The 61,538-nt window shown below is 44.2% G+C and overlaps 2 protein-coding genes across 2 annotated transcripts; one reads left to right on the forward strand and one right to left on the reverse strand.

Moving 5' to 3' along the window:
• Positions 1 to 15,452: 15,452 nt before the first annotated feature.
• TOGARAM2 (TOG array regulator of axonemal microtubules 2) lies at positions 15,453 to 44,817 on the forward strand. Its single transcript, XM_018085050.3, has 16 exons — positions 15,453 to 15,519; positions 15,649 to 15,792; positions 16,545 to 16,826; positions 23,881 to 23,969; positions 24,887 to 25,034; positions 26,151 to 26,309; positions 28,396 to 28,528; positions 30,189 to 30,294; positions 32,010 to 32,245; positions 33,446 to 33,601; positions 34,770 to 34,887; positions 35,849 to 35,949; positions 37,299 to 37,503; positions 38,720 to 38,936; positions 42,095 to 42,181; positions 44,389 to 44,817. Exons 1-16 carry the CDS (start codon positions 15,453 to 15,455, stop codon positions 44,631 to 44,633), a joined length of 2,493 nt encoding a protein of 830 aa, XP_017940539.3. The 3' UTR covers positions 44,634 to 44,817.
• A 7,636-nt stretch (positions 44,818 to 52,453) lies between these two features.
• On the reverse strand, positions 52,454 to 60,445 carry PCARE (photoreceptor cilium actin regulator). Its single transcript, XM_008934794.2, has 2 exons — positions 56,670 to 60,445; positions 52,454 to 52,583 (listed from the first exon to the last, which is right to left on the reverse strand). Exons 1-2 carry the CDS (start codon positions 60,443 to 60,445, stop codon positions 52,454 to 52,456), a joined length of 3,906 nt encoding a protein of 1,301 aa, XP_008933042.2.
• Between the last annotated feature and the right edge of the window lie 1,093 nt (positions 60,446 to 61,538).

The following is a 61,538-nucleotide window of genomic DNA, read 5'->3' on the forward strand; positions in this document are numbered from 1 at the left end:
GATTTGAATTGAAAGTCATTAACAAGGAAATGGGATCCTTCCTCATTGAGTCTTGTCTCAGTGTTTATTTTGTCATTACATCCTCCAGTACAGGAGATGGAGGAAGAAGCTGTTACATCACTCTGTTTCAGACAGGCTGTTACCTGTGTATGGCTCTGGATATCCTCCATCTTGCAGTATGTGCTTTGCCAAGCACTTATCAGGAATTGATGGAAGCTGAAGGTGTTTTTCAGGACCTCTTCAAAGTTGATGGCAGGTAAAACAAGCTGCAGGGCTAATTTCTCTTGCCTGTATCACCAGTTCAAGTTTCCATCACCTTCATTACATGGATGTTCAACAGCCTGAACAAATCTTCTCATTTGCCAGCACTTTTATTTTTCCCTCCAAATGATCACACCTTTTTCTCTTTCAGAAATGTGTTGAAGGAAAACTTTTCGAGCTGTTTTATGAGACTTAAAGAAAGAGCTCTGCTTCTCTGTGTCTCTTTAACCCCAACACATTCAGGGCCAGCTGCCATCTGACATGTGCTGTGCTAAGGGAGTACTGAGGGGGCTTAGCAGGTCCAGCACTCACCTGTTAGAAGATGTGGGAAAACATGAGCTTCTAAACATGCCTATCTTGCACCTTCATCTTTCATCTCCATGGTGATCTCTGTTACCATGAAGGTACCTGTTCTTTTACAGGTTTTGAGGTTGTGTGTTCTCTCTGCTTGTAATCTTCGAGTCCTTCAAATTAGAAATGCAGTCCTGAAGCCTCAGCACTGTGCCCCAAACTGTGCTGACAGATTTGCTGCTTGGCAGATGAATGGTATTGAGAAGAAAAGAGGGGCTCTTGGGAAAAATGCAACTAATCTTTCTGTAAGAGCAGAGTGATTTTAAAGTCTGAGGAATGAACTCTGCATCACTGGGACTCAGTTCTAGGTCCTTGCCTTGGCTTTAATGTGGTGTCGTGGGAAAGCGTTTTATTTTCTGTGCAGCTTTGATGTTGTGCAGCTGCCTCACTCTGTACAGCAGCTCGCTGAAGCACTTAAAAGCAAAGCATCAGGGCCTGTAGCCTTTCACTGAACCTGCACTTTGAGCAGCAGACTGGGCATGGCAGGGCTGCAGTTAGAGCTGGGTGTTGCTCTGTGATAGTGGTCCTTGGTGCAGCATTGGTGAAGCTCATGGAGTTTGCCTGCCCACTTAGAGGTGCAGCAGCCCAGGTCTGCCTCCAGCTGAACAGGAACCTGCTGACATTCATGAGACAGGGCATTCAGTAAAAACATAGCAACTGGGCTCAGTTTCCAAAATTATTTGTGCTAAATTGTGATAAATCTGTGGAGAAGACTTTGGCCTTTTTGTTCCTATCTAACCCCAGGAATGTGAGGTGTATTTGCATACACTAGGTTAGCAAATTACCTCAGTGGCCTTGTTTTTGAGATGTCTGTATAAGAACCAAAGTCTTTTTTTTTTTTCTTGTTTCTCCTGTGTCCATCTGCTCTGGGACTTTGTGAAGAGTGTCCTCAGGTGATAAGCTGTTTGTTTGTTTTTGATTTTGTTCTTCACTTCACTCTCCCTGTTATAGAAAAACATTCTATTTTGGTAAAGCAAATGAAAGCAGACTTGTGGACAGCAGGAGGTGGCAGCTGGTTTCTCTGCACCCCCAGATGAGATGTGGGTTCGTGTGGCTCCTGGCTCTTCAGGTAGCCAGAGCAAAAAGACAGTGAGATGATGTGCTTGGCAGTGAGCTAAAACCTGCAATTAGCCAATATGCACTTAACTAGATTAGCAACATGGGGAACCAAGGGGCCCTAGTTTAGAACCACATGATCCTGAATGAACTAGGAGGCAAAGCACAGTGAGTGTTTGTGGCAGTCCAGCGCCCTGGATCACCAGAGGGCTCTGGACAATCCTAAACTGGGCTGATCTTCTGCTGCCTCATGGAGGTCTCTGTTCCACTTTTTGGGTCCTCACTGGGGACTGGTGCTGTGAGGTGCTTGTATCTGGCACATCTCATCCTTCTCCTCCAGGGCACACTTACAGCTCAGAGCATATTTGCCTACATCCCTTTGTATCATGAGTTTTTTACAACTCTTACAGGAGTTAAAATATTCTCTATGACTGTCTATGATTTCCCAGGCATACAGCAATTTCTAGTCCCCTGCTATGCTGAAGAAGCACTGGAAGTAGGCTTTTGTCTCATCAAAGTCTGATCTGGAAATGTGTCTGAGGTAGGTGGTACACAGACAGGTTTTCACTGCATAGAATTAGAGTTACTCAAAATGGAGATAATTCTATAATACCATGGAAGAATTTGAGAAAAAGTATCAAATGTACCATCCTGAAACTTACAGAAATAGTTGAAAAAAGCGTATTTTCACAGACCACATCAATTTTGTGTAATCACTGTGTTCTCCATCAGAAAAATTTGGCAAGCTGTAGGCAAGATACTGTATCTATTGATCTGAAAGACCCTGATCCCCACATGTAAAGCTGTGATAATGTTTATCTGGCAGCTCTTAATATAGTACCTCTGGTTTTTGACTTCTTTTTGAAAGGCCTCAGCATTTCAGCTGACCCAATCCCAGCTGTTACCCTGCCACAGACAGTTGTCACCAGAAAAGAGAACTGCTGGTCTCTTTGCAGTTTCTTTATTGAGGTCCTAAGAGAGTTTTGGAGTGCTCAATTTCCCAGTGTATCTCAACACTGTGTATATCACCTCATGAAGAAATGTTAAGTGCCACTTGTGGCAATGAAAACTGTTGTAGGCTCTTTAGAGGGAAGATGCAATATAATTCTGAGTCCAATGTATTGATGCCATAATTTCCCCTGACCTTAGTGTGTCTGAGTCTTTGTGTTTACGCTTTAAAGTGTAAAGTGGTCGTTTCCTTTCCCATTTTCTTTCATGTTTACAAAACGCATTTCCTTTAAGCAAACTGAAACACTGTTTTCCTGAGATTTTTGTTTCAAGTATTGGCCTCAACACACAGTGGTGTGATAGTATTCCACAACAGTGCTCCCTGAGAATGTAGATGCTGAAGCACAGGTTTTTCTACCTTGCTGTGTTCTTCTATCTTAACAGATCCTCTCTGCTTGCCTTTCGTGGCATTGGGGTGCATACCCTGCACAACTCTCTTGTCACTCTTTGGATAATTTGATTTATTTTTCATCTCAACACTTGGTGGAGGAATGTTTGTAGACGGTGGCACCTGTCTTCAAGTCCTCAGGACCCTGCTGATTAAGGGACAGTGCCTAAAGAATAAGGAAAAGCCAAGGAGTTCTGGATGCTCCTCAAGGCTGAGCAAAACAGAGGCATATATAGCAGTATCTGTATTCTTTTGTTTTCTGTCCAGCCTTTTCCTCTCCTTTCCTGTGCCTCGGAATTCAGAATTGATAAAAATGAACATTTTAAATATTAAAAACTTTCATATCCACTTTTTCTCTGTATTGGTATTTCAGCTCACAATTATTTTTATCCGCTGAGGAGGCTTTGGAGAACAGCTTGTACTTGTTACTGATAGTTGTGTCTTTCCTACTAGTCTACAAAGCTTCATTGGCATCTCCAGCACTAAATTAATAACCTGCTGCTGTTGGTCATGTAACCAGAAGGTCTGTTTAAGCTTGCTGGCTTCAGACCTGTCTGCTGGGCTCTAATTAACATTTGCACTGTGTGCTTGAGCTGTTTCCCTCATGGCCTCGGATGCCATGCATTATTGATGTCCCTTGCCCAACGCACAAACAAGGTTGCCATGGGAAAGCCCAAGGGCTCACAATCCAGCAGTGGTTTCTGTGAACAGAAAACAAGCTGTCTGTGTGCCAGGAGGCTGCTGTGAAGGGCTGTGCTGCTCAGCAAGTGAAAGAAAGAGGAATAGCTGAGCAGGTTTCTGGATACAAGCATGTAAGGTGACAAGATTTCCATCACTGCTGTGGAAAGGGAAAAAAGCCCTGCTAAGCCCTGTGCTCCTGCCTGTGATGCCCAGAGGCTTCAAAGCAGAGTGCAGAGGTTTAGCCAAATAAGCCCTGGATGTGTTTGTTAAAAGTGGGGCCACACTTCATGTTTATAGAAAGGGGATTTCAAGGCAATTTGTTTTGTTAACTTGTGAGGAATAATTGGACTGTTCTTTGCCTGGTGGGGGAATGGGACTGGTGAAAGTGTTTGAGGTGCTATGGATGGATGAGAGAGAGTGTTACCCCGTAGCAAGGTTTATCCCATGGCTGTCCCAAGGAAGGACAAGATAGCCATCACCAGGTTGATTTCCAGGATGCATGTGAGCACGTGGCCACTGCTCCTTCCCCACGGAATATAATGTGTTATAACAGGATGTGCAGGTGGCATAAGAGCACAGCCCCATGGGTGATGCTGTTGGAGGTGAAGTAGGTGTGACCCAAGTCAGACTCAGGAGGGAAGGTACTCTGTTCCCTGAGGATAGCTGCAATTTTTTTATTCCTCTCAGAAAGAATGAAATAAAACTTTTGGTCACCATTTTTAAGGCTAAGCATATAGGTTCTTCCCTTTCATTCACTCTGTTCCTTGACCTTCTCTTTTACTGAGTCAAAAGAAAGAAGAGTAAGCAGGTGCTCAGGGAGAGAGGCTGGACATTAGATGCTCCTGGGTGGTCTCAGTCTGACCAGCTCTCCAATTTTGCTCTACTTTTGTCACTTTTGGTGATTTGATGAAAGTCACACTTTTCAGTGCTGCTATTTCTCTGTAAAAGTGCTCATTTTGAGACACCCAGGAACTTAACTTTTTCACTAAAGGTGAGCTGGCAGCTTGTTGCAGGCCCCTTAATTAAAGAGAAGGACCAAACACTGTACTGGGAAAAGTCCTATGAATAGCTACTGACATTACTATTCTATAGCAACATCTCCAGCTGATGTCTGTGGCAGCTGTATTAGATGCATATATGTGTACAGAAAAATTCCCCACTTTAAAGGGTTTATTGCCTTAGAAGACAACATGGAGAAAGGTGAACAAGCAGCATTTCTGCTTTGCTGACAGGAGCTGGAGCAGGTTGACTCTTGCCTGCAACACAGCTGAAACTTAATTTTCTTTGTGTCTCCTAAGGTCTAAAGCAGTGCTGAAGTCCGAGGGCAGTCTTCTACCTCTTCCTGGTAGCAAAAAGGAGAAGCTTTTCAGGAGAATCCTCCCGTTTGATGCAGGAGATGTCACATTTGGAGATCCATTTGCTGCAGTCAGCTCATTTTCTGCCATTCTGCGACATATAGGGTTATTTTCTCACATATCTGATCACTCAGCCTTGGAGAAGCTGAGAGAATTGTGTAGTTTAAGGTGACTCATTGTAAGGCTGAATCTTTTACTCCTACAGTGATGGTAGCAATGGGGTGGCTGCTTTTTACCAAGTGAGGTGACAGTCACCTTCCCAAACCACAAAAGGATGTGTGTGCTGCCTTTACTAGTTAGAGAAGGACTGCTAACTCCTGCAGAGGGGTTTTCTGTTGGTTTTTTGCCCCCTGTAGGAACTGAATTACTGCACATTTTTGCAGCTAAAGAGTCCCTTTCCACGTGCCTGTTGACTTGCAGGTTGGATGTAGTTGCTCAAGACTTAGTGTCTGAATTCCTTGTCTCATAGTAGTCATGTGGACACCTCCATCCATATAATTGTAAAGACAATTATATTGGGCTGAGAGATTAACAGAGAACCTCATGTGAGCCCTTGCACCTCTGCAGAGAATTTCTTTTTTAATGTACATGAATGCTTATAAAAACAGCCAGTAGTGACCTTGTTACGGAAAATTTCCAAACTAGACATGGAAATGATGAAATTATTATTATTTTTACATTTGAAAGTAGCTTTTGATTGAGCATAACAACAACAAAACGATGCACAATATTGCTGCTCTGCACTGCATATTGCACAATTATCCACAGCACAGGGGAGAGGCATAAAATATTTGTAATGGGGGTGGTAGAAAATTACAGTTTGGCAGCATTTAGTGGAGATCACAGAGACTGTGGCCATGCCATGTTGGAGGAATTAGTTCTCCTCTTTTCCTAATCTTGCCTGAATGTGGTGCTTTCTGTAGGGCTGGTATGAATTTACACTGATCTAACCGAGGGGGTATCCAAGCTCACACTGGAACAATTTACCTTGCAGAGATGTTATCAAATATTGCAGTGAAGAGGGTGGAAGCCTCCCCCTCCCTTTTCTCAGTTTCCAGCAGATGCACACTTTGCTGTTTGCTTGCACACTGTGGGAAGCTTTAGGATGATCCTTGCACAGGGACCACAAGCAGGCAGTGAGGGGGACTGGGAGTGTGTCACCGTTTGGTGTGTGCCCCTGACTGAAGGTCTGGGTTCTGTTGAGGTCCCTCGGGTGCTTGTGGCTGCAGCACAAGATATTCCTTGCATCTCAAGATTTCTTCAGAGAAGTTGTTGCTATGCAGCCTTGTTTATTCCTGGTACTTGACACTGTTCACCTGCAGAGCTCAAACACCTGGAAGGGGGAGCCTGCTGTCCTGCTGAAGAAGGGGTCTGGCTTGACAAATGTCTATCCCTGCTTCCAGTTTGGGAAGCACAGAGTCTGGAGCAGAAGAATTCCTTGCTCCCTCGTGGGAGGCAACCTGCTTTATAGCTCCTGGAGGGATTACAAGCTTAGCAATGTGGAGCTGGATTTCCAAAGTGAAGGACATGCATGAAGGAGGTTGGTGGACAACCCTGTCTTGTGTACTGTTGCTTTCTCAGCAAGGTGGTGCTCTGGCAGGGGCTGGCAAGAGCCAGGCATTGGGATTGCTTTTGCTGTGCTCTCGTGGAGGTTTCTTGATGCAAGCATCTCTCCCAGAAAGCAATAAAACCTGGGAGAAAGATTTGATGATTCTTCCTTTTATCTTTCTCTTTTCAAAAAGTCTTTAAAGCCATAGGAGGGAAGCTTCTGCTGCGTGACTCCAGCTGTGTGCCTGGGAGTTTAGGTGTCATTAAAAAGAGACACAGCCCTCAGAGGTGTGGAAGAAGATCGGTGCTTAGGGTGGTGGATGGAAGGAGGGGAGAGGAGGACAGGCAGGAACTGCAGAGCACACAGGGTTACTTATTGACAGGGAAGCTTCTTTTCATACGAAGAGCAACAGCCTGGCTTCTGCCACATCATGGGAGGCAGAACAAGGGCTCCTACCTCAGCTCAGGTACAGCCCTTGGGCTCCCAAGGCTCCCTTTGCTGCTGTGTGAGGGCAAACGGGTAAGTCCCAGCTCACCTCCTGCTCAAAGTCCCTTGCTCTGAATGGAACCAAAAAGCAAAAATAAAAATTCCACCTTTGTCCTTCTCAGGCTCACACAGTTATTTTCCAGGTAGCACCAATGAAGTCCTAACCCAAATCAAGTTTCTGTATTGGCCTCTGCTGGGATTTAGATCAGTGTTATTTGGCTCCTGGGCTAATCCCTGCAGGATAGTGAAGTCTGCTCTTGCCAGTGGTTTAAACTACTGTGTTTCACTAAACTTAACATTGACGCCTCACTCCAAAGGATGTAGGGGACAAGTGGAATTATTTTACTCCAAGAAAGGGGAGAAGAAGCGAACTTTAGTGAGCTTACAGGTTTTTTGATACATAAATGCCTAGTCTCAAAGTGCTCTCATTCTGATGAAGAAACTTGCCTGCAGGTTAGCCTCTGTTTTCAAATGGTTTATTACTAACAGTATGAATCTCTGAAAATTTGATCTAGGAAAGATGTAGTAGGGTAAGGAGGGAAGATCTGCACTCTAACACATCTTGTATTTTTTTTGTGGTGTGGAGATGCCAGCCTACCACAACAGCAGAGGGAGGACAAACCAAATTCTCTGAAGGATTGAGATGCAGGGACTCTGCTCATTAACAGAGTTGTTTGCAGATTCCTTTCCCCCTCTGTTTCTGTCTCTCTCTGGAGAGAGTGCTTTTGCTTTACTTATTTTTCTTCCTCTTTCTTCCTGGCAATATCCATACTCCCCCACCCCTAACAATTTAGCAAGCTGGGGCTCTGCTGCAGACACTGCTGCTGTAATGACAGTGGTAGCTGCTCATATTTCTGGATTATCTGTCACCCCAGGGCCTTTGAAAGCTTTGCAAAGCTTCCAATCATCATTTGCATTTTCAGTGGGAGATAGTGCCCTGTAAGAAACTAAAGCTCACTTACTCAAAATCTGTGGCCTGCAGAGGTCCTAAACATTTTTCTGGCCCTAAGATTTATATTTCTCTGCAGGCCAGGCAACGAATTGGCATCAGAGTTAGCCCTGCTTCTGCAGACTTCCACTTTTCATTCCTTTCTTTGGCTTTGTTCACTTTTGGACAATGGAATTGATGGCATTTGGGAAATATGTGGTGTTTTGTGTCAGGTCAGTGAGCCAAACCATCAGAAGGTTTTGTCAGCCTGCTCCAATGCATGGCACGTTCACATCTGGAGGCTCTTTTTTGTCTTCCTTCCTGTAAGCATTTCAGTTTGCTGCAGGGACAGCCTATTACTCCTTTACCTCTTGGTGGTTTCTGGCTCACCCAGGGCAGATGCTGCCAGCTGGCAGGTATTGGAAAATAGGTGTTTGTCCTGCATTGGGTCCTCTGGGCACCATGGTGTGGGGCTCTCAGTATCCAGTCAGGTGCAAGACAGCCTCTGCAGGCATCAGCCTGTGAACACTTAGGCACTCTAGGGATTTAAATGCCTGTGGAGTTATGTGATACCTTGTAGGTTAGGTGAATGGAGGCTTTAAATATTTCAGTGATGCCTGAATGGCGGACCTAGGCCCTGAAAAAGATAGAGGTGCTTAAATACTGTGAAGACTGGGCAATAAATTCTGAGCAGTGGGAACTGTTGTATTTCAAGGTTCCTACAGCTCTAAGAACAGTACTGGGACTTGAGTGGAAGAGATAAAAGAGGAATAAAATGAACAATTAAACTGGTCACTTTATAGGATATGCTCCTGCTTTTGCATATCAGCCTCATGCTCCCCATGCTTGTTACTCATCATGAAAAATTTCAATACAAAAGTCATATCCTATGTTGCATCTGAATGAAATTGCTTCAGATCATTGAGAATTTTCCTGTCAGGAATAGGATGAAACCATTAGGATGCTCACTTGGAATTATCTTGGATTTCTGCAGCTGTTTGTGAAAACCTGCTGTACTTAGAATGCTTGGAGTTGGCTTGGGCCTTTATGAAAGATGTATGGAACAATATGCAGGGCTCTGGCAGGAGAAAACTACTGGCCAGGGATCATATTTTAGTAGCCCTCTAGGATGGCTTCACACAGCAGTATGGGGTGGGAGACCACTCTCCCCAAGGCTGCTGAGAGGCAGGTACTGAGGAAGACAAGCCTGACATTCCTAAGGAAAATTCTTTTACAACAAACCAACATGAGTCAACAAAGAACTGACCTAATATTGCAAGACATGGGCCAAACGGGAAACCTCCCAATGCTTTTGGTCAAGGCTGGGTTATGCTCGAGGCAAAGGTGTGTCAGTGTACTTGGCTTCTTCTCTCCTCATTGTCTCTGGCCCACAGCTCCAACAGAAACCATCACAGCACTCAGGGGGAGCAAAGCTGTGTTCAGTAATCAAATAACTGTGGTGTCCAGCACTACAACTCATTAGATCTGGAATGAGGAGTTGTTCAAGTGCTTTTTGAAGGAGATAGTGAGGTTTGGCATTCAGATCAGCTTATTCCTAACTTTTCATTTGCTGCCCTGGGTACGCTGCTGCTTGTGGTAACTCTTGTTTCACAGCTGAGCAACCCTGCTCTGCTGAAGAACAGCCATTGCAGGAGCTTTTGATAGGGGCATTGAACCTTTCAGATTTTCCATATAAAAGCTGAGGCAGAACTTGTAATAAGAGCATTGTGTGGGCGATGCTTTTAACATTACATCGTTTATCTGTACTCCTTGCCATGCACGGTAAATATTTGAGGAAGCAAGTTTTGCTGCTTCAGAAACTCCTCAAAACAGTAAATTCAGCTGTAAGAGAAAATTGGTTTTGGATGTGTAATCTCACTTGTATTCTTTGTGCAGAAAAATACAGGAGCACTTCTTGTAAGCTGTGTGTCTAACCTAAGCGACTTTGACACCAAGAACTTGGGAAAGTGGGGAGAGATGCAATTAGTAGCACAAGGATCTGCATTGTGATTCTCCCGCCGGCCTGGGGAAACTGCCCAGTTCCATAGGGAGATGGCTTTTTACTCTGTATAAAACCTTTATGCCACAGGTGCATTATGACCCCGTAAGGTGGTCAAAAAAGCCCCAAACAACTGTCATCACTCCAATTTAATTTTACTCTCCCAACAAGCCTTTGGTGAGATACTGGGTTCAACCTCCACAGTAGCTCCAATACTGAGGGGCTCTGTAGGGTTGTTGGCATCAGCACGTTTCACATAATGATACTGTACTTTTACTGCACTGGGAAGACAGCTTGTTGGTTGGGAAAGAAAGTAATGGTAGCATTAAATTGTCTCTGTTTTCATTTACTGGGTGCTAATGATCCCGAGAAGCTGAAAATTCTAGAGGATGCATTTCCTTTTGATTAACTCAGCAGAAGGATGACAAGGAATGTAGTTACTGTCTGGTGAAACATCACCAGGGCCTGGAGCTGTTAAAATGCAGCTGTGTTCGTTTTCCCACTTCAGAAAGTCATTTTGTAACACCTTTTTTCACTCAGCAGTGAATGACTGCCACTGGTCTCCACGGTACTGAGAATGGCACCAGCTTGTTTTTCATGCTCCAACAGCAGTGGCAGAAGATGAATCCTGCACACCCAGAGCTCCCCCAGGCTGCAGGCACGTTGCTTTGCTGGTATCATTCCAGTTGCAGTGGAAGGGAGAAAGGGTGGCTTTACATTCGGGATTTTCCATATTGCGTACCTGGCCTTAAATAGGATCTATGTCCTGAATTTTGGCAATTAAGCCTTTGGGGAACACAAAGATAGTGCCATAAGTAATGCCCTTTCTGGTTACACTTCACAGCATGCTAGTTTGGTTGAACAGCCTTGCTGAGGAACAAGACTGAGCTGTGGAGAAACCTGGCTTTGTGTTATGGGTAAGTCCATGGCAGAGGCAGCTTCTATCCTGGCTACAGGACACACTTTCTCTTGGGCATTTTTAATACCTTAAGCAGTGGGGCACGGTCAGATTCATTCAGGGGGTGATTGCCACTGATGTGCTTCTTAGATATTATTCCTATGCAATGAGCCCTAGGAAAACATACCTGAATCCCTGCTTTATGTACTAGTCCCACAGAGAGCTTTGACTGGAACACAGGGAAAAGTGAGAGTTCATCATCTTTGGAAAAAGGCACAGGCAATTCACAACTATGAGGATTTTGTGAGGTTATCTAGGGGTAAAATTAGAAGGGACAAAACCCAAGTTTTATCTGGCTACTGGAGTGAAATCATAGAATCATAGAACAGCTTGGGTTGGAAGGGACCTTAAAGATTATCCAGTTCCAACCCCCTGGCTGTTGGCAGGGACACCTCCTACTAGACCAGGTTGCTCAGGGCCCCATACAACCTGGCCTTGAACCTTTCCAGGGATGGGGCATCCGCAACTTCTACGGGCAACCTGTTCCAGTGCCTCACCACCTTCACAGTAAAGAATTTCTTTGTAGAAACTTGTAAAAACCAATAAAAATATTTGTGTAAATATACCAGCAACAAAAGGAGGGCTAAGGAGAATCTCCATCCTTTATTGGATGTGGAAGGAAATATAGGACAAAAGATGAGGAAAAGACTGAGATACTTAATGCCTTCTTTGCCTCAGTCTTTAAAAGTAAGACCAGTTGTCCTCCAGATACCTGGGCCCCTGAGCTGGAAAACGGATGAGGAGCAGAAGAAGGCCCCCATAATTCAAGGGGAAATGGTCAGTGACCTTCTACACCACTTAGACACATGCAAGTCAATGGGGCCAGATGGGATCCATCCAAGGGTACTGAGGGAGCTGGCAGAAGAGGTCATCAAGCAGCTTTCAATCATTTATCATCAGTCCTGGTTAACTGGGGAGGTTCCAGGTGACTGGAAGTTAGCAGCTGTGACTCCCATCTACAAGAAGGGTCAGAAGGAGGATCGGAGGAACTACAGGTCTGTCAGCCTGACCTCAGTGCCAGGGAAGGTCATGGAGCAGATCACCTTGAGTGCCATCACACAGCGCGTGCAGGACAAGTAGGGCATCAGACTCAGCCCACATGAGTAGGCAGGTCCTGCTTGACCAACCTGATCTCCTTCTATCATAAGGAGACCCTCTCAGTGGATGAGAGAAAGGCTGAGGATGTTGTCTACCCAAACTTTAGTAAAGCCTTTGACACCATTTCCCACAGCAGTCTCCCCGAGAATCTGGCTGCTCATGGCTTGGATGTGCACACTCTCCCCTGGGTAAAAACCTGTCTGGATGGACAGGCCCAGAGAGTGGTGGTAATGAATGGAGTTAAATCCAGCTGGCAGCTGGTCACAAATGGTGTTCCCCAGGGCCAGTTTGGGTCAGTCATATTTAATATCTTTATTAACGGTCTGGATGAGGGGACCAAGGGCACCCTCAGTCAGTTTGCAGATGACACCAGGTTGGGCAAGAGGGTACTGGAGCGTAGGAAGAGTCTTTGTTTTCAAGTATGCAGTCTCAATTAGACCTACGTTTGTGTTTTTAAGGTATTTAGTGCCTACCTTCCCTTGAAAGTAATGGGAATAAGACTCTATAAGCCCTCTAAGCACTTTCAGTCCTTGACCTTAAGCTATGTCTGTGAATTTAGGTGCTTTTGACAAGAAAGTTGAGACCAGGGGATCCTTGAGGTCCTCTTCCAACTTGATATTCTGTGATTTATCTAAGCTAATAAAAAAGATGAAAGCCAGAAGTGGGTTAACTCTCTCAACTGACTTCAGCCTTTCTGCAAACACTACCTTTGCTCCAGATGAACACTTTGACAGCTTTTGAGCTGAATTAAATCACTTGATTGGGGGGTAGAACATTACAAGGCCTTGCTGTAATATGAACAATTTCCATTGAAATTTGTTTAAGGATACCATTTTATCTGATTGTAAGTTTGATTGTCAGGATTGTTAGTAGGGTACCTAAGGCCTTGTACAGGCATTCTTTGTTATTTGTTTTAAGCTTATGGAACACGTTAAAAGAGATCTGCCTTTCCCTTTTCCATTGAGTGCAGAGGCGTTTTTCCTTTTGTAATAATTACACTGAACTGTGTCTGTGATTGATTCTTCCGGCTTCAATCAGCTGCCATGTGGTAGTCATTGTGTTTGCAGAGCTTAGAGGCACCTTGAGTGGATTTTCAAAAGTGGTTCTGTTTGGCATCCTTCAGAACTCACATCTACAGGGATTTTACTGCTGCCTTGCCATCCTGACCTCTTGTCCTAAAATATGCTCTGTAAAACCCCCTCTTACCTCTTACTTAGGCCATAAGAAATGGGCTAATATGTTTAAGGAAGCCCAGTATGGCAACTGAAGTCTCTGTCAGAAGCAGTTTTGAAGAGAAAGCAACCAAACCAGCAAAGAGAAGCTGAACATTGTCACATTTTGCTGTAGCACTAACCTGAAGGGCTAAGCACAAACTTTCTTTGCCCTCATACACCTTGCATGCTATAGCACTGTCTACAGCTCCCGTAGTCCTTTGGGATATGTGCTTGCTGATGTGAGCACGGCAGAAAGTTTCTGGGTGCTGGCATCCATAGTTATGAGTTGTGCTGTAGTTTCAGGCTTTCTGAGGTGCTGCAAGTGCTAGAGGTACCTCATCAACATGATAAATGCAGGCAATTTATCTACAACAGCACTTGTTTCAACGGCTTTTCTCCTTCCTTCCCCAGTGGGTGGCAGATTTGGAAGTATTTGTCTTGTGGTTTGAGTTGTGGCTCAGAATTACTCATAGCTGTGTTGTAAAATCTTATCTATGCCTTTCAACAGTAAAAAATCTTGCAAACTAGTGGGAAGTGCTAGAGGTAGGGGTTACACACCAGTCTCCAGTATCATTAGCCCAGTGCTCCTGCTTAAATCCAGATATGTCTGTATTGAAAAGGAACAAACTATTCTAACCCTTTTTTTTTTTTTTTGGTAGCTTTTGGGGCAAGTCCTGTATGATGTTACAGCTCATTGTTATCAAATGTATGGAGTGGTGCTCCTGCTGCAGTGGCAGCCCTGAGTTCAGTGGGAACAACTCTGAGGCACTGTCCCACGTCCAACAGCAAGTGGGCACGGTGAGAGGCTGGCCTCTGCTGCCATGCCCAAACAGCCATGGGGAAAGCAGCTGCTGGGGTAGAGATATTCTTCCCCCATGCTGCTGACAGCAGTCTTCCTCCAGCATTTGGACTTTATGGCCATTATTTTGACAGAATGTGGAAAACGCATAGCTTGAACATCTGTTTATGTTGCTCTAACACCACCTGACTCGAACAGTTTGGTATCAGGACCCCCTGTAGGCAGGGCCATGCCAGGGATTGGTGGCTGTCACTTGCACTAGCAGTGTTGTTTTTCCATGTAGGCTCCTGATGCTGCAGGGACATGCACCGGCAGCTGTGTCAGGCCCAGTGACCAGCAGCACCTCGAGTAGACTCTCATCTGCAAAGAGCCCGTCAGCCCCTCTGCCCCCACCATGGCAGCACAAGGTGATTTCGCCGCAGACAGAGGGCTGCAGCAGAATGGAGACTTCTTCAGCCAGGACTTCTTGCAATCTCTTTCCTGCAGCCTCTGCCTGGAGGACGTTTGCCTGCAGCGATGGTGCCGACGCCCAGGAATACTGCTGGGCTCAGGGAGACAGAGCATGCACAAAAGCTGCATTCAAAGTGTTGATCGCGAGACCTGGGAGATGCTGGCAAGTGCAGCAGCAGCTATTCTTCACGCCGTGCAAGTGAGAGCCCAGTCTTGGAGGCTGGGGAATAGGGAAGAGATTGGCCAGGACAAGGGACAGGGAAATACGCTGTGTATAATTTTGAATTTTCAGGAACAGACAAGATCAGAAATTTTTTGATGCGGATCATGTTTATGTTGTGTTTGGGTGCCTGTGCAGTAAAGAAAACAGGGAATAAATCCATGTCACAATGAAGGAGAACATTTGGATGGCCAGTTTGCACCCTACAGATACATTAATCATATAGGCCCACTGAATACTGGGGACATCAAATGCAGAGTGCAAAGCCTCTTTTAATTATAACACCTGCTCGTTTCCCAGCACTTCCTTTGCAGTTAAGAGAAATAATAAAAAATAACCAAAACAAAACCAACAAAACCAAAACCAACCAAACAAACAAAAACCCAAACCCCCCACAACCCTGACAAAACCCAACCCAGACGTGAGTGGGAATTACAGAAGCAAAGGGCTGGAAAACTAGCTTTGGAAAGCATCTGCTTCCCCGACAGTGTCAAACTCCCTCGAGCCCCTGCCTGCGAGGGGCGCAGGCTGCCTTTTTTTTTGCCCCCCTGGGGGAAGGGGGTCGCGTTGGGATGGTAGGGGTGGGTGGCGGATCGAGGGGGATAGAATGGGGTGGGGGGGGGCGGGACGGCGCGGGGGGATTCCGCCGGGATGCAAATGACAGAACGTTGCGCGGCCCGGGACGCCGGGGCGTCCCACAGGGGCGCCCCGCGCAGAGGTGTTTGCAGGTGAGGGGGGCCACGGACCCATTGGGCGGGGGAAAGACGTGGCCGGCTTGGCCCCCTTCCCTGGTCCGCTGCCGGGACTGGAGGGTCAAAACCCCCGGTCCTTTCCTTATTTTAACTAGGTTTTTGCCCAAAAGCCCCGCCGTTTGCTGGCCTCCGCTGGGAGCGGTTCCCAAACCCCAAACGCAGGCACCCAGAGGGCTCTGCAGTTCGGAAAGCCTCGGGTCCGAACATACGGTTTGGTGGCAACGGACGGACCACTGAAGGTGAGGATAGAAAGGAGCTGAACATGCAGTGGTGGCCTCAGCCAAATGAAAAAAAAAAAAAGCCCAAAAACCCCAAACCCACCAGATTTCAGGGAGAAATGGTCCGTGGATGTCAGTGCTGGCTCTGTGTCAGAGTAGGTGGCTGACAGCCACAGGATGATCCTCCAGGCATACACATGGCATCACATCTTTCTATCATTAGTTCATTATGCTTTCTCCTTTTCAACAGTAGCCAAATCACTAGTACCGCCAGCCAGGACAGGGACTGTGGCTCAGCTGGCCACAAATGGGACATGGTAATGATATGTAAGGTCTGTTTCTGTCTTTGCTATCATTGTCCGGTCTCGCTATAGGTAAATTTCCTGTTCTTCTTCTGCTTGCTCATCATACCACACCTTGAAGATGGTATGGTGCTGTAAAAACACCAGCAAGGTCTGCCTGCTTGCTGAGATGTCTTTCTGGTTTCCAGAAATAGCAGTAGCACCCTGTAGGTATTTACTGGTAGCCTTCACAGAGGCCGCCTCAAATGGGAATCTTTTTTCCCCTCTTACCAGTGGAGCCTTCCATCTCCTCTCCTGGCTTGCTAGCTCAGTCCTGTTCACAGGAATTAAACTGATGCTAGTTGCATGAAAAACTAGAAAAAACCTGATCTCCTAAGTGATCAAAAGAACCCTTAAATGTCTCACCCATTAGATGGGTTGATTGGAAAGGTGTGAGGTCAACTCACTTCCTCCCTTTTACCTGGTCTGCAGCCTCTTCTCAGTCCATGTTAAAAACCCCGATGAAGAAGCGAAGGGGTTTATGGTGTGTGGCAAGACCTGGGAAACCTCCATACCCAAGTGCCCTCGCTCCCCTGTTTGGCTGCAAGGCTGGTGTGTGGAACCTCGGCACTGGCAATGGAGGTCACCGCTCCCACCTCGCTCACGGGGCCTTGACCCAGGACCCTCGAGAGAGGGAGGTGAGCAGCACTGCCCCCAGAACCACTCCTGGCCAGGACAAGGGGAAGACTGAGCATCTGGTAGCCTCCCAAAGAGGTAAGGCGGGAACTGTCCCTCTCTGTGGTGGGAGGAAGGGTCTTTTGCCATCCTAGAGAGCCCGTGCACATTCCCAGTGAACAGTTCTCCCCTGCACGTGCCCCCCTGCAGTAACCTGTCCTGCCAGGTTGTTCCTCTGTGGAAGTGGGTCAGAGTTGTCCACTGGCCTGCTTGGGGTGGCTGCCAGCATGAGCATGTTTCCCTGTGCAGTTATTTAGAAGTTTCCAAGAAATCTGTCCAATGAAGTCTGTAGCTTCAGATGCTTTAGGTTTGCAGAGCAGCCTCTGTTATGCTTTATGTCTCCACTTTGCAGGCCTGACTGACTGCAGTGATCCCAAGGAGTCAGTGGTTTCCCTGTCAACTTCCCAGATGCTCTTACCCTCCAAGCCCTTGCCTCCCATCCAGAACAGCCCTCCTTCCTTGGAGCCCAGCAAGATGTGCAACAGAGAGCAGGAGCATGGGGAAAATGGCCCAGGCTGTGATGACAGTGAGAGTAGTAACAAGGAGGTGATAACAGAGGAAAGAGAATGCCAGGTAAGGAAAACAAGCCAAATCCTGTGTGGTCAATTTTCAGTTTATGCCATGTAGGCAGAGTTCTGAGGTCTTCTTTCCCTATGGTGTAAGTCAATGGAAGCAGCTGAGCCACAGAAGAGCTCAGAGGGACATCACACTTCAGGCTGTCTTTGCAGTGTGTGTGCTGCAGAGTTCGTCCCCTGCATTGACTTGTATCAATAGATATTGCTATCGATACCAATATGTTGTGGTTACAGTTCCAGACACTCCAGTGTCTTAGTGGTGTTTTATATCAGCTCTGTCTGGTTTTGATGGAAAAAATATTTGCTGGAGCAGGCAGTCCTGCAAACTCAATTCTAGGTTGCCTCAGCTTTTGAGTTGTACAGCCATGGCTTTCTGCACAGTTGTCTCTAATAATATTTCTAGACTTCATCAGCTTCTGTGCAGCTTTGTCCTCTGCCATGGGTCTGTCCAGAGGTAAGTGATGGCAGGTGGCCATGGGGAGTGCAGTCCAAACCCCATCCACATGACTGGGGATCCCTTTGCAAGAGGGACAGGAGCTTCAGTTATTTTGGATTTGGTGTGGTGTGCAGGAGAAAGCAGGTGAACAGCAGCTTTTTTAAAGAGAATAACCAATAAAAAGCCTTGTGTACTTGATTTCAACCTTGCTGATAAAGGGCCAAATGTATCCCTGACATTAGCTGATCATTTCACTGAAGTTTGACCAGGTCCCAGTTTGGCTCTTTAGCTCTGCCAAAAATGATGGGATACTAAGGAAGGGTGTGCATCTGCCCCTGCTCCCTCCACCCTCCTTCCTAGCCATGGTGTGGGGGGCCTGAAGCAACTAGAGCAGGCAGAGACCTTACACAGAGCAGCAGGGCAAGGAGCTCTGCTGAACTTAATAAATGACAGCGAGCCTGTGAAGATGAATTGTGTGGGATCTGGAGAGCACTGAGCATGCAGAGAGCACATTAGCATCTGGGATGAAAGGCTGGTGGGGGGCTGTAGGGGAAGGGCAGAAGCAGAAAACATTACAGGCTTGAGAAAAGCAGTTTTTGACATTGTGCAGAATGATTTTATGGGGACTTGGCAGGAGATCAGCAATAGCTGGTAGGTGCTTTAGGGACAGTGAGAGGATAGTGACCTAAATCCATTCCCATACCATCCAAAAGGCCAAGAGAGGCAGTGGCACCTCAGAATATCTTTATGCCAAGCATGTGGATGCCAGATGGTAATGCAGATGGTAATGCCAGAGAAGCGAGTGAGGGAAGAGAGCTGGCAAATTTGAGACAGAGTCTCTCCCTCACCACTTCCCTTTCCATTGCCCATCCTGGGCCAAGCTGCTCCATCAGTTTGACTTTTCTTTTCCTGCCAAGTCCTAGCTGAAAGCATGGCTAAACTTCTTGTGACATCAAAGGGGAAGGGCTGGGTGCTTGAGCTGAGCACTGTGTTCTACTGTTTCCAGGCTTCCCTGCTGCCTGTGCATTGCAGTGGTGGGGATATGAAGAAAGGGCCATTGGGACCGTCTTTGATCCCTCCTATACCTAAGTCAGTAAGTCCACCTCTTGGCAGTGCTGCAGTGTCTCTCCCAAGCTCTCAGCACCAAGAGGCCCAGGACATGAGGTAAGCCAAGGTGTCTGCTGCTCCAATATGTTGTTCACCTTGCACTTTTCATCTCGTGAGGTTTTTTTTCCACAGTCAGCTCTCCAATGTATTTACACAAACCTCTGTGTATTCACCATTTTGCCTGTCTATAATGATTCAGCACTATGTCAAAACCAACACCATACACTCTAAGAGCAGAGGTGATGGTGGGAAAGAGGAGGCAGGACTTAAGAGGACCTTAAAACAGGTCCTCTGTTAGACTCAGCTACCGATTCCCTCTATAATCTTTGTAGTGTCGTTTGGGAACTGTATTGCATGGATCTGAATGCAGCACTTGGTTTTGTGTGTGATCTTTGACTGTCAGTTTCTGCAAGAATATTTTAGGGCAAATACTGGCTATTGTAGAGCTGTCTGCAAATTCAGATGCTGCTTCTGTAAATGTCAGTCATAACTTCTCTGTGTCTGGGCCTCCACTGTGAGATGAGAGCCAGATAAATTTTGGTTTATGGATGTATAATCCTGTAGATGTTTAATATTTACATAAGGTTTTAAGATCAAAGAGGGCAAGGTGTTAGAGAACAGTTATAGGACTGTAACTGATGGAAAGATATTTTCTTGGGTATGCATGAGGAAATCTAGCTGTCAACCTTATCCTAGTTATAACAATAAATAACGAGTCACGGAAATATCAGTCCAATTTAAAAGCTTCAGTATGGCTTTTAAAGTGCAATCTGAATATACTTACCTGCCAACTGAGTTGGAAAAACCCTTTTTCTTCTTGAAAGAGCAAGGAGGTGTAATATTATCCTCGGGAGACAGCACTGGTATTACAGTGTGTAGCAAGATGCTGTCATCAGTTTAAGGCATGACCAGGCAAAGTTAAGCTTCTGCAGCAGTACAAAAGTAGCTGCCCTCAATACAGACTTATGACTGCCTTAACATCTTTTACTGGTTCAGAGAGGCTGTACATACCAGTAAGAGCCACTTAACTCCAAAAGGAGAGACAGCAGAATTGGATAGTTATGACACAGACTGAAGAATGGCTCCAGTGTTTCAGCTGGGGCTTGATGAGCTCTGTCTGACTCCAGCAACTGAAAGGTTAATGACAATTAATCAGCTTTGTGTATTGTTGGTTTTATGTGTTGCATTTTCTCCTTCATCAGAATGACCATGCTGAGAAAGTCTGTGTCCTTTAATGTTGCGCCCATTCCCCCACCTTCTCATTTTATCTCCTCATATGTTCTTTTATCCTCAATTTTCTCAAGGCTAAGATCAATCAGCAGAAATGAAGAGAAGAACTTTAAATATCTAGGTAGGTACAGGGCATGTCTGTCCTAAAATGACCATGGGAATCTGAAAGTTTGCTTGAAAACTATCCTGTAACTTTTTTCAGCTCCTTGATGGGCTCAGACGACTCCCCCAGAACCCAGTCACTGGGAAATGTGCTCTGGTGATGCAGTGAAAATTATTCCAGACTGAAGTGTAGAATGGCAGGAGCTGGAGGGGTATCTTGGGGCCCTGGAAATGCACATCAGAAAAAGAAAACATTCCTCTACATTGTGTGCATACCTTTTATCTCCCTGCACAGTTTCTAATGTCACAATTATTAGAGAAAAAGGCATTTAGCATGAAATGAGAAATGTTCCCACTCCTTCCTCATACACTTGAAGGAGAAAACTTTCCCTTGGGGCAGATCCTGAGCCGAATCCTTTGAGAACTGAAGTAGATTCATCAACATTGCCTGTTTTTGCACTGGGAGAAATAGTGAAATCTCCTGTGATAGAAAGACCTTGTAAATTTTCCATTTACAGAGAAAGAGACTTAAAAAAGGATCCAGCCTATGCAGGATCTGAGTTTTTCATCCTCTTAAAGCACAAACCTAAATTAAATGCTGAGGTTTCCTTTGTGCAACTCATTTACCTCAAACCACATATACCAGGTTCATGATTACAAATCTTTTTCCCTGCCCTATCTGCCTGTGGCAGCATTGCAAAGTGAGGCTGGGCTAGGAGATGCCTTATGGCTTGCCCTCCCCTCCCTGCATTGCCTTATCACTAGGAATAAGAATTCTACAAGACAGAATGCAGTGTCTGGTGCATCTGTGTCAGCCAATACTTTCAAGTTGAAAACCTCAACGACACCGTTGCTGTCCTTTTGCCTCCTGATGGTTTATAGTGATAGGAGAGAGGAGAATTGAACAAATAATTTTGCTGATGCAGAAAAAGGGATAAGATCCACTGGTCCCTCGGCTCAGTGTTAGTTCTGCCAATAATGGGCATGTCCCTTCAGAATGATTCCTTTATTGCTGATATGCAGCTAGAATACTGAATGCAACTAGGGAGAAATGTTGCTGAGTAAGTAAGGTGACATTTTTGCAGGATACATTCTGGACTAGAAATGAGCTATATCGTTAAACCTTATCTGTCTCTCTTTTATTATTGACCTGACCATTCCACAGGGAAAAAAAAATCCTGATTTAAGGAAGTTATTCCTCTTTTATGGTTTGGCTGCCACATGATTTTATCATCTGTGAAGCCATGTAAAGAATGATTAGTTCTCTGAGTTTTAACAGCTCTGTTGGAGAGTATTTCAGAAGGAGCTGCCCTGTGCTATTTCTATTAAGAAATTTTGAATTTTCAGGAAAAGCCAAGATCACAAATTCTTTGAGGCAGATCATGTTTATCATGGGTTTGTGAGTCTTTCCAGTAAAGGAAGCAGGGAATAAGTCCCTCTAACAATGAAGCAGAACAAAAGTACAATGTTTGGGTGGCCAATTTGCACCCTACAGATATAGGCCCATTGAATACTGGGGACATCTAGTGCAGAGTGCAAAGCTTCCTTTCATTAGAATACCTGGTGATATGGTTTGTGTCCTAGTACTTCTTTTGTTGTGAAGAGAAATAAAAAGCCCCAACAAAACCCAGCCCAAAATTCAATGGGAATTACAGAAACAAAGGACTTAAACACTAGCTTTGGAAAGCATCTACTTCCTAGACAGTGTCAAATTCTAGAGACCATTGTGCGTTGCCTACTGTTTGGAAGGAAAGAGATCCTGTAATCGTGGATGGGCAAATAGCAACACATAAGCAAATTAGTAGAATCTCTCTCCTGGCTTGCTAGTTCAGTTCTGTTAAAAGGAATTAAACTGATGCCAGTTTCGTGAGAAATAAAAACTGATCTTCTGAAATGAATGATTAAAAAAACCCTTAAATGCCTTACCCATTAGGTGTGTTCGTTGTAAAGGAGTGAGGCCAACTAACTCACTTCCTCCCTTTTACCTGGTCTGCAGCTTCTTCTCAGTCCATGTCAAAAAAACAGATGAAGAGGACAACAGATTCATGGTGTGGGGAAGGACCTGAGAAACCTCCACACCCAAGTACCCTCATTCCCCCATTTGGCTGCAAGGCTGGTGTGTGGAACCTCGGCACTGGCAATGGAGGTCACCGCTCCCACCTCGCTCATGGGGCCTTGACCCAGGTTCCCCTAGAGAGGGAGGTGAGCAGCACTGCCCCCAGAACCACTCCTGGCCAGGACAAGGGGAAGACCGAGCATCTGGTAGCCTCACAAAGAGGTAAGGTGGGAACTGTCCCTCTCTGTGGTGGGAGGAAGGGTCTTTTCCCATCCTAGAGAGCCCGTGCACATTCCCAGTGAACAGTTCTCCCCTGCACGTGCCCCCCTGCAATGACCTGTCCTGCTGTCATCCCCCATGTAGCTCCAGGGGTGTACAGCTGTGGGGCAGGGAGAGGAGCAGGAGGGTGTATGTGCAGGTGACTTACCCTTGTTAAGCACAGGTCTGTGGGCTCCCTGTTGTCCAACAGGAGCCCAGAGTCCAGGATGTTCCTCTGGTAGCTCTGTGGAAGTGGGTCAGAGTTGTCCACTGGCCTGCTTGGGGTGGCTGCCAGCATGAGCATGTTTCCCTGTGCAGTTATTTAGAAGTTTCCAAGAAATCTGTCCAATGAAGTCTGTAGCTTCAGATGCTTTAGGTTTGCAGAGCAGCCTCTATTATGCTTTGTATCTCCACTTTGCAGGCCTGACTGACTGCAGTGATCCCAAGGAGTCAGTGGTTTCCCTGTCAACTTCCCAGATGCTCTTACCCTCCAAGCCCTTGCCTCCCATCCAGAACAGCCCTCCTTCCTCAAAGCCCATATCTGTCTCTCTTTCATTATTGACCTGGTCATTCTGCAGGGTGCAAAAAATTTTGATTGCAGAAAGTTAATCTTTTTTTTCCTGCTTGGCTACCACATGATTTTATCATCTGTGAAGCTCTGTAAGGAATGATTAATTTTCTGAGTTGAACAGCTCTGTTGGAGAGTATTTTGGAATGAGCTGCACTGTGCTATTTCCATTAAGAAAATCAGCCTTTAGGCTGGTAGAAAGTGGCCTGATCTCATATAATTTAGAGTGAAAATTCTTGGGGAAAATGAATTATCTAGCTTCAAGAACACAATTCAGGTTTGGGTAACACTCTAGTGGACCTAAGCTTTTCTTTAAATGCCCTCTAAAATATTCCAACAAATATATACATCTATTAAAACGTAGGAGTTCTTTTAGTAACTGGGAAAAAGAGGATGTTTACTAAAATCAGCCTGGATAGGAACAGATAAAATCAATTTGGCAAGAACAATCTGCATCTCTTCACCCTTCTCTATCAAACACAGCTGCTCACCAGAGGCCAAGGGCTGAGGCTTTATCATGCAGTAGGTTTGAGTCTGATGGCCAACAGAGTAGTGTCATTTCAGCTGCCAGTGCAATATGGCAGTACCCCATCTGTTTGGAGAGGTTATAGGTATATGTGCCTTGCTGTTCTCATACATAATCTCTGTGTATTATGAGAGCTCTGCAATCTGGAACCTGGGTTGCCTTGTTCCCCAGTGTCACGTTTTTGGTGGCTTGAAGTCTGCTGGACATTTACATGGACTTTTGCTTCTATTAACAGGCCTCCCACTGAGACAGACCAAGGAGATGGATCATTTCATGAGTCCTCGCTTTGTGAATGATGATGACTTGAAGGACAGCAGTGGAAGGGTAAGGGCTAAGGACAGGGATGAGCAGGCTTCCTTTTCAGTGAGTGTTCAGTGCTTAGCACAAAATGTCACTGAAAATCATAATCTTCCTCTCCTGGGGGATGGGGATTCTCTTGGGAACACATTTGACAGCTACAGAGCAATTGCTTGAGTATTTTTACTGGTGCAGGTGTCACTGGTTAGGAGATGGTGCTAAGGCTGTGCAAGAAGCATTCTCTCTATGTGTGAAGGCCAATTCAGAGAAGTTTTGAATGGCAGGACAAGTTACATCAGTGAACATGTGCAAAATGCACACTTGGAAGCAGAGAAGGAAAGATTCTAATGTTGAGTGTAAGCAACATTAGAAGCAAAATAAAACAGGAGAGTTTGATTTTTCCTGGTTACCTTCTTGCTGTATCTCATAGCCCTCTCATTGTCAGTTTTTTTAATTCAGTAAGACCAATGTTTCTGCAACTTATTTTCACATGACTCCTTTTGTGGACTTGTGTTCTTGGAGAGCAGCTGAGTCCTTCAGAACCAAAGAAGTGAGAAACAACTGCAATTACTGGCCATGACTGTTAAGAAACAACTCTTATTGCCGGTTATTGCAGATGGTTTTTATTCTCCTGCCACGGCCTGTTCACCAGTAGTGTGAGCTTTTCCTATGCCTTGGAGCACTCCTATGACTTTCTCAGTTCAAGCAGGGCACCCCGACACAGATTCACAAATAGTACCTTGGACCAGTGGAAGGTTATGGCAATAAAGTGTTCCACCTCACTGTGTGTAATTGTCTAAGTGAGGACAGGAGAAATTCTTCTGAAACTATTGGGAGGTATATGGAGCTGCTTTAGAGACTATGACACTCTACCACTGTGTTCCTGTTGGGTATGGTTTGTGTATCTCTGTTTATGGTCTGAGATGTATTTCCATCGCAACTAGGTCCGTGTTGTATTATGCAAGTCAGCTGAAAAGAAAATACAACAGAGAAAAATGAGAGAGATGGAGCTTTTGGAGAAAGAGAGAGAAAAGGAAAAGTCCTTGCAGCTCCCTACACAGAGAGTTGACCCCAGGAATGCAGCTGAAGAAAGTAAGTGGTTGCTATAGTTGTGAGCCTTTTTGATCACCTGCTTTCTCTTTGCATAGTGTTGCAAAACTCTATGAAATCAGATTGGAAGGCTGTTACACTTGCTTCTGAGTGGAAGTTTGAATATGATTTATTTCCATTTTCCAAAGAAAAATACAGAGGCATGAAGTGTCTTGCCTATGGCCCTCACTGAGTTGCCACAGAATATCAGCTTCCCACCTTCACCTATAAAGTCTTTCAGAGTAGAAAACTCTGTCACGCAAACTACACAGGGGCTTCAGACTCTCTAGTTGTGAGCAGCCTCCAGAGAAGGTGAGTGGATGAGTCCAAAAGAATGCTTTCCAACCAAGGTGCAACCTGGAAGAAACAAAATTAAACTGCTTCTAATTAAAACACAAGAGATCCTGCTCGCACCGCTCCCTGCCGAGGAGCTCTCACGGTAGAGCTGTGCTCAAGCCCTGAGCCAGTGCTTATGTTTTACCCCCACGAGCAAGCAGCATTACTGACTTAATCACAGCTGACGGGCTCTGATTGCACTGCTGCGTGTGCTGCCCTGAGCGCGGCAGCAGGGAACTTGAAGAGTCAGCACTCAGCCCAAGGGCAGCGTGCAAGGTTATCTGCTCTTTTTTTTTTTTTTTGTAACTTCCCAATCCAGCCTCTGAAACAGAAAAACAAAGGGAAAGCCATGCTGAGTTTTCCTTGTTTCTTGGGGAAAGCGCCGCTGCATTTGGTTTTAAACTAAAAGAGGGTGGATTCAGACTAGATGTTAGGAAGGAATTTTTTACAGCGAAGGTGATGAAATTCTGGAACAGTTTGCCCAGAGAAGCTGTTGTTGCTCCATCATTGAAGATGTTCTGAAAAACCTGATCTAGTTGAAGATGTCCCTGCTCAGGGGAGTTGCACAACGTGGCCTTTAAAGGTCCCTTCCAACCCAAACTATTCTGTGATTCTGTGATTATGTGATCACTGTCCAATGTTAGCATGCAATTGTTATGCTTGAAGTTGTTTGGGACAACAAAGAGATGTAACCCAGCTCCAGAAAGTTTTCTAGCCCTTTCCAAGCCCATAGCCATGCTGTCCAGCACTCTTCACTTACAAGGTCCTGTTTGGTATCTGCAGGCTTTAGCCTACCACCTGTCAACGGGACCCTTTTCAATGTGCACAGAAAGCCTGCTGCTGCCTTGAAGACACGAATATTGAAGAAGCAGGTCAACGTGCCCCTAATGCCCCAGACACCCAACATCAACATGGATGGCAGCTTCCCACACAACTTCTCAGGTAAGCCTGCTCCACTGCTACCCCACGCACAAGCTTTTTCCTTGCACAAGGAGCACAAACTGCCTCTCTCCTCAGCCACAGCTGGGATCTTGGGTCCTAGACTGTCCTGAGAATTAGCAGCAAATCTGCTTTGGATTTACTCCAGCTTGGTGGTGCTGGAGCAGTTGGTGCTTAGAGATCCATTGGAAAGTTGAGCTGAATAAAGCAATGGTAAAGGCTTAAGTTCTGGCCTTTGCCCATATTGATAGTCCAAAATACAACATTGGTGCCAGGAGGCAGCTGTAAGTGCAGAGCTGGGCTCCAGTGCAGTCTGGCAGGCTGTGCTCACTGTGCCCCTCTGAGTACCACCGTGATCAATTGTCCACGCACCATCTTGGTCCTCTGCCTGTGCTGACTCTCCAGCCAGCTTTTCTGCTATCACAGCAAGGATTGTCTCTGCATGGAAATCAGGGACTTGATACAATCGTGCTGTTGCACCCAGAAGTGCAAAATGGCTTCCATCCACTTTCATCCCACTGCCTGCAAAGGAAACTAGGAACAAGCAGTGCTCTTCCCCTGTCGCCCCACCCAAAAACAGTGGCTGTGTGTAGCAGATGACATACAGGACAGGCTGCCTGGTGCTCCCAGGCTGCTTGCTGCCTGCAATAAATATACAGCAGTTAGCCCACAGTAGTTCTTGTCTCTCCTTTGTGGGTAGCCTGCCTCATGTTATGATCCGGAGCAGGGTGGATAAGTAAAAGGGGGATAGGAATGATACTTTGAATGCTCTTTTCTAGTGACGCCACTTCAGATTTCAAGATTGACCATAACTAGCCTGATATGGCCCTCCATTCATATTGAATATAGATGTGTATATCTGCATACCTGTGCAGTGACATCATTTATGTCAGTGACAGTGATACATCAGTGACATCCGGATTAGCTCGCATCCGAATATTTTTGATTTTACAGTTCCTCCATACTTTGTAGAACATGCAAGGTAGCATAAAACCCCTACAGAGTCTATAGCAGTTCATCTAGATTCTGTGCAATATTTATACTCAATACTTTTAGACAGCTCAGATGTTTTCATCTACACTTTAGAAAATGAGCTTTTGAGTGCAAGACATGAAATTTTTGATCGACAGTGCTTTTGATGGCAAATGGGTTTCATAAGAAATGCGTTTATCATCTGAATTTTCTTCTACCTTGTAAATTTATCATCAAGAGAGTGTGTTTGCCAACAATTTGCATCTATATTTACATATTTTTATTCTCAGTTCGCATTTGGAAGGCTTTTTTATCACAACTATCTAGACTAGAAATTGCATTTTTCCACAAGAGAAAGCTTAGACGTTGTAGAGTTTGCAAACAAGTACATTTGATGACAAATAAATTTCACCTCAGCATCTCTGAAATACAGCCAGTGGGTACCTCTGAAATAGTAAATATTCATAATGCTTGGAAAATAACAAAATCCATAAACTACTACTTTCCCAATAGTATGCTAAACTGTACGTGCCCTCAGCTGCCTGCTGTCTATAATATTTGAAGTAAATGGAAACAGAGACACTGTCAGATTTAGAGGATCAGGTATCACTATTCCATGGTGGTTGCTCCTTGGGGATTCACCTGAGCCCAGCAGGACTCAGTTGCTCAGGCTTGGTGCTCACAGGAGGCAGCTGGAGGTCTTTCCTCAGAAAGTTACAGAGATGGGACATTACAGAGATGAGACAAGAGAGGCACATGCCCACCTGAGGAGCTTACTCCTGGGGTAGCATGTCCTGCTGGGCAGCACTGTCTCCCAGTGAGTGTGAGCCCTGTGGCACTATGAGCCTGCAGCTGGCTGTGGCACCTATATGGACCTGGGAGCTGGCGCCGTGTGTGCAATTTTCAGGTTTACACAAGGAGATGGTGCCCAGCTGGGGGTGGCTGGGAGAGCATTGGATACTGAGGAAAGCAGTGAGCCAGACAGCAGTGAATTCTCTGAAGCAGTGCCAGTTTTCATCCATATGTAATCTTGGCTGGGAGACTGGGTTGCTGCCTGCTCTGTGGAGGGATGTCTTGCTGGGATATGTAATGCTCATGTCTGACCTTCTCCTCATAGTGAACTCACAGATGGCCATTGGTCTGGAGCGCAGAGAGGAGCCAGGATGTGGGAATGCCCAGAAAGGCAGACCCTCTTCTGACCCTCAGCAGCTGTTGCTCAGTGCACTCGCATGGCTCAGCAGCGACAACTGGTAAGAAAGTCCCCTGTTCCCTTTTTTTCCCTCTCAGAGTAAAGGCAGGTTAGAAGTGTATTTTTCTAGTGCCTCAGAGCCCAGACAGCCCAGAGGTCCAAAGGGGACTGACTAGTGAAACCACTCCAGAGCAGTCAGAGTATAAAGACTTGAGAGTAGCCTTTTATTGGCCTTGGTCTGCAGCAGGTCCAGGCTATTTCCTAGTTTTGCTCTCTGTTCCATGTAGCTGCAAGTGCAATCTGTAGGGAAGAGGGAAAGCTGCAGAACAAGATGATCTGCTGGCTGAAGCCAGAAGCAGGATGGAAGCAGTCTTGAGTTTAGAGATTAGGGTGCCTCAGGTCACTGGCCCAGGTGAGACTGAGTAAGGATTTGTCTCTGGTCCTGCTGCTGGCAGCAGTGGCAGAAGACAGGGTCTCCCTATGATCTCCTGCATGTCCCAGACACACCTACAGGGAGTTCCTATTTCTGAGGAGTGGACTGAGTTGTGGTGCAGGATTGCTCAGCCTATCATTTCTCCTGAAGGGCTCAAGGAAAGACAAGGAAGACAAGGAAAAAGAAAAAAACATCTTTAGGAATCTTGCACTTTTAGAATTCAATTTTTTGCTTCTCACTGCTTAATGTGGGCCTGAGATGTCTTGTCAATAGTCACAGTGTGTCCTGCAGTTAGACACAGACAGGAGTAGACCTGTAGAGGCCCAGCAGTGATGACTTAAAAGTTTCATGTGATACTGGTTGTCTTTTAGATTTCTGGCTTAGCGTCTGCTCACTAGGACTCCATTCACACTGGGATAACTGTGAAAAATCTTCCGTGATGCATCTCCTAGAGCAACTGTTTTGTTTTGTCCCTCTCCCATTTCTGTTTGGTGCCCTGTGAGATGCAGAGAGCTGCTGCAGGTGTGGGGGATCTGGGTTACACTCAGGGACCCCCGTGGGATGAGTCTTGAGTCCTGTGCTGCAGCCCCGATGGCTGGGTCATGTACCTTCCTGTAGCTCAGGTCCTGCACAAAGCAAGTGCTGATAGAGGCAAGTTTTTGCACCTTTTAAATAATATGTTGCTGTTGTGGGTGCTATTTTAAGTAGGGATTTTCTGGAAAATCCAGCATTTCTGCTGTTCTTGCCCGGGTGTGAAATCTTTTAGGACATACTGCTGCTTTATGGGGAGTGTGTGGGGTGGGGTGGATTGGGGGACAAACAGGACTAGATTGCAGAGTGGAAATTCAGCTATGGAGAGGCAGTGTAAACTCTCACTCTTGAACTTTGCTGGGGATGGCAAAGAAGGAAAATACCCCAGTAACACACTGACAGGATTGTGTCTCAGGGACAGGTACAGGGAGGGTGCAAGGAACAGAAGCATGGCATGGTCTCACAGCTTCTAGGAAGCAGTGACGTAGGGACTTCATGTGCCAGAGATTTCAGAAAGGCTGTCTTGTTAAATCACCACAAATTAATCCATCCAATCTGAAATCCATCTATTTGCCTTTTGGATTTGTGAATGCTTTTGACAGCCACAGCATCCTATGGCAACGAGTTCCATGATTTAATTAAGAGCTGTATGAAAAGCACCTCCCTTTGTTTGAGCCATAACCCTGGTCATTTCAGAGGATGCAGCCCATTTCTTGGGTGGAGAGAAAAATCAATCTTTTTGGTTATTGCTTTTCAGGGAGCTGAAGGAGAAGGGACTCCTCAGCATCAAATGCCTGGCTATCTCCCATTCAAAAGTCCTTCTTTGTAGACTTCGTGAGGTTTCCTTGGCAGTCACCAAAGAGGTAAGAACACTGCTGAATTTTGTCCCACATACATGGTATGTAGAGTGGATATGTGCTTGTTCATCTACATGTGTGCTCCGTGTCTCCCTTCATTACTATTTTTAGACCTTATTTTTCTAGTTGCTGTCACAATTGATCTGTCTGTACATATATCTATATTTAGTGGTATGTAGGGTATCTGACGCTCTCCTCTTTGAGCTAGGTGCCATTATAATGCAATATACAAATACAGAAACTGAGACACTAATTAGGTTATTTGCCACACCCCAAATCTCTGCCCAAGCTGCAATTAAACACTGAAGCTTTTCCCTCCCATCTTTCTCCCACGTTCTCTTCCTCCGCAGCATCCTGAGGGATTGACTGCAGGTCTTTATTTTCCAGTGTATCCTGCTGATGGCTTCTTCTTCCTTTCTGTGTGCTTTTATGTATTTTGCCCTTTTCATTTGCACAGTGGCCCAGCTGTGGGATTTGCAGGGCAGTTGTACATGTCTTCACTACATCATCTCTCAGTTAGCAGAGAGGTCTCAACCTAAGTTCCCTAATACCATCTGCGGCTCTATTTCCAACTTGGCACTTCTGTGGCCTGAACCAGCTGCTACACAATTTCCAAATAGATAAAATTTTCCTTTGCTTGCAGAAGATAGTAGGACTTCACTCATATCCGTGAAAATCAGTCCTTCTCTCCAATATTTAATGATGTTGGAGGCTTGAATGCCCCTTGTGTTGTTGGACTCTTCAAACCTGTCTGTTTAGATATGTAGGACTGGGATTCTCCCGCTCTGAGATCATCAGTGTTAGGAGTAGAAGCCCTTTTAGCTTAGCTCATCTGATTTTTATATCACTTTTATATTTCGGAGGAAATTTCATCCTCTCTGTTCTACACACTCATATGCAGAGACATCTTTCAACTTTCATTTCACTCCAGTTCCAGATTTTTCTCTCACAAGCACTTCTAGCACTTTGTTGTTAATTTTTATTAGGAAGCACAGCTAAGTGTGGGAGAAAGAATCACTGGTCTGTCCTTCAAAGTATCTTTCAAAATGAAGCACGTGACTCTCAGACGCTGCCTCCTTAACCTTGTGGGAGAGCCTTTTGGAAGCGGGGATTACTCCAGGTTCTAATGGAGCAGCACTGAAAGCTGTGAAACCCCACTGATGGCAGCTGTAATTGCATGAGATCTCCAGGAACCATGAGTGCCCTGAGGCCAACAGCTAGGCTTCTCCTGAGTAGAAAGAGCCGTAGATGCACTCAAGTCCCTGCAGCAAATTATTCTGCAGACTTGAGCCTGTGCTTTCTGTTTCCTGGCTGAGTGCTTAAGATGCTGGTGTTGCTTTTTTGAACAGGAGAAAAGTCCTACTTTTTTTTTATCGTGTCTTTATGAATTGTGCTTTTATGGTTTGAAATCAGCCCTTGCTTTCATTTGTTTGTTTTTATAATAAAAGGGCCTAAAATCAAAGCAGTGTACACCATGAGTTTAATAGCACACTTTGTTTAGGTGTAACAATATTTTATAGGCTTGCAGTAAATGGGCCTGAGGCCAGAGAAGAAGTTGGCATCAGAGTAAGTGCCTTTCTGCACTTGTGGTTTTCTGCTCTTACTGTGCTTTTATCTTCCCCTGGACACAGTGAGAAGTCTTGTAGTTCTCTGTGACTTTTGTCTAGGGGAACTGATTTTCTTTACAGTGTGATTATTGTTTCCCCTCATGACTCCCCCAGGTGACCAGCCTCCGCTCGAAGGTGTCTCACTCTGCAATCGTTGCTCTTGGAGAGCTCTTTGTGACCTTGAAGAAGGACATGGACTCTGAGGTGGATGAGGTTGCTCAGGTCTTGCTCCAGATGGTTTGGAACTCCCCAGAGTTCATTCAGAAAGCAGCCAGTCAGACCCTGGGTGTCATGGTGGAGAATGTGACTCCTTCACGAGCAATGACTGCTCTCATGGACAGCGGAGTCCAGTATGTTGATCTTTTCCAAATTATATCTTTCACCTTATATTGTGTGGGTGGGGGAAGGGATGAGAGAAAGAAGGGAAATGATGGGAGGGAAGGGTCTTTTATTCTGTATCTTCTGTGTACTTGATGACTAGATACTCTGATCAACCTCATTTCCTTCCTCTTGTCTCCTACTTCTCTCCTCAACAGCCTATTTGTTCTCACAGTCTGTCAGCATTTTTTAGACGTGGTAAATGGTGGAGAAGTGAAAGTCCCTGCAAAGGCTAGGGATAGAGCCTTGTGGTTTTGTGGGAAGAGGGACAATTTCAATTCCAGCAGTGAGCGCCCTTTGATATTTCACAACTAACCACAGAGGTGCTGGGAAAAACCATGCATCATCATTATGCCATTAACTCGAGAAATAAGGAGGGTAATTGCTGGGACATGGAGTACACAGGGGAGGACGTGCTGGGTGTGGCACAGCCTGCACGGCAGGCGTAGCTCCTGCCAAGAGGAACCTTGTATGATTGTCCTGTCCTTAGAGCTCTACTTTCTATTCAAATGGATGCTTCATGTTAGACTTGAGATGGTGAATCACTTTAAAGGCGCCTTCACAGGCTGACTCCCATGGGATAGCTGAACCAATGCTGCCTTAAAGTATTGGCACTGTGCCTGCTAGTTTCCAATAGGCACCATCTAGAACAGGACAACCTGGCTAAAATGACTGCCACCCTTTCCTCAGCTTTGGAAAAGGGTAAAACTTTCAAACTTATCTCTTGCCAAGCCTCACAGAACGAACTGGCTGCGTTGCTGGATATTCTGCAGCTTCACGCCCTACAGTGTTTTTTCCCCCCACTCCAAGGGTTTGCAGATTTGGAGATAAATGGTGGAATAAGCCTCAGTCCTGCTGCAGCTCTGTCTGTGTAGTGGGTCCCCTCTGATGGGTCAGCATGAATTGTCTTTCATTTCCCTCTTTCTCTGAGTTAATGTTGGTAAAGAAATTGGGTCCAGGGAGACTGAATTCTTCCCTCTTCCATGCAGGCTGTCCTTTGGTACAATGCCAACTTTGTGTTTGTCTGAGGACAGAATCTTCTACAGGTGGCTAAAATTGCAGTGAGAACACAGGCCTCCTTCTCCCAGGGATGACAGGGAGCCTGCTATGACCAAGGCATGTGTTTCTGGCCCTCCTTTTCCCTCTGCCCCGGTGTTTGCTCTCATTTCCAGGCATCGCCATGTCCTGGTGCGGAAGTGTGCAGCCAAACACCTGCTGACAGTGATGGAGAAGATTGGAGCCAAGAAACTGGCAGCCACACCCGTCAGGGCCGAGAAGCTGGTGCGCCTGGCGGTGAAGCTTGCTCAGGACTGTCACAAGGACACACGGTAATGATCTTCATTTCACCTCCTAAAATACGGAAACTGTTTGATGTCTGGCTGTAAAGGGTAAAGCCACAAAAGAGTGGAAGGTAAAGTAAATATTAAGTTACTTTACTGTGTGGATAAGTTCATAGAATCATAGAATATGCTGAGTTGGAAGGGACCCATCAGGATCATTGTGTCCAACTCCTGGCCCTGCACAGGACATCCCAAAAATCACACCACGTGCCTGAGAGCATTGTCCAAATGCTTCTTGAACTCAGACAGGCTTGTTGCTGTGACCACTTCTCTGGGTTGTCTGGGGAAATGACTGTACTGGGTAACATGAGGTTGCCCAGCAAGGACCACTGCCAAATTCCTGTGACTTGAACGATTCTTTATTGAGATCAAAACAGCTCAGATTAATCAGTCAAAGAATTTTGTTTGGTCTTGTGTGTAATTCAAAGCTGAAATGTTGGCCACTGTTCATCACCGAAGGATCCCGAGCATTTATTTTTCATAAAGTTAAGACTGTCCTTGTAAAATTCCAGGTGTCTTTAACCAATGTATTTGGTCTTTTAAATGTTCTGCAGATTTGTATAATGGTTTTGTCTGTGGCTGAACAACCTCCAGATTTCTTCTTGAAGAGAGCTATAGTTTCCTAGTAGCAAAATCAAACCAAACCACCAAAAGCCCCTTACTTCGATGATTAAATTCCCATTAATAGATGCCAAGAACACACGAGCAACTAGCTGCCCATATGCATATATAAAGTATAGAATAATCAATATAAGCATGAGGTGATTTGTCCTGGCTTGTCTGCCAGTTAAAGAAAGGTAAATTATTGTGCAATGGCAGCAAGACACTGCTAATAAGCTCTGACAACAAAGCAGATGTGCTTTGCTTGTCCCCTGGGATCCTTCAATCCTGCAAAAGCATACCCACAATTTCAGAGTGAAATTGTATTTTTCTGTTGCCCCATGTTCTCCTCTTGCCTCTTGTGTTCATCTGACAGCACCATGAATTGACATGAGGAGGTAAATATCTCTGCTGAATAGGTAATGCCTTCTCATAGAAGTATTGCACCAGATGAGTTTAAAGTACCAACTTATTCTGTTAATACTTTTCCTTTGTTTATTCACAAGAGAGAAAAGACAGTAATAGTCTCTATGAATTTCCCTCTCTCCTGTGTTAGGTATTATGGATGGAAGATGCTGCATATGTTGATGAGTCATCAAAAATTTAATAGGCTTTTGGAACAATCTGTTTCCACACGTGACTTGAAAGATATTCTGGCAAGAATTAAGAATAAAGTAAGTGCTGGCAGGAGAAATGTCTCCTTCATGCAAGTATTGAGATTGCTAATATGAGATCAGATGATAATCTTTGTTTATCTCATTCCTCTTCTGCTGAATCATTTTGCTCCTGGGAATGAACTGTTGATCCTCAGCCTGTTTATCTACAGACAACAAAGGAACAAATATTATTAGAAATACAGTGGGGCTTTGAATATTTTGAAAATCAGCCACAAACAGGAAAGGGAAATAGGAGAAAATATGTTTACATTTCAGCATAACACCCCCCTTGTCCCTCCCTTGCCCCCAGTAAAGCAATTAAGGGAGAATAGTGCTTCTGAAGATAATAGAGTCTTTGCAAAAGATGAAGGAAGTAGTAGTGCCAAGAAAATTTCCAAACACACAAAAGATGCACAAGGCAATCATAATTACTACAATTATTGTCTGTCTTCTGGGAATACTGCCCTGCTGTCATGCCCTGTGGAGCTGGAAGAAGCTTGGTGAATTCAGCAGCATCCAGTGGAAAATCATGTTTGTTTTTTGGTTTTTTTTTGTTCCTTTTCACTTACATTCACATTCTGGAAAGGAATGTCCCTTTGTGCAGGAATAGGGAGAGTGAGTGTGAACCAAATCAACTCCCAACACAAGGGGCCAGCCTCTAGAGAGTCCAAAGTTTTCTGCTCTTCCCTTTAAGAACTCTTGTTCCCTACCAGTTTGCATTATTCCCATTTATGCTCAAGACTAATGAATTCAGGATTTTATACTGCTGCTCATTATGGTAGCGCCTATAACCTACCTTGGGTTACTGAAAACAAATAGCTGGCATCACTGAATCTCTAGCCTGTCTCCTTCTGTAAGTTAGGAAATATTTTCCTAAGCCTTTCCTGGTAGCAGTGATCCTGGTTACAACTTGTGTTTTAAACGAGTAATTTCTTATTTTATCTTATAAAGACTCACAGTTTTTTATATGTCTCTGTAGGGGATAGAAGACCATGAAGGTGAGCCTCCACCAGTTGAGAACCCCAGGAAGAGGAGGAACAATGGCTTGATGCCCCAGGCTAGAATGCCTTCTTGTGGAGGGTACTGAGCACTTCTGATAGATCTGACAAAGCATATGACAAGCTTTACATGTCTCTTCCTCAGGAAAATCTTTCTGGTGGAGATGCCCTGTGCCCGAGACTGTTGCCTTTCCCTACAAATCTTCTATGATAAAAAATGTCTAGTTCTGCCTTACGCTGAACACAACTCTTTGGAAGGGTTTTCCACAAAAATTCAGAGAGACAAAGAGACATCCTCTGGTTGCAGCTCAGAAGATCCCGTGCAGTGGTGATGAGAGCAGTGTTGTGGAGGCTGTGAGAGGGTCATGCTGCCTGACTTGGGACAAGTAATTTGAATCACGGGAGTTTTTTATCTGAGTGGAGTCTTTTTTAGATGGGTGGTTTGATGAGAAGTCCCAGTCTAGAACCAAGATGCCATTCCCAAAAATAGCACTTCCCATGCACGTGGTTTGGCCTGGAATCGTGGTTTGGCCTGGAATCTTGGTTTTCTCACCTTCAACCAGTACCAAGTTCGAGTAGTAAGTAGCAACTCAATTTCTGAGCAGTTCTGGTCGACAGATTTCTCAACATGGAGTTTTTCTCTAGATATTCATGTCATTCCTGCTGTTTGGTTGTTGAAGAGAATGTTGTTTTTCTCCCCCCTCTGCTGTGCTACAATCAGCATTCAAGACAGGAATTTGGTCCTTGCTGTCTCCTCGTGCCAGTGGGAGAGCTACTTGTACCCATTCTCCTCTGATAACAGAGGGGATTTATTTACGTTATGCTCAGCAGTGGTAGAAAGAGGACCACATGCCTCACTAGCATAGTTAGTCATTCCTTCCATGGAAGAGAGAGGTTGATCCAAGAGAATTGTTCCCAGTGGGTTTGTTAAGCTGTAGATCCAGTCTCTAGGGAAGCAATAATGTGAGTATAGTGATGGGATGCCTGGCTTCTGGTTTTGTCTCTGTTACTGATTTTCTGGATCCTTCAGATATGCCCCTACTCATCTGTTTAGATGCATCTGAGTTATTTTTCCAGATTGCCATACCCTAGTGCAGAGAGACTTCTCCAGAGTAATTAATATCCTGATTATAATGCAGACACCTCCCATATGATGAAGCATTTAAACTTTGAAGTAGTGTCTATCTTTCCCCACAAAGCAATGCTAGATGTGTACTTGGGTAGACATCTGAAGATGTCCTTGGTTTTCCTGAGTAAGCACTAGCGAGGATGTTACTTGCAGATTGTCTCCTATAATTATTGTCATGAGATCTAAGTTGTTTTTCAGGTCAGGATCTAGCTGAAATCACATAATAAGGAAGCCTCCTCAAGAGGTTTTCCTCTTAAGGAGGAAAGATGTTATCACCAACAGGTCTTGTTTTTATTTTCCAGTTTGGAGTCTACTTCTGATGTACCCTTCTTACACCGTTCAAAAGTTCATCTTATGTTACTTCCAACTGTAGAAGAAACAGAGCTGCTCCAGAAGCTTTATGATCTCCTGACTGCCAAAGAGTTTCAGATACGAATGGAGGGAGTGGCACTCCTCCTAGATCTCTGCAAAAGCAGCCCCAGGCTCATCTCCAATAACATTGTCCAGGTATGTGGGGTATCTCCACTGCTAATTTGCTTTAGCTCCTTTCCCAAGCCTGTAGCATTGAAGTTAATTCAGTGTGTCTTGGTGCTACATCCTGGTTGTTTGAGACAGGCTAGTCCCTCTTACCCAAAATAATTTAATTCAGCTCCAGGCTTCAGGACAAGTAATTTCAGTCCAGATGTATTTCTCTGACAGGTGCCTATTGGTGCTGTTCCTGAGATGATGACAGAATTTACTGTTGCTGTAGCTTCTGCTGTCTCCTACTCCCAGTTGGGTTCAGTAAAGGAAATCCAGCCACTGAAAACATGGCAATTACTCTCTAGACAAAAATGGAGTGGGATGGTAAAGAGAAGTGTCAGACATGGCAATTACTCTCTAGACAAAAATGGAGTGGGATGGTAAAGAGAAGTGTCAGGTTGGGTTGGTTTAAAAAATTTTTTTTTTAAAAAGGATGCTCCTGTGAACTCTGTCTTGTCTTGCACAGGCACAGCTCTGCCTACTTGTTCCTGTCCTCGTCCTTTTTCTTCTTGGGAAAGGCTGTTCTTATCCTTCCTGGGGCGCATTTTTTCTCTTTGGAAAGAGGACGAAAATAGCTAAAGACAGAACCTCTCTTCCTTCTCCTCCCAGTAGCTGCTTTTTCACCTTTTCCAGAAAATGGTGCCTGATAATGTGGCTGTAAAGGGACTGCACCTGCTCTAAGGAGAGCTGCACAGCACATTAAACTTCAGAAGTCTACCTGTTAGTTAGACAAATGGTCTGGATCCTGAAGAGTTGATCAGAGCCCTGCACTTCTCCAGACACAGGCTCTGAAACAGATAAAACAAAACGTGTGTTGTATCTCAGCCAGCCACAGTTTTGCCAAAATCAAAATTACCCTCAGTACTTGAGGCAACTGTATGGAAAAATGGTTTCATACTTCTATACCAAGGATATTGTTTTTCATTAATCAAATGGGATTAATTTAATGATTTATAGGTGAAGAGAAACATCATAGGAACTATTCTGTCCCCACCCAAACCTCTTAAAAACATATGAAAATCCCTCAACCAGCATGAGGTTGCTCAACCATTCCAGTGAGTAGCCCACAGGAAAACAGCAAGCACTGACCTGACAGAAAGGATTACTTTCATCTTTTACATTGCTGAGTACTCATTTCTACACCCCTTCTTGAAACAAAGACACTTTAGTACAGCTTTCATGTCTTTTGTTTTCTTTACAGATTTTTGATTATTTTGTCTTGAGGATTTGCGATTACAACAAGAAAGTGAAGCAGCAGGCGCTGGAGGCGCTGGCTTTGATGATAGCCATGCTCAGAGATGCCTTAAACCCAGTGCTGATCCGTCTGGTGGAAGCAATCACCAACAATCTGAACTCAAAGCACTTGGGGATTTATGGTGCAGCTGTGAAAGCACTGGAAGCATCCATTGCTCACTTAGGTAAGGCTGACCTCTGACTTTGACTGTCTTCAGCTGTGGCTTCTCCCTCTCAGGTTGAAATGAACGTTGACTCTGCACACAGCTCTTGTTGTCTGTGGAAATATCCAGCTGGTATCCACCCAAAGCAGTGGTGCTGCAGTCCTTATGCACCGATCCCCAAATAGGCTTGAATGTGTATCAGCATTTCCCCAAAGTCCCAGGAGCCTTTGGCTCTGTGCTGCTTGTCTGCTTTGGTACAGAAGGAGCTGAACAATAAATCCTGGACTACAACTTTGCTAGAATTCAGGGACAAAGGGATTTTTGGAGCTTGCTTGAGCCCAGTTTGACTTCCTAAATGAATTGCTTTGCTGTTGGCATGAAAGTACACTGGCCCATCAAAGCTTCTGCAGAGCAGCCTCCTGGAAGGCTCTACATTATAGGCATTAGCTGGTCCTGTCTATTTTTCACCTTTCTTCTTTTTCTTCTTTTTTCAAAATGAATTTATGATTTGCCGAATTCATTTCTTTAGAACAAACAGGTATAAATCCAGCTGTAAATGATGGCTTGTTCCACACATTGTTCTGCATGGGGCAAGATCACTACAGCAAATAACTACATAGCCAAGGTCTGCTGTAAATTCCTTTGCCACACAGATTTATGTCAGCTGTGAAAATGCAGCACTGGGTGAATATGTCTGAAAAATTTAGTGTTGAAGAGGCAGGCCTTAAAGGGGAGTTACCAACTTTCTACACATCGGCTGCTTTGCAAACTCATTGAATTTGCTGACTCACTGCCTTTCTGTGTCCCAAGTGTAGGGTTATTTCTGTTCATGAAGTGGGGAGAAGGGTGTGAGACCTGTACTGCTCTTGGCCCTTATCCATTTTTTTGTGGTGCACGGGAGAAGTCTTGGAAAAAGCTGCAGAATCCTGCTAACAGAGGATGTGGCAAACAAATCCCTTCACGGTTTTGTATGGAGCTTTCTGTCATTCCTCTCTCACCAATACTGAGATCACTATAAATTTTCCATGGTGGCAGATATCAGAACAGGAGCAATGCACATCTGTCTCTCATCACAATGACTTTACCCAGGGATAGGTTCAAGCAAACAAGGTGGAATGTATTTTTTTTCAGTTCTGCACAGTTTTATGGAAGTTTGCAAGAATTCAAACAAGCAACTGAATCACAAATATTTCAAAATTCATCGCCTAGGGCTTTAGTGGGGGAAGGAAGTCTCTACTGAAAAAAAGCGTGAGAGAAATCTCCCCATGTACTTTAAAACTGGCTGCCTTTACAAATTAAACACAAGTGCCAAATGACAAGAAACCTCCCAAACTCTAAAGGATTGTGCAACACTCCTATCTTAGGGTAAGTGAGCAAAGCACACAGTCCTACCCCGTTGCTCCACTGAGCTTCACAACTAAAAGCCCAGCTATTGCTCTGAGGCTCTGAGCCTCAGATGCTGAGTTTTGGGTGAGACTTCCTCATCTGTCCTGCCCTGTCCTTTGTCTTGAAAGAAATGCCTATCAGATGGCCACTGCCTGATGTCAAGACATGGAGTCAGTCCAGCAGCCCACATAGCTCCCGGAGCAACCAGCCCTCTGCAAAAGGGGAAGGGAAATTTCCCCTGTAGGTGTTGAGGTAGCAGAGAGGTGTCTGCAGCGAAAATGAGGGCACGGAGAAGTAGATTCTTCTTTTACTCCTATTGCAAATGCTGGGCCATCTGTCCTGCGGCCCACAGGTTTAGCTAATGTGCAGAGCAGAGAGTTAGAGCTGAGTTCATAAGAACTGAGCTGCCTGCCACCTCGTTTTCTCTAATGGCCATTAAAACTCCTCTGTCTTCAGGTCTCTCAAGGCCGCTGAAGCAGCAGTTGGGTAAATTGTGTTATTGACTTGAGCTTTATTGTTTCAAAATGCACGGGGCACTTGAAAACCTTGAAATGGAAGGTGAATAGTGGCTACACACTTGGATTCCTAAGAACCAAGCAGACACGCCCAAGCCCTGAGTGTTCCCCCGATAATCCATGTAGATACCAATATTAATGCTTAATTAACAGTTTGTACTCCTTCAAGATCTCCAGATCTCAGGGTAGTTTTTCTTCCCAAGCAGCAGCTGCAAGGTAACTCTCTCAGGGGAGGAACAGCAAAGGTGAAACAATGGCTGCCAATACTGCAGGAGCGTGAGACAAAAAGTGAAGTGTCTGTTTAAAAAGGTGAATGAGAAGAGTGTAATTACCAAAGCAGAAGCTTAATTAGGGTAGCAGGATTAGTTCTTTACTGCATGCTTGCAAGAAGATCATTAGGGACTTCCTTTTTGTTATCACATGCAAAAGAGGAGCTCTTAATAATACACTGCTACTGAAAACCACTTTGGGATTTACCTCTGTTGTGGTTCACAAAGAAGTAGGTTGCCTGCTTTATCACTCCTGGTGACAGGGCATCGACACGGTGACATGAGGTATCGCAGTGCATCCCACGCACATTCTGTCTCCAAGAAAAGCTTTGCTTGGCTTATTGGAGTGGTAGGACTGCAGGCTTGCAGACCAAGTCAGGCAACAGTTTATAAATTCAAACAAGACCCTCATATCAGCAACAGACAGCACAGGAAAAACAAAATACATATGACAGTCAAGTACTGGGAAGTCAGTTCATTTTCCAATCTCTCTACCAAGATCTGATTTCACAGATGTACAGGAGCCCCCAGTAGTGGATGGCAATGAGCAGTAAGTTCTCTTGTAAAATTAACTTGGAGTCTTGTCCATAGATCCCAACAGGTAACTTGAAGATTTAAAAACAGCTTATCTTTAAAGGGAATGGATGTGTGAACTTTTGAGCCATCTCACCCTTTTCCTCAGGGAAGGGAGGAGATCACTTCTGCAAAGCTCTGGCATGCAAAACCTTGTCACTACTTACATGTGATTTGAATTTTGAGGTCCCTGATATGAAATGTTTAACACAGCTCCTGGTACAGCAGACCACTTTGGATTTACAAATGTGAAATGAGAGCTTTTCTTTTTGAATTTAAAATCCTCTCAAGTAAGAAGGAAAGAAGAAAAGGACTCGGAAACTGGCAGAAACTTACTTTATTTTACAAAATTCAGTTGTCTCTGCTCTTTCCCTCCCCACCCTCCTTTCTCGTATGTCCTCAAAAGAATGAGCAGAAATAAATGTTTCTCTTTCAGATAAAGTATCGGTGCTGAAAGAGTTTAGCAACCGAATGAGTCAACTGAGTGGCCAAGCTCTGCTGGATGTCACCGAACGTCTCTCAGGTATCGCCTGCTTCAGCTAATATCCACTTCTAAGCCAAGAAGTCTCCAGAGGAAATATTCAGAGGGATTGCCTGTGAATAGACAGTACAGTAGCTCATCAAAATCTGAGCTTGTCCCTCCTGCAAAATACACATAAGAGGTGTATTTGGCAGTTTTTTGCCTGGCTGCTACAGAGGCTGTGTGAGATGAGAGCAGTGCTCAGGCTCAGGGCTGAGCCCTCACTGGGGCATCTCAGGACCCTCCTTCAGGAAAGAAGGGGGCTAAAAATACCCTAGATGGCTCCTCCCTTGGAAGGACAGTACAGTAAAGGTCAGGGAGGTCTGTGAGAGCAACCTTTTCTAAAGCAAACAACCATCCTTTAGGAAAAATGGTGGCACATGGTGTTTCTGGGGATCTGTCCTCACAGAATTCTTGTTTTCCTCTTGGAAACTTTTGAGGCTGAACCCTGCAGTGCTTGGTAGCTTAAAACTCAACACACATATTACAAGGCAAGGATTTTGTGCAAGGTAGGATTTGGGGGTAGAAGCAGAGTGCTGAGCCTCTCTGCCTGTATTGCAAAAATGGCATTGGACTCTGAGCATTTCAGGATGTGCAAGCAGCCTGTTTCTATATCAGCACTGTCCGACATGCTACAAATGCAGCTGATAATTGATTTATATTTGTAGCTTGCTACGTCAGCAACAGCCAAGGAATGGAAAAGCGATAGTCTCAATATATACTAGAGAAGACTATTTATAGCTTTGCTTTAATTACGGCTAAATCCACTGCTAATTATGCCGGCATCTTTTAATGCAAGGTTTAATACACTTTGCTTCTTCATTAGGAATCTCAAAAGGGCATGTTCAGCCATAGCAAATGTAAAAGGGCCTTTAAAGATAATTCGAATAAAGTAAATCTCCAGAAATGGAGAATTTAGTTTTGCAGTTATTTAAATCTCTTTTTTCAAATGAAGTATTTGAGCATAAATTAGGACTACTTTAGAAAGAGCAGATGTTCTCTCTGGGATTTAGTTGGAACAAACAGCTCCTTCTCTTCTGAAGTCTCATAGTGACCGATGTCTTTAATTGCATTTAAACTCAAATTAACTCCCAAGTTAAACTGGGTACCATAACCCTTTTCCTGCTTACCAGAAGTGGAATGACTGCTGCTAGATTAACCGCATAGAGAAAATGAAGATTCTTCCACCACAGAATAATAAATGGTAACTGCATAACATTTCAACTGAACAGAAAATAAGAATGGTCTTCAGACCATTTCAGATTTTGATCTCTCAGCAAAATCTGCCATGCAAGGAGCCTATTGGTAGTAAATTTTTGTTCATATTTAATATAGTTCAGTTCAGAAAATGAGCAGAGAGCAGACTTCAGAGAGAATGTGAGAGAACGCTTGTTTTTTGGTTAAATTTCAGCCCCCTGTGTAACATTTTTTTTTCTCTATTCCGCTATTTCAGTGCACATTGGGAGAGTAAATGCCATTAACATTGTGAGGGTAAATGCCATTAAAATTGTGAGATGCTCAAATGCCATGGCAATGGGGTCTAGGCAATTATCTAAGACACCCTGAAGTTTGAAACAGCTGTTCATTAGAAGCCACAGAATATGAGGGAAAGAAAAAGCTCAGATTCGACCATTCTGCCAAAGACATCAGTTAGTCACTGATGTTTCTAATAAAACTGTCAAGCAGCAGCCATCTTTTATGGGCTGGAGTTCTGAAGTGTGGTCTAATACTGCCCTTTGCTGTGTGCCACTGAGCAAAGGGAACCGCCAGATTAGACTTTTGGCATTTTACATCAAAGGTCACAAAAAAGTAATCATCCCTTTTATTAGAAATCTTTCAATTACCTCTCTAAGGTGCATTTCAAAATCTTCAGCAGTGGATTTAGACAACTTCTTAATGGAAATAAACAGCAATTTGACATTTCGGTCATTTGTCATGCAGAAACAGACAGTGAAATGATTGAACAAATGTATATGATTCACTTTGCTAAGTCTGTCACAGATACAAGGCCTCTGATTTAGAGAAATTAGTCCTGGGGGGTTGGTTGTTCTGTTCAGTGGGTGATCAGCTGCTTTGCCCATTTCTGGGTCATCGGGCTCTTTGTACTTGCTGATCTTAGCCAGAAAAGGCTCCCAAGAATCAAAAATGCTGGTAGGTGCCTGTTTGCATGAAGGTTGGTTGTTAAGAAGCTTGTCCCTCTTGCCCTGCAGTGCTTGTGGCACGTGTTTATCCCAGGAGCCCTGAAGTTGTCCAGCGCTACGCGCTGCCCGTGCTCTGGTCCTTCCTGGGGAACAAGGTCCCGCCCGTCCGAAGCGCCAACGTCAGGACTGTGGTCGCCAAGCTTGCAAAGGCCCTGCATGAAGCGATGGGCTCCAAGCTGAGGCAGCACGCTGCCAGCCAGCCCCAGAACGTGGTGAAAAACCTCTCCAACATTTTGGGCTGGAATGTCAGGTGAAGGCTGGGTATGCTCCTGGAAGCTGGCGAAGTGCTGAGTTGGACAGGTGGAGGCAAAGGTGGACGTGGCGGCAGCAATAGTTTTATTCTGCACGTCTGAAGAACAAGGGGCTTATCCTATAGACTTTATAGCTACAGATGTACATAGTATTTTGATATTTAGATGTAGTTTGGAATAAATGTGTTTTGGTTGTATATTTTTTTATTTTGATTATATATTTTTGATTGTATATATTTCATTTTTATTATATTTTTAAATTTAACAAAATAATAAAATAATTTAAAAAAAAAAAGAAGAAGAGATTGAGGCAGCAGGACCTGGTAGCCTAGAGGATATGTGGTGAGGTTATTGAAATGCATCTCACTGTATGTGCTAGTGTCTCACCATGTCCTCTCCTCATTGAGCCTCTCCTCTTCTTCTTTTGACATGTCTTTGTGTCATTTGTGCTGCTATTTGTTATTTGGCATTTCAGTGGTGCCACTTATTTACATGCTTGGGGGACAATGTACCCAAAAGATTCTGTACAGTCTAAAGTTTTCTAATGAGATGTATTCTGTGCTCACAATAGACCCGAGCAAAGAAACAAAGAAAACTTGGCCCAAATCCCAAAGCTTTGCCCATTTGCAATCTGAGACATCTCTGGCTCACAGCTGTCCTCAATCACAATTTTATATGTAAGAAGAGGACACATATTTCACTGGGAAAAGATGCACTGCTTTGGAAAACACATATATATGTATATTTATCCAGGATAGCAGTCAAGTGATGTTGTTTGTAACTTGTTTGCAGAGGGATGAGTTGACTGTGAGGCCAATAACAGGTGAGAAGGGTTTCTCAGATCTATTTATACTCCAGCCTGGGTGCCATTCAGCCCAGAGCTATGGGATAATTTATTACCATGGACCAGTGCTTGCCAGCATAATGAATTCCTGCATAGCTGGAACAAGCACTTCTGGGTTCAGCTCCAGCTCTTGGTGGACTGCATGATCATTGACAATGCTGCCTTTCAAGAAATTATTTAGTAGTTTCATTTCATAATCATTTGAATCTTTTAAACTTACCTTTTAATTTGCTCCACCTTAGGGAAAAACACTTTACAGACCAGTGCAAACTGTAACATTTTGACAGCAAAGTCTGCATTGTTGCCAGTTTTTGATGTTACAGAAGAAAATGCACATGTACATGTTAATTAGGTTTTCTGGAGGAAAATATCTATTTCATTTGGATGCATGTATTTGCTTAGCTATGGATCTGGTCCTGGACTAGAAAAGCCCAGGCAGAGTAGCATGTTGCAGGGAAGAATAGTCCATGAGCTTATGGGTTTGCCAGCAGAGTAAATGTGTTCTTTTGGGACCAGCTCCCTACCCCCGTATTCTCTCAGATCTTTTTAAAATATCGTAGTAAAGGCAGTGAAACTTTCCACCTACCTGCACACCCACTGTTTGAATAGGGGCATTTTTTGCTCTCCTTAAAGTCATTGCTCTGGCACACCAGAAGAATTTCTTAGTGTTCAAACAAACGTGAACGATGCATGGTCCTCCTGATGGTGCTTCAGAGTCCTGGTAAGTGCTTGGCTTACAAAACTAAATTTAGATATAGGTTGGATCTTGGCTCAGTTTTATGCAAATTTAGGAGGAAAAGAAAAGCCAAGATAAGAAGCTTGAGATAATTGGATATTTTGACCCCTGTGCTAGTTTTCTGCTTAACTTTTTGCAGGATTGGCTTGTCATCCCCAAATGAGTGGGTGGGAAGTAGTCAGCCCCAGTGCTGTTGCTTTGTACTTCTGGAGTGTATCAAGCTCCTGGTAAGCATTGTCCAAAGAACAGAGAAACTCACACAAGTCCTAGTCTCCTTTTTCCTGCAAAGAGTCTAAATTAAACCTATGAAAGGATTCTTAAAATTATGAAGAGTTTATTTACAAGGTTTTAAGTGTTCTAAGTTTATTTGATGAGTACCTTTCTATTTTTACTGGTGTGTAAACAGCCTCTGAAAAGGTCACAACAAGCTTCATTGTGTGTTTGAAGAAGACAGGCTGCAGAAACACTGATCAGCCCAGGGAAACTGGGAATACACCGAGCATCTACATGCCTATTGCACTCCTTGTGCTATGGTGTTTCCAGTGGATGTTTTTCTGTGGAAAAGCTTAATCTAGTTATGTGGGGCTGAAAATGAGGCATCATAGACTTCCCTGGGCTAGCAGAGCTCAGAGGTGCAGTACATGCTTTCTTTCTTCCTCTTTGGGGTATTGGTAGGATAAATAGTTCTGAAGTACTTTTTCAACATGAAGAGCATACTATTGCTTGTAGGTTTTTTTAATTGTCTATGGTGCTTTCTGGGTTATTTCTTTATTTTGCACCTTAAAGGTGGGGGTTTTTGTTTGGTTGGGGTTTTTTGGTTTGGTGCTTTTTTGTTTGTTTTGTTTGGTTGGTTTTTTTACCCTGTTATGAGCTGTTGTTGCTATGTGGACTAAAAAGGGATTTGTCTAAGACTCAGAGTTAGGTAACTGCTTACCAGCAGTCCTGTCTTACTGTCTGCTCAGTTGCAGAGCACTGTGTGATAGGAAGGTGTCCCTGATGCTCTCTGTTTCCTGGCTTATCCACACGAAAAACTGTGCTACGGAAACCTACTTGTAATCCAGGTCTATTACAATAGTTAGCACATGCATGTATATGGATGTGTTTTCTCTGAATGTAAAGATGAAAGGATCTGCGTGGATATCTGGTTACTGATACAGCCTTCAATGTTCAAAAAAGGTCTGAAAGATGCATTGCCTTATGCCCTGATTGTCCACGTTAACTATATTTACAAGCAAAGAGACACAAAGCTTCAAAGTGGAGGAAAACATTTCAAAAATAAAGCCACTGTATTGTACTGGCAGGTTTGATTTCCAGTTTGGAAGTAAGAGACATTAAACTGATATTAATCATAAGAGGGGCTAAAGCTGCAAGGGAATTGTCCCGTAAGACTGACTCCTTAGAGTCACATTTGAAAGCGAAGCAGCTATTGAACTTGTTGGTTTAGGTTTTATCTGCAGAGTCATCTCTGCCTTGCTATGTATCTTTGTGTGTCTGCTGGAATGCCTGGAAAGTTTTGTTCACAGCTTTACAGTTGCTCCTCTAGGGAAGGGTGGGTCTTTGTTAACATCCTTAGACTTCAGCTTTGGTTCATTCCTATCCTAAGGAGCCAGTGGTTCAGTAGTATTTATAATAAATGAAGGGCAGCCTGTAACACTGAAAGCTTTCAGTTTCTCTTTAATTGCTATACAATCAACTCAACTATGCCTCAAGGAAAACTTTATTAAAGCAGAAGGGATTCATATGGAGTAAGATAGGCTTATCGCCCCTTTTTCTTTGAAATAACCTTGATAAGGGATGGGGTCTGTACAGTCTAACTTCAGAAATCCTCACACTATTGCTTAATGCAATCACATGTTTGTATATTAGTAAAGAAAAAGAACATAACGAGGAGAGGGAAGAGGCCAGATTTTGAAATTAAGAATGTTGGTGAGTGGAGAACAATTAGGGGATGTGAGGGCTGTAATTTTGTGCTAATGGTGGTGGAACAGGATGGGTGCAGGGCAGGCATATGTAAGATGAATGGAAATGGGATAAGAGGAATAATGTGGTTCTGAGTCTTGATCACCTTGTCCTGTTGAGTATTTACTGTCTGTATCTGCACATCTTTCTTTTTGACATTAATATTTTCATTATTCATCCAAAAAGGGCTATAGGCAAGAAATACAAACATGAGATATTTGCTCCCAATTTTCATATGCTTCAGTACACAGTTGTGAGTTTGTATTAACCTTCACCTTTACCTGAGGACAACACGGAACTGAGCCCCTAATTCAGACTGCAGGTATTATGGATCTTGCCCATAGGATATTGCCCAGGAAGATCAAAATCTGAGTTTCAAGTTCATAGCTGTTACATGCATCTCCACATGCTGTAGTCACGATAGCACTGAGTATATTTAATGTGGAAGAATTAATGATTTGCTAATCTAGAGGGTTTTCTCTTCAGGAGATGCTGGCAGTTTCTTACTGATGAGACATGACAGTAAGAACAGTTTACTTTATCTCTGTGTTGTGATCTCTTCTTATAGCAAAGGGGATAGCTTCTCAAAATATTCCTCTTAATGATAAAACTTCATAGATGAATATGAAATGCCTTGAATGTTTAGAGGTGTGACAGTGCAAATGGTGTAATACGCTATGTTTATTGATAACCTGCATAGCATTCTCAGCCATATTGCTAATCACAGAACCACAGAATATTCTGAATTGGAAGGCACTCGCAAAGATCATCAAAGTCCAGCTCCTGGCCCTGCACAGGACAGACCCAACAATCCCACCATGTGCCTGAGCGCATTGTCAGAATGATTCTGGCAGGCTTGGTGCTGTGCCCACTTCCCTGGGGAGCCTGTTCCAGTGCCCAACCACCTTCTGGGTGAAGAACCTTTTTCTATTATTCAACCTAACCCCTCCCCAATACAATTTCAGGCCATTCCCTCGATTTCTGTCACTGGTCCCCACAGAGAAGAGATCAGTGCCTGCCCTTCCTCTTCCCCTCACAAGGAAGCTGTAGATTGCGATGTCTCCCCTCGGTCTTCTCTCCTCTAGGCTTTCTGAGGTTGTTCTTGAAGCCAAAAAAAGCAACTGGAGTGTGTGTAGTGCTTTGGTGTTCTAACCATCTTCAGATGCTGAGGGCTTGAAATGACAGGCCCCTTGAAGGTCGGAGATTTGAGCAGTGTCACTGGAAACAAGGGCAGCTGCCAGCTTGTTAAAGGTCTTCAGATAAACTGCAGCACAGAGCTGTTGGCTGCTCTTTTCGCAGCTCTGAGCCCTGGCTGGGAAACTGATACTGCTTCAGTCCGTGCTCAACACCTCTGCAATCCGACTCCACTGCAGCCAGTGCACTCTGATTTTAACCCTCAGGACGAAGCCACAGCCCCCTGCTTGAGTTAGCTGTGGTTGTGCATAGAAGCTCCACTGAACTGAGTACAAGATTGCCAGGTAGCTCAAGATTAAATCAGGGCAGAGAAGGGTTGGAAGCACAGCTGACCTATGTCAGTGCCCAGGCTGGATCCTGTAGCCTAAAAAAAGACATTTTCTTAATGAAAATGCAACCTAAATTAAGTGATGTACCAGCAAAACACAAAAGAAGACAAACTTATGCTGGGGTGGGGAAGGAGAAAGTAAATGGACCTTTTATAGTTCAGTGCACTTAGGAAGGAATAACTAGTATAACGTGGGGCTAAGATTGGAGCTGGTTGCATATAGAATAAAAAAGAAATCAAACTCATACCACGTATATAAAAACTCTGATTTATTTACATCAATAAAAAATAAATGTTAAATTTGAGTATGGTCTTATAAAACAATTGTATTCCAGAAATGTTGTATTTGTGAAAAATGGAGCTGTTGACCAAAAAAATGGTAAAAAAAATTTTTTTAAAAAAAGTGGTGAGCCAAACTATAATTTCTTGAATACTATAGTTACTCTTAATTTCATGCTTGCAATAGAGATTGACGGTAAACACATGATTTGCAAGAGTCCTGTACATTAACTGCACTACAGAGAATCTGTTAGCTATACATAATCATGAGTTCATGTTACAAACTTGTAGATCACTCCTGGAGAAACTCTGTGTGTCGCATGCAATGTTCAGTTTGCTGCAGCATCCTTAGGGCAGCACTGGAATCCTTCAGCAGCAGCTGCAGTGTTTAGGTAGGATTGTGTTTGCAATGAGCCTCCTGATGACCACAGCCTCAGTCAAAGCTGGAGAGATGCAGTGGTAGGATGCCAGCTCATGTACCACATCCTCAAGGGAGCCTGGTTTGGGGGAAAGATGCTTTGGCTGACTCCATGTCAGCCACGTTGTGCTGAAGTGTTGCCCCATGTGCTGATGAAAATTCCACAGAATTTGGTGCCTGGGGGATATACATAAATACTTACTCTAACTCCCCTTTATGGATGCCAGCAAATTTCAGCATGAAGCCATACAGAGATAAACTGATTGTAGTAGCTGAGGAGAAGCTGTCCTCCCACTCTGTTCCATGTTCATCTACAAAGCTCCATTTAGTCGTGCAAAGTGCCAGTTTTCTGCTGTCATGTTTCAGGTTTGTTTCTGTCTGGGTGGTCACAGCCAGCATGCAAAATGTATGCAAAAATGCATTTGTATTCTTATGCAGCAGGGAGAGAACTACACTTCTGATGAGGGGGAAGACTAACCTGCAGAGTTAGCCCTGCTGATGATCTTTGCAGTATCTCCCTGGTGATTTTCCAACTTGATAGGGGGATGGTGCATCTGCCTGTGTGATTACTGGGTGGATCAGTTGGCACCTCCCAGCTGTTCACTATGGGTGTGGCTGCTTTGCCACCTCAAGGTCACAAACCCCCGACCATCCAAAACACCTATTCACTGCGAGCTTCTCTATATTCAACACCCCACCTTAAACATAACAATTAAGGTTTCCTTGTGTCTCTGACATAAAATGGCACTGAACTTAGTGAAAGATGGTTGTGAATAAGGCACTGGACTAAAACTCAGGAGTTGGTATGCAGAGGGGTCCCTTATGCAACAGAAGATGAGCCTCAGTTCCCTGTTCATGAAGGTGGGCAGTTAAAAATCCTGTGTGAAAGTGAAATGGCCAGACACCACCATGATGAAAGCTGTAGGAAAAAAATTAAACTATTCCTAACAAAATATGATAGAAAGGGCTTTTTCCTCTTGAATCTTATTCTATACGGAAGTTGTATCTGAAAACATGTCAAATAAAACTAAAACTACATTAATTAAAAGTTGCAACTTAATCATGATGATATATTAGTTAGGTAAGAAAGATCCAGTAATTTTTGAAACTGTATTCAAGAGGATGCTGTAAAAGCTTAGGAATAATTGACTGTAAATAACTTGTGCTTTTATTAAGAAGAATCTGCCTAGACTCTTCAGTGAAATTACAGCATACCCTCAAGCTGTATAACTCAGAAAAAACTATAATACATTTTTTGGGAGAACAGGATTTTCTAGGGTGGCTTTCTTTAATTAAAAAAAAAAAACCAAACAAACCAAAACCCAAATGTGTCCTTGGATGACTCAGGATTTATAATGTTGTTTGATTGGGCTATTGCAAAACTACTCTAATCAGGATTAAGCCTTGTACCCTGGAAACTAGACGTGATAAGATTATCTGATCATCGAGGGTGATTTAGAAGATCAAAACCTTTTTGAGTGAGTAAGATCCCTAATTTTATTCCTTTAAAAGGGGTTATTTTGTTTTAACTTGTATTTGACCTTATTCTCTCCCTGCATATTGATAAATACCTAATGTACAGATGTTGCTTTGCTGACACCATTGTTGCTATTTGCAATAATATTCAATTGGTTCAGGGTTTTACCTCCCCCTGAGAAAAGTCACAACAGCCCCTGTTGATCACGAACTGTGATGCCTCCTGAATAAATAACATATTGAATAATGATCCCTTCTGATAGTTTTCGAACTCATCTATCTAAACAGTGAAAAAAAAAGGACTTGGCTACAGGCCTCAACTAAATTTGCCTCAGACTCACCCGGCTACAAAGTGTTTCTTTTGTTCCATGTAGATCTTTGAGTTAAACCATGGAATGAAAAGAGAAGCAGCTGGCTGGTGTTTCATTAGATTGTTGGGACCAATTGGGGGTTTTTGATGCAACGCCATCATATATTCTCCTTGCAAGAGAAGATGAAGCCACATTTTGTAGTCTTGGGTAAGGCTGCTTCTTCCCTCTGGGGCCTCTGGCCTTGCTCATTCCTCTGCCTTTGGAAGGGGCTTCTGCTGTCAGTCCCTCTGCAGCCCCTGGCCCACAATGTAGAGGTCAGGGTGGGAAGTGGATCTGTTGGAGTCTTTGATTTCGGGAGCACAGGAGTTGTTCCAACAATCACTTGCTTTTCTAGGGCTCTCCTCCAAGCTGCGGAAGGAAAGATGCTTAATTTAAGAGGCTAATGAATAGTGACTTTTTAAAACAGTGCTGATTAGACCATGTTAACTCACAAAGCAAAATGGTGCACAGTACTACGTCATTCCCTGTCTCCTCCTGAATACACACTCTTTATGTGCACCACCCAGATTTTATTCTTGTCGTGCCAAATGCACTATACTGCTCTCTCTCTCCCAAACCTCTCTTGGGAAACAAGTATTTTATATGTTGAACAGGGGATCAGTGTGAAACTGGGTTCTCTTGCAGATAGGGACAGATTTCAATGAAGTGTCTTGTTCCAGACTGCTGGAGGAAAGGAAAGGTCTTACCTTTGATATACATCTGCTTAATGTGGTTACAGTGATTTCTGAGCATGCCAGCACGACTGTGGGAGGGGAATTCTGGTAGGATAAATCTGCCACTGAAGACAGGAGAACTGAGACATAGAATGTGCAAATGATGTTCCTGAGGTTACTCTGGCACTCTCTGGGGGTTCAAGGACTTTATGTATCAAGACTGATTAGAGCAGTGGAGCTAGTCAAGAGTACCTCACACTATGTGCCTTCCTGCTGAAATGTGTCCTATGTTGCTGTAGCTAATTAAAGTGGTTTAAACTGAACATGGGGAAATATTTCAGAGCTACCTGGGAATAATTACTGTATTTTAAGTATAAAAACTGCAAAATTGAACTAGCTTTCAACTACAGACAAGCTATTACATCCCTGTTCTGACTGCTAGGACTTTATTTTTGAACTGCTGAATGAAGAGATTTGGGATACATGTCCAGTTGTGAAATTAATCCAGATTCAAATGTCCCCCAGTTGCAGAAGGTCTCACTTGGGCTCCTTGCTTTGGAACTGATTCAGTCAACCCAATCCATCTTCAAGTTCTCTTTGAACATTATCTTAAAGGCAACAGTATTTAATCTTCTCTTTCTGCTCTACCTCTTGGGAGAGGAGCAGTCCCAATGAAATACTATTTTGTTTAAGTGCATACACAGAAATTGTATTACAGATTAACAGAATTTCTGTGAGCAGAGCAACTGTACCTGTTATGCCTTACTGAGATGTCAATAACTGCTGATTGCTGTCAAATGACCAAGCTTAGAAACCAGCACAGTTAGCTCAGTCTAGCCATCCACAGGCTGTCCAAATAGGAACAGGCTGTACTGACTTGAGAACCTGAAACTCTTGTCAGATACCCTAAGACTAAACCCAAAAGCTCTAGCTCCAGTCCTAGTCAGGGCTGATGATGTTTTAAGTCCTGATATTCCTCGGAGCATGGGACAAGCAGAAGATATGCTTGGAAAAAGAGTGGGTTCTGCCTTCTAGGAGAGCAGTGAGTGTGCAGGAAACATGCAAATCTACGCACAATGCCAACATTTAATGCCCAGCAATGCCAGCTGGCAAAATGAGATGGAAGTTACCTCTTTTTTTTTTTTTTTTTTTTGGCATGTTTCTACTAAAATGGGGTGTGTGGGTGGGGGGGACTGAGCTGCCTCTTGTTGCTTGTACAAGCTCCTGCCAGATTATCTTTGGCAATTTACTTCTCAGCAAACTGATGTTTTAATTTGGTATCGGAAAGGTGGAGGGATATATCCTACAGTTTGTGAGGAGGGGAGAAACAGGCTAACCCACTGATTTTCAAAACGTTTTACCTATAAAAGATTGTGGCTGTCTCCCCTCTCTTCTGCTAATGAAGCTGCTAGTAACACAGAAAAATAACACAGAAAGCCCCCCCCCAGACCAAAAAAAGGCACTGTTTTATATTTTGAAAGGAGAGATAGAGCAAGGGAAGGAATGAAGGAAAGGAGACTGACAGCTGGGTGGGAATGGCTTGTGAATTTGAGACTAGATGCAGATATTGCTAGAATGAGGAGGTTTAGGTTTAGGTTTAGACATTTTGAATTTTCCCTCCGTTAGCTGGATGGATTACAAAGCAAAGAAAGTCCTGGCTGCTTAATGAACTTGGAGGAGAAAGTTGAAACAGAGTGTGGTGGTTTGTCTATCAGAGCAGGGCTGAGCATCTGCACATGGGGATGTGGTGCTCACCTCTGTGGCAACTATTCCGGTCCTCAGCAGGATGAAAGGACCAGCAGTGATGTGAGGAGCTTTCGGAGCTTTTGCCATGTGTTCATTCCTAAAATAGTCCTTCTCTGCCCATCAGCACATTTGCTGTGATATTCAGATTAGGCCATTCAATGCAAGGTCTGTAAAAGTTACTCCATGCAGCTTATTTCAGTTGTAAGAAAACATGGAGTTGTGAATTGCATCTTAAATCAGTGTATATGGTAATTAATGAGCTAAATTTCCCTTTTGCTTATGTTGATATAAATTTGGCCTAACTCAGTAGTACTACTGTTGATGTTCATTGGTATAAATGATAGGATGAATTTGGCTTAGGATATATTTTGTTCTTCCAAAATGCTAGCATATCAGACTACTAGGATATATGACTTATTTCATGAAAGGGATGATTTTATTTACAGTGGTTTGTTTTATATTATTCACTGTTCTCTGACAGACTATGATAGAAAGATAATACACCCCATTGAAGCATAAATTAGCTAACAATTTACCATAGACAAATTTTGAAATGGATCCATAAAACTGCCAGGGTTTTTGTATTGCAAGGTTTGACATAAAGCCTCTTTTGAAAACATTTATTTCTGCTGGCAGGCACTGGAGTAGATAAAGCTGACTTCACACAGTACATAGCAATAACAGAAACCCCAGGAAACACTGTACAAGAATTTTAGGAAATATTCAAATGTCAGACTATGGTGCAATATTAAAACTGGAACTGCAAAATAGTTTGCATTTCCCAATGTTTTTTACATGCTTTGTTCAGCACATTCCTCTGCCTTCAGTGTGGGAAACTTGGTCCTTATTCAGTCTCTGGGGAGGGAATGCCTGGATGTCCAGTGTCTGTGACTGTCCCTGCTTGCAATGCACTGAGTGCTTGTGCACCTCCAAGTGCAGTTTGATCCTGTTAGGGTTGATCTTCCAATCCCTACTCACAGGAATGATTCATGTGATTTCAGCTCTTCTGTGGCAAGAGCAAAAATACTGATCATGTGAGGAAAGGTTACCGGAGAAGCTTAAAGCTTAATTGACTTACACGTCCTAAGATGCTAAGAAACTAGAATAACAACACTGTACTTCCAGGCTAATCACTGAGTTACACTGATCTTTGAGTATTCCCAAATACACATTTGTTTCCTGGATGGCTTTATGATTTTTATTTATTTATTTATTTTAGATGGTAGACAATATTTAAAGCTAAGCCAATTTTTTTTAAAAAAAGACCACCAATTGTTGCAAACGTGGAATCGACATGTGTTGATGTTTCGATTTCTTTAAACTGACTTTCCCAGAGCAATGAGTGCCTCGTAGCCATGGGAGTTTTTCCACTTGGAAAACTGAGCTTGGGCTGTGGACCCATCAGACCTGAAATCGGCACCTAGATCTGGAAGTGTGCACAAGAAGCTCGAAATTTCAAGCTATAATTCTGTCCGCACAGATCCTTGCCTACATATTATCTGTCTGTCATTCTTGCCAGCTATCTTGAAACATCCTCACACGGGTTTCAGCTGAACAGTTTACTGGATTAGAGGCTGATGATAGAACAATACCCCTCCTCTTGGTCCAAGCTGATCTTCTTATGAATATTTATGTCTATAACCTGAGGGTTGCTTCAGAGCTTTGAGGAATTGGATGTCAATGTCAATCCCCACACAAATAAGGAGAGTTCTGTGCTGTGACACCAACACTGAATTTACCCTGAGGTGCCTGTCACAGCCGATGTGTAACTGCAAGGCTTGAGCAAGCCATGGAAAGTTAACTCTTCCCTTTTTTTCAGACTAGTAGTCTACTAAAATCTGAGAGAAAATAGAAAAGAATATTTGACTGTGATCTGGTAACTACAGTGCTGTCTTTGCCCAGTCATCTCTTCTGCACACGAACAGGGAACTTTTCTGAGAAGTCTCTTAACGACACTCAATTCCCACTGGGAGTTTACAAAGCCGACACAGTGCTATATATCAGCTTTTCTGGTCTGAAGCGGAAAGTTTCTTACCTTGCTTGGTGAAGTGTGGGTTCGCTGCCAGCTGTTAGAGAAGCTGGAGGATGAAACTGGACCCCTGGTCGGCGGTCAGAGAAACTTCTCCTTACGAACGGCTGAGGGTTGGCGCTGGTCAGGGACAGCTTTCTGGTCCGGTCTCCGGGCTGCCGGAAAAGCAGACTGCTCTTTTGGGAATGTGATGAAGCTTCAGGCTGGCTGGTCACCTCAGCAGTGGGTTTGGTGGGTGCCAGTGGAGATCTGGCTTCAAATAAGGAGGAGGTGGCCGGGCAAAATATTGAACGGACATTACTGGCCCTCTTGGAGGAGGGGAGCTGGTGCTCGTCCCCAGCATCCAGCCCAGCTCTTGGCCCCTTGGAGGAACGAGATGGGGAGGCTGGGGGGGAGGGAGTGGTGAGGAATGGAGGGGGGCTTGCATCTCGGCGGGAGGCTGGGGAGCCCCCCAGACGGTGTGGTGCTGGTGAGCTTTGCTTGTGCCCCACAGGAGGGCTGAGGGGTTTTCGATGGGTTGGCGGAGAGGGCATCTTCTTCTGCAAGGGTGGGCTGGGCATCCTGGGACTAGAGGGAGGACTGGGCTTCCTCTGCATGGTGGGTGAGCTTGGTTGCACATTACTAAAAGCCTGCAGAGAGTGTCTGTGGTGTGCTGGGGGGCTGAAAATCCGTTTCTCAGTTGGTGACGAAGGGGGAGTTCTCGTTGGGGAGACCCTCCTGGCAAACGGTGAGCCTTTTTCATTTCTCCTGAGTGAATCTGGAGAGCTGTGCTTCTGGGATACCACTGAAGTCGCAGGTGAATTGGGCTCTTTGCTCTCTGAGCTGTCGCTGTGTGGTTTTGAAACCCCACTGGGGTTTTGAAGAGGAATAATTTTATGGGTTTGCTTGTATAAATCCGCAGCCTCTTTTCTCTGGGTTTCTAATATCTCCTCCTGGCTAGGGATGTGCACGTTGGTAGGGTTCAGCTCCAGAGAGTACCTCGGCAGTTTCTCATCCCCTGACCTGGTAGTCTTTAGACCTTTATTAGTCATCGCACTGGGGCCGCCGATATTTTTACTTGGCAGTAAGTCAATGGACTGAAGGGAGGCTTTCATTTTTGGGGAAACTTGTGATCTCTTATTAGTATGATATTCTGTTTTGGTGGGCTTTTTGGCATCTTCTGAAGAGTTTTCTTCTATTCTTGCAGTTTCTTCAGGCTCAGATAAGTTTTCAGAAGAGGTGTCCCTTAACATTTCAGGTGGTGGTGGTGGCAGGTTCTCAGTGTCTTCATCAGTCTCTTCCTTCATGTCCATCTTGCTTAATTCTGCAGGGGGTGCAGGAGGAAAGGCATTTGGAAAGCTAGAAGAAGCATCATTGGTGTTTGAAGTGTTTGCGTCTTCTACCGGTGAAATACGATGCTTAAGATTTAAAGGTGCCAGGCCTCTCTGAAAGGGAATGGTGGGTGGGGCGACTGGAAGTCCAAATTTTCTGATGCACTTTATTGGTCCTAAAGATCTTAGAGGTGCAGCTTTTACAAGGTTGTCCGTAGGACTGAATGTTTCAATAAGCTTTTTGACAGACTGCCGGGGAACACAGCTGCTGCCACTGAGCATCTGTGCTCCAGGAGGCTCATTTTCTTTGCCTCCTGACACCTCCTGGGTGGGCACAGTAGCATTTAAAGGCTTCATGCTTCTTTTTGCATCCCGCTGATGGTCAGGATTTTGATCAAATGTGAACATAGGGACTTTATCCTGATTAGGCAGGATGCTGAAATTTTTTGAGAGTCCTGCCTTCAGTTTGCGAGAGGACCTAGATGTAATTTGCTCATCCTGCAAATAAGCTGCTGTTCTTGATTTCCAAAGCTCTGGGTTGCTAGCTGTATCCTTTCCATAAAACATTTTCAGCCTTTTGCTGAGCTCTTTTTGAGTTCTCTGAAGCTCTAGAAGGGTTGGGTCCTCTGCCTGGCTTCTGAGGGACTCCTCTGACCTGGACCGTCGTTGTTTCCCAAATGTTTTCTGGCTGCCTGTTGCTGTACTGGGCCTTTTTGCTAGGACTGCTCTTCCACTCTCATCCTCTGTCCATTCTTTACGCCTGGATTTAGCTGGGACGAACTTGATTTTTTCACTGATGGCATCTTTCATCTTCAGAATAATTTCTTCTGTATCCACATTCTCCGTCCTCTTGATGGACTGCCTGTGTGTGCTATCAGTGATTGCAGGTGAAGACAGGGGCCTCCTTGGCAGACCATCCTTCCCCACTTCTGATGAACTTGTGTCATCATCATCCTCCCCCAGGGTGCTCCCTTCATCATCATCGTCGTCATCATCATCCTCATCAGAAAGAAAATCTCTTGATTCATAGATTTTGAAATGTTCACCTTCCTGAGTAGAATCAGACTGGAAGGAGTTGTAGGAATGGCTTTTGCTCAAGCTGGCACGTTGGGGCATGGTAGAAGTGCCTGCTGGTACTCCATCCTGGGAAGAAGTTGCTTCCTTGTTTTGCATGGAAGAATGAAACATGCCTTTAAAATGCCTTTCAAGTGCACAGTCATGGGATGCAACTGTGCCTGGTGACACTGTCCCATCTTTCATGCCCCCCGCTGTTCTGGCATGCTTTTGGGATGGAGGTCCGTGTCCATAAGAATCACTTGTTTGTCCTCCATGCTGGCTGAGAGCACTGAATTCTTTGAGGGATTCATTATCCACACCAATGCCACTGTCCTCCGAACAGAGAGTCCTGTCCTCACCATGGGACTGAGAGCAACCCACAGTTGAGGCTTCAAGCAGCCTTACCGTCCGCAGCAGGTGCTCATCAAAGCTTTGCTTGGCTCTCAGTTTGCCTTCCAAGTTGCTTGCAGCAGACTGCAGGTAGCTGCATGTCTCCTGCAGGGCGTTGGAGGTGAGGGAGGCCAGCATCCCGCTCACTAACTGCATTTTATTGACCGTGTACTGCAGTAGCTGTTGCAGAAGATCAGGGTGCTCCTTCAAATCGTCTTTTTCTGCTGGCCACACCAGATTCCCACCTACATCTTTGAGGAGATTTTCCCCGTCGTTGGTAATTTCTTCCAAGAGTTGGTTGATTTCATCGAAGCGAAGCACGAGAAAGCTTATCATCTGCTGTAGGAAGAGCTGAGTTTGGGTAGCCTGGCTGGCCATGTGCAGTATAGTTTCATACTTGGAGAGGTTGGGATTTAAGTAGGCATATGCACTCTGGTGAGCCTTAACGAGCGGTTCTGGGAAATCCACCTTCTTCTCTGCCTCGCATGGGGCCAAATTGGACTTTTCTTTACTTTTGCTAGGTCGACCTTGCTTTGCCAGCTTATTTTTTGGCTTCTTTCCTTTCTTTGGGATTTGCTTTGCGTTGCTTTCGTTCTTGTCATCCCAAACAAAAGCTGCTGGTTCTGATTCACAGGAGGTTTGCTTTCTGATCTGTATGGACTCAGCGATGTGCTTCTGAGACTCAATCAGTTCAGACATAATGACTTCAGCATCTGTTGCTGTCCTCTCAATTTTCTTGTCTTCCCTGGGAATCTGAGAATCTGAATGAGCCTTGGAAGATAACTGTAAATTATCATTTTTGTCCTGCTCTGATAGTTTATCCTCCTCTTCTTCCAGGTAGTCATTCCTCTGGATCCCATATTGGCGTAATTCATCAATATTGTAGCAAGAAGAACTTTTAACCAGCAGAGGGATTCCCTTATCTCTCGGATCAATTGGCAAAACACTTTTGGGTTTATTCAAAGCCTTAAGACCACTTCTTGAAGCAGTACTAGCAATCTCGTTGTGAGAAGGTGTGCAGCCCATCCTTTCTTCGTCTTTCTTTTTGATTAAAAATCAAGATGAACTGGCGAAAAAACAAGAAAGAATCAAACTCACTGTTTCATCCTGAACTTCACACTGGCCTGTTTCTCAGGAGTTTTCCATCATGATCCCAGTTTTGTTTTCAATTTTGATTGCTGTTTGCCTTGAAATCTCATGTACTTATTGCACAGTATCTGCTCTTGAAGTTGTGCGCTGTTCCATTGTATATTCCGACATCGGTTTTCTTCTTTGATTCCAAAAAGGAGTGTGAAAGCTGTGCTGGATTTAGAGCTAATGGATTAAGAGGACTTGCGTACCTCACTTCTGTCTTGACAGATGTCCACTGCAAATAAGATTTTAAGCTCATTAGGGTAAGCAGGTGCCAGCCAGTCAGCACCCGAGTTGTATTTATAAAGGTAGATTTTTTTCTGCACTGTACTGGGGGGGCAAAAGGACTTGGTACATTTCCCTCCTTCTTTCCCTTGTTGCAAAAGCATAACATACAATTGAATGCAGAGATCCAAAGGAAGAGGCTGTATTTTGAAGCCTTTTTGAAGGGAAGCTATTTGAACATGGCATGTAAATGCCATTAGATGCTCCTTAACGAGGAGAAGGGTGACACTGACCAAGGATGTGCCCACCAGAGAGTAAAAGACAGAAAATCAAATAGCTTATAGATGCCTGTCAAGACTTCTGCCTTGAGGGTATTCAAAATTTTCCCCTACTTAGAAGTGACAAGCTGTTTACTTTTTCCTTCTAAGACTCCTAAATAAGATTTTGATTTTTTTTCCTTCCTCTTAGGTGATCATTCTTGGAAATTATTTTTTTCTCTTTTAGATAGCTTCCCAACCTGAAAATCCGAACTACCCAACAACAGTATTTGTAGAATAAATTTTGCATATGTTGTTAAGATGGTGTCTGAGTCTAGTGGATCTACACTGTGTATTTTCAGATTAAAATAAAAATCAAATGAATTTTTTTTCCCTTTCTCTGACTGTCTTAGGATAAAATTTGAGGTCACAAAAGTGACTTGTGTAACTTTATTTTTCATCTGCCAGGGCTTATCTGTTTCAAATGCAAGACTGTAAAGGTTAAA

Source organism: Manacus vitellinus, unplaced genomic scaffold (genome assembly GCF_001715985.3).
Source record: "Manacus vitellinus isolate BGI_N305 unplaced genomic scaffold, ASM171598v3 scaffold_8_pilon, whole genome shotgun sequence".
Lineage (NCBI taxonomy): Eukaryota > Metazoa > Chordata > Aves > Passeriformes > Pipridae > Manacus > Manacus vitellinus.

Coding starts and splice junctions, on each gene's coding strand:
- TOGARAM2 (XM_018085050.3), top strand. CDS start 15,453: ATGCAAATGACAGAACGTTGCGCGGCCCGGGACGCCGGGGCGTCCCAC. Junction 23,970..24,886: donor TGAAGGACAGCAGTGGAAGG/GTAAGGGCTAAG, acceptor CATCGCAACTAG/GTCCGTGTTGTATTATGCAA. Junction 38,937..42,094: donor AGCATCCATTGCTCACTTAG/GTAAGGCTGACC, acceptor TTTCTCTTTCAG/ATAAAGTATCGGTGCTGAAA.
- PCARE (XM_008934794.2), bottom strand. CDS start 60,445: ATGGGCTGCACACCTTCTCACAACGAGATTGCTAGTACTGCTTCAAGA. Junction 52,584..56,669: donor CCCACACTTCACCAAGCAAG/GTAAGAAACTTT, acceptor TTCCTTCCGCAG/CTTGGAGGAGAGCCCTAGAA.